The sequence below is a fragment of the Ixodes scapularis genome, unplaced genomic scaffold (assembly GCF_016920785.2).
Source record: "Ixodes scapularis isolate PalLabHiFi unplaced genomic scaffold, ASM1692078v2 PGA_scaffold0__279_contigs__length_252992795, whole genome shotgun sequence".
NCBI lineage: Eukaryota > Metazoa > Arthropoda > Arachnida > Ixodida > Ixodidae > Ixodes > Ixodes scapularis.
The window spans coordinates 168,520,787-168,592,875 of record NW_024609835.1 but is presented as its reverse complement, the minus strand read 5'-3'; the positions used below and the strand labels follow the sequence as shown (position 1 = coordinate 168,592,875).

Here is a 72,089-nt window from a genome sequence, read left to right as displayed (position 1 = left end):
AACATTATATTGCATTTTCAGTTTTCGTCATAGATCCGGGCGCTGGATCCAGCACTGCACCACAACGAAGTTGGTCGGTGCACTCAAGGTCAGTTTTTACCTTTATCAACGAGTTAAAGTGCTACATATACAGCTGCAGTTAAATTACAAGTGCTTTCTTTTTCTCTGTCCCAGTCCTAGTACCTCGGATGGCATGCTGTGCAACCAGAGTGAGTATTATGAACAACGCTATGGGTATTCTTGTACAAGTGTTTACATTCGGCATCTGAAATATTTAGTAACATGTTTCATGTCTTGCCCATGTATAGAAAATGAAAACATTTGGTCAAAGTTGTCACTCAACTGTCGAACCCTGTTCCAGTTATCCAAAACCCGAGTTTGCAGCGAACAAGTTTGGGTTTAGCCGCGCCACTGCGACTACACAGCCAATTAAATATCCGACAAGCATCATGACATGCCAGGAAACCTTAGATTGCTGGTGCACACAGTGCACACCGTTACTTGGGTCAGGGATTCCGTAAGGAGGATCGGTGGCCTGGTGTGTTAGTGTTCCGCAGCTCCAAGCAAGCATTCAAAATCCAGGGATCCTGTTTTTATTCCATATTTGTGCCAGCTTCAATCTGGATTAAGATCGTATCGGCGTGCTGTCGGATATCACTACTGCATGATACATGTAGACTTTAGGCTAGCGGTCATACTGCACTGGCCAAATTCCTCATCTCCAGCATAACCAGCAGAATTGTACACCAGACTGACCTCATACATAAACATCTGTTTTGCTTCTGATCCCACCCAATTTCATTCACACACATTGTACGATGATTACGTTGTTTTGTTGGCCGTGTCGGGCACTTTAGCCATCACACAGTAGTCTGTAAGCATGAAGCGCCACATATTTTATTCATTAGGTGGAGGTGCAGTTGCAGAAGCCGTGACTTCACAACCCTCAGTAGCACGGCCTGCATTAGCGCGGCCTGCGTCGGCCCGGCCTGCAACACCGGGGCCTGCAACACCACGGCCTGCATCAGCACGGCCTGCATCAGCACGGCCTGCATCAGCACGGCCTGCATCAGCACAGCCTGCATCTGCACGGCCTGCAGCAGTAAGGGCTGCAGCAGCAAGAGCTGCTGTTGAGATAGCTGCCAGCACACCCCAACAGATCGACGGAGTGAGTATACTTAAAACACATATTTAACATGATTATACATTCTTGCATTGTTGTTGTTAGATTAACGTTTTTGCTGTGCGTCACTTTTCGAGGAGCTTCTGAACGTCCAACACTTCCGCTTGAACCTGTGACATCACTGGAAGACCTCTAAACTACACAGACGACATTCAAAAGCTCTCCGACATGGTTGCTAGCACCTGTATTTTTCAATGTCTAAAGTGTGAATGACAATGGTTATGTCACACATCCACGCAACATGTAGCAGTACAAACTATGATTGCAGCAAAGAAAACTGGATGATTATTTGTGCTCCATGCTTTCAATCCTGAACAGGACCACACTTCAAAACTGACAAATTTATTTTCAGAAATACTTCAAAACACAAAGCCAGAGGGGACATTTATGTACAGGCACTTTTCACGTCACATGAAAAAAAAAGAAACATTTAAATAAAAATTAAAGTTCATCAGTTTGAGCTAGTATTTTGAGGATCTCTGGCACATGTGTGTATACATATCCCATAGCCGATTTAAAAAATAACAAATCATTACTCCACCAATTCAGGCGACAACAAAGATGTGGGACATGAGATCCTGCAGACGCAGGTGGCGATCCTAGAGCGGCTCGATGCACTGGTTGCAGCGCAGCAGGGCATACTAGCGGCGCAGCAGGGCATGCTAGCGGCGCAGCAACAGTTAGTGGCCCTAAGGGCACAGAAATATGGAGTGCAATTTGTTAACGCTCCTGTTCTTCCTGAATAAACCTATGTATTTTGCCCGGTTTCAACATCTGTTGAGCAACAAATACAGGTACTGGCCAAGTTAGTGTCCGAGCAAAGCATGTGACAACACTTCATTGCAGTAAACTCTATTGGAGCACTCTCACATGCTTGTCTCCAGCACCTTTACTTGCTCCTTGTAGAAGAGGACACTTTTAAGTAAAAGCGTGGCGAACAACTGCACTTCTTGCAGCCGCACCCGCCACCATGGGTCGTGCCCTCCTAGTTCTTGGTGCTGGTGTGGGTGTCTCCTCCTCCTCCTCCTCTTCTTCTTCATCATCAGACAGGTCAACTGTATACATAAGAGAACATTCATTAGAGCGCTTTCCTACTCATAAACATTTAAGGCAGAAAATGCCAATTGTATATGGTGACTGCTACCTGCTAGCGTGTACAGAACTTGTAAGCTAAAGGTGGTTAGCAAGAAACAAATGTCTTCCAATTATTCTCCTGAGCCAGCTCTGAAAGATAGCTTGCTTACTGCAAAAAACGTTTTCATTGCACAAAAAAATAGGTCCGGTGATACAAATTATTTCATTGATTTACGCTAATTGTTCACATGTAAGGTAGATTTTCGGAGAGCTAAGAGTGTCAAGTGCACAGATGCGGTCCAATATATAAAAAGATTGTGCAAAAACGCCCAGCAAAAAGCAGCCTTGTAATAACCTACTTCTATAAACCCCTGCATGTGAAACTGCGTTCTGGCAGCGAGTTGGCCATGGAATGAGGTGCCAGGGCTTTGGTTTCGATCCACGAGCCCTCAAAGTTATTGCGACAGTATGTGTAAAATGTGGCAGTGCATTTGGTCGCGACGTGATGACGGAACTGAGGTTGAGCAACTGAAAACCACAATGCGCTGCGTAATGCCTTTCCATTAGGGGCACTTCCACTCTGGAAAAGGTCTATTATGTTACCTAGTGGTTCATTGAGAGAGACACGTGGAGGCGCATAGAGTAATTGTGAAGAACCACACAGGCCACAATAATCTTGCAGCAGATCTTGGCTCTGTATTGTAGGAAGCCTCCAGACTTGTCCAGGCACCTGAAGCGGGATTTCAGGAGCCCGAACGTCCGATCGATGACTTGTCTGGTCTTCGTCAGGGCCTCATTGTAGTCCAACTCTGGTTGGTCCTTGGGTGCTCAAATTGGGGTCATGAGCCACGGCTGGGCAGAGTACCCAGCGTCCCCTGCATTATCCAAGACGGGCTCAGATGGTCATTTCATGTTGCTGCACTTAAGCGAGACAAGCTCCCAACAGTTCATCTTTTAAAAACCCGAGACTCAGGATACACTGAAACTACAAGGCAACTATCCCATCGCCGAGACTATGTATAAAGGTCACTTCATACAGTTGTGCTGACTGTGAGCACAACCAAATGCGTACCACATTGTGGGGAAAGCAGGGAAGTGCGAGACCTTGTTTTATCTGTTGTTGGCGCAGAGGAAAGACGGCAACAATATTAACACATGTTCACCAAAGAGCCGCTTAACTCGTTGGACGTTCGCTCTGTTGTTTTGCAATCCTTTCACATTGCGGGAACAGCAGCACACCATGGATAACAACGTTCCTGCAGTGCGTTAGTCTTCGGCATCCAGAAACAAGCAACAAACTGTGTTGCGTAATTCGAGCGCCCCACGTTTCGTGGAGCAATCTTTTGTGTCGGTGACACGACAGCACAGCTAGTTTCATCGGCAGAGTACTTTACCACAATCGTGCTTTCATTTGAATCTACCAAATAAAAGCCTAATAGACTTCTTTCAAAACCGACGCACCCCATCGCGGCGAAATACCACGCAGTGCACTCTGGGAACTAGTTGGCCACTCAGTTTCAGTTTCGACTGAGCAGCTTCACAAATTCGTGCAGTGCTGCCGGGCAGTATAGATAAGAGATGAGAAGTGTGTTCAAATGGAGCTTTTCAACGGCGCCTATGAGTTTTACCTCGTGTACTCAGGCGTATTAAGAAAAACAGTAATTGCAAAAAGTTATATTTCGTCTATGGATGCACGAAACAAACAAACTTTCTGATCAACAGCAGTAATGTAAAGGCGCGAGCTCAATGTATGCATACTTACTGGTGTCTACAGCTTGTTGATTCGTACACAAGCAAGATCCCCGAGCTTCGCAGCGTCGAGATTCCCAGCACTGGCTAGTTCACATACCTCGAAACGCTAACAGAAAGGCTCAAGTACAAAAATACAACAAGCATGCGTTAAGACAAGCAATACGTCTCGGGCTTGTGCTAAAGCTTCGAGGTCTGGCCATTTAGGTTAGTTTAGATACCACAAATGACGCACTCAGGACCAGAAAACATAAAATAATGGCCGTTTATAGTCCACACTGTGTATAATCTGTTGTTGACATGTCGATCGAAACCGAAACCACGGCACTCCCCTTCCTGGCCAACCAGTTCCCAGAGTGCAACGCGCGCCGTGTTGCATGCAGGGCTTTATAGAAGTAATCTATTGAATTGTAATCAACCAAGATTTGCAGCTTGGATTTTATTAAAGCTTTTCGATTGTTAAGCTGTAAAATCTGAAAAAGATGTTTTGTCATGGTTTTAGCAATGGACGGACCCTCATGTATTGTGTGGCAAAGCAATAGTCTTGCCAAAAGACAACACAACTCTAAAAAAATGCATTTTGATCAGTACTACTTTGGACTCTCCCAACCATGGGAGACAAATGGAAATCACCTCTTGCAATCATACTGCTGACTGTTGTTTTATCACAGAGGTGCACAACTAAAAAATGACGCGTGCCAAGAAAATGTTCATTGGGAACTGCGTGGACACACAGAAAGTGCCCTCGGGCCGCATGCGGCCCGCGGGTTACATGTTGTGCACCCCTGTTTTAGCATTAGGCCCTGAATGTTTGTGTAACAATGCTTCACTACATATTTTCATCAGAAACTTACCAAGCAACCAACCATCAGGTGCGGTGCCTGTGACGAACTGCTCATACAAATCACAGTTTCGCCATATAAAGCTATCATGTGTGCTCCCTGGCCACTTCACGGTCAGTTGTATGACTACATTGCTTGCGTTGCACACTGCCTGCACGTTGACCGACGTGTAGCCCTTGCGGTTCAGGTAGTCAGGCTTGTCGGCTTTGGCTACCTTGAGGGCCACATGCGTTCCATCGATGCAGCCTAGCCCCCTGGGGAAGCCGGCGATTGCAGCAAACCCTGAAAAATTAATGAAAAGCAAACAGGCATTCAACTACAAAACAACAGTGATCCTTGTACACTGCATTTCACCATAACTTGACAAACGGCTCATGGTGCAACCCCAACAAGCCGATCAGAACGTCGAAGCAAGGCATGTGACACTGTATCGTCAAAGAGTGCTCTTCCCATGGAGAGTTGCTGCATGCTTCGCTTCATCGCGTAGGCTGGCTCGAGGAAGCCGTAGCATTCGGTTTTTACAACTTATGTGTACACAAAGTATACTAGTTGCATGATAAGCATGTAATTACCAATATTGCATAAACAATATAGAGATTTTGATATGCCCAGAAATGATGAAAAATGTCGACACGCTTGAGGAGGCCAGTCTCGTTTCTTCTACATGCAATAATCTGCTCACCGACCTATAAATTTGGTGCTTTGAAATGAGGCTCTCAACCACTTGTTATACTCTTGGAAGCTCTATGAAGTGCTGCCTTTCATCCTCTGCCACGGCATAGTTTACCCAAACACCATCGTTGTTCTTGTTTACCAGGGAGTGTCTAGAGCACGCTGACCACGATCTTAACATCCACAAGCCTGGAGCTAAAAATCGTTCACTACTGTACACTGACCTCCGTGTTATTCTGAAGGGGGTGAATTGCCCGAGATGTGGTATTTCGGCAATGTATGCGGCTGACAGCGAGACGCAGCAAGCTCTATTGCAAGCTCGCTTTGTCCGTCGCGATCGATGATTGCGAGCCATTCTAGCAAGTTTTGTGTTTGTGCGTGCTCGCCACATGAGCGGCGGCGGACTTCGCTCAATCGCGCCGGTATTGATATCAAGTTACGGTAAGCCGACACACTGCCTTAACGCTGTGATTTAGCGCGTTTGTAGAAAAGCGATAAAACTGTTCGACTACATTTACGCCGGCGGATCGACATCCTTGAGTATTCTCAGGCTGTGGTACTCACCAATCGACGTAAGGGCCGCTGCTCGTTGCGTGGTGGGGAAGCAGATCGCCTCGCCGGCTATCAGGACAAGGGCCTGGCTCACACTGTTCACAATACGCGATGTGCTCGCCTGGCTTAGGTGGCCCACTTCGCCCACAACAGATTGGAAGCTTCCACTGGCGTAGAAGCGGAACGCCACCAGCACTTGCACGTTGACCTGCACCGCGCAGTTTCGCGCCGTCGGCCGTACAAGGGTAGCGGCTACCGCGTCGCACAGCCGGAGTATTGCCTCTTTTGGCAACCGGTAGTAACGTTCTAAAATGTGTTCTGGCACGTCGTTCACTGTAATGCGACTGCGGAACACCCGCTCGCTCCTCAAACTTCTGTCGGCGTCGCGATTGAGCATCAAAGCGATGTAAGCAGCCATCTTGGCAAAAAGGTGCGTAAGACAGCTTCGGAGCTGTCGTAGGATTCTGTCGTAACCTGCGCAAAAGTTACGACAATTTCGTTTCAAGAACACGGATTTTCTCTTAAATTTGTCGTACGCACTTTTTTCGTCGTAAGTTCGCTTTGAGAATCTGGCCTCAGAACATATATGTTTTATTGTGCACAAAAACCACAACTCAGCCATGAACAACCAACTCGCCCGAACCACCGTTTTAACACAACTCTCGTTTTTTCTATTAAAAATAACAAAATTCGCACCTGAAAGTTTTGTGTGGTTGTCAAAAAATATGTTCGCTGTGCTGAGGTTTTAATCTCGAATTGTTCAAGTTGAAATAGAAAGCTTAATTATAAGCAATGAAAAATAAACCGAAAGAGGGCAATTGCCTTCATAGTTTGTGCACCGCTTTACTGTTGGAGATAAAAACGGCGCACTAACTATTTCGAGTAGAAAAGGAACCAGCAGAGGCAAAGCGAAGGATCAAAGTACTCTAGATTTACCGCAAACATCCTTACAATGACCCATGCAGAAACAATTGCCAACATCATAACGCGAGGTGAAAAATAACTTATTTGTCTTCTCGTCTTACCAGACACCTTCAGAAAAGAATGCCCGTTTGCGTCATCGCATTTACGTCAATAACACACAAAATAATAAGAACAAACTATCCAAGAACAAACTATCCAAGAACAAAATAATAAGAACAAACTTGATGACCCGAGAACTATATTAACCCGCACCAAACTTTGTAGCCGCATAGTCCACATCTACCGTCCAAGATGAAGGCAACTCTCATAGCTATTTGCTTCCTCGCTGCAGTAACGTTCTCTATGGGAGAAACGTGGGGTAAGCCCAAGTTCTTAAGCGTTATACTTTGTTTCTAAGTGCATTAAAAACATTTTTTTCTCGCAATTAACGTCCTTGATTTAACGTGGACACATTGCGCTTCAGTGATATATTTAATTATGGACTTTATTAGTGATAGAAAAGACAATATTTCACTCTTATTACGCCAAATCAACTACGACTAGTTGTAGTCCGCTGCTTCTTGTTTTTCCACAATTTGCTTAAAGACAACAAGAATATTTCTTCCCACAAATATGAAATGTATAGCAATAAAAAGTATCTTATGCAATATTAGCCGCCATGTGGGCTCTTCGCGCCGTCCATCAGGAAAGTCGAAAATTCGTAGCATCATGGTATCACTGAGCGATGTTAATCTACCGTCAGGTTTAAAGGTCTCGGTCACTACAGTCATGCAGACAGCTGGAAACCCTCCAATAACGTCATAAAAGATTTTAGGAAAGCAAGACACATGTAAAATCTTGCAGATTCAAAGGAGCTGCGTTAGTTATCAGATATCAAATTGTTCGGTCGAAAGTGCGGGTCAGACGAAACCAATTTGATGCGCAATGTTAAATTCACTGGCTGTGGATGCTGTAAATCCAAGCAAAGCATCGCATGTTATATCCCTAAATTAAGGGAAATGTTGTAGTACGCTTGGATCACAGCGTAACAACTCCCCCGTCTTGCATTGTTATTGCTACCGTAAAGCAATGCAAGCTAAATCACACTAAATCTTTACAAATGTATGTTTTATTTGAACACCGATCACATTATTGGTTTCAAACATAACAATAAACTGTTAGGAGGTTTAAGTTTTAAATTGACCGCTCTTCAGAATTCCGAGCTTTGCAGTAGTGCAATATATTCCGTTATTTATATTTTGCTTCTTACGCACACCATAAGGCGTTTTGCATTAATCAGATATATTTAATATCTGTAATTGTGGGTCACGCATTAAGTATTAAACCACCAATAAAAGACAGCACTAACCAAGAGCGAAGTTTATCATTTTATTGCTTTGTGGTTGAGGTCTGAAGTTGAGGTCTGAATCAGACCTCAACTTCAAGAGCCGGTGTTTTCACCGATATCCAGCGGACAGTTTTCACCGATATCCGCTGGATATCGGTGAAAACTGACCCCCACCTTGGTGCAATATTATTGCACTGACAGTGAGCAGTATGGGACCATTTTCTGTTGAAAATGCTTGCATATTACTGTTTAAGGACAATTAACGCGATTTTCTGCAGGTTCTTGGCCGCGACCTTAGATAGCCTATGGGGCAGCAATCTTCCTATCGACACATTGATGATGATGATAGCGCAACAGTAGCGCCACCTTTAGTTCGATCTCGAGGCAAATAGGCAAATGTCGTTTTATTCTCGTCAAATGATTGATCCGGTCAAGCAGGGATTTGTGAAGGGAAGGTCACTAGAAATCACCTTATGCACGTTTTTAGATTTCTCATCAATGGCGTTTTTGGAAGAAGGACAAGTTTAAAATGTGTTTAATCTGTGGATAATAAATATTACTGTAAATAATAACTTTATTATGCCATTATTAGCAGTCCCGACTTGCACAATTATACACCTTTTTAATATTTTACTTCTTGCTTTGAGGACCTGCGTTTTGATTACCTGCGTTTTGATCCACCTATATTTTGTGATGTTTCGTGTCCCATGACAAAATTTTTCTTTTCAAGATGTGATGTACATTGCCTGCATTTTTACGTGCGAGATAGGCGAATGACGATGTATACTTCACTGTGATTCACTTTTTTTATTTACTCATTTTCTTGTTCTCCTATTTGATATACGACAACCTGCAAGTTTCCGCGCATGATGTTATGATAAGCTGTGAACAATTATATGGGGTTTTGCGTGCTTCCTGCTAAAATCTCGAAAGAAGTAAATAAAATACAATAAATCTTCACGCACCGAACCCTAAACCAGAAAACACCACAATAATGACTGACCAACGGCGAAGATTAGACCGAAATATAATTTAGGGGAAATCCCCAAGGGTGTACATTAGAAAATGTTGGTACTCTCATGAATCAACTCCACCTTGGGTGTTTTGCATAACGCCTAGTTAAGTGTGAAGTAGGTATCAAACAGCTATTTAATAATATTTCAACTGAAATTATACACTTCTTATTCTTTTTTTTTCTGTCTCTGTGTAATCGGAACGTTTTCTGCAATAATTTACTTATCTTGTAAAATTAGGGAGCCCGTCAGTAACACCAGGTTTAAAAAAGCGGATCTTGCCAGATGAGTAAGATAGTAAAAAAATTATTCTAGTTAGTGAAATTCAGTAATATTCAGATTCTTAAATTAAAAACTAATTATATATTAAAAAGTGAAGATAATTCATTATTCAGTTTCACATATGTGCTAATAGATGATTTTTAAACCTTTGGTAATCGACAGGGATTCCAATGCAGCTAGAATTGCTGCGAATATGCCGGAGCCATGCAGACAATTATCTCTTTTGCGCGGGACGCCTACGCCTATTGGTCCTTGCTACTTACATTTGAATGCTATATTTCTTAGTGAAAAACATCCGGGTTTTAGAAATAAGCATAAAAAAGTATTCTTATTCACCGACGACGTATATTTGCGTGTTCATAGACGAAAAAAAACAACATTCGAACCTTCGGCGACTTTAGTCACTCTTGGTCAAGCAATTGGGCCCTTTTAAAAAATGGGTGAGAGCATAAAGAGCGCGGTAGAGTTAAAATTAACAAGTCGCCGCAGGTTTTGCTTCTTGTTTGCTTTGCAAGAGAAGTCATGCCATTGAAACTACTTGTAGTGCTCACTCATAGATAGTGCGCACCCGGTACGTAATCCGCATCCCGTGCATAGTCCACACTTAGTGCCCACTCCGAATGTAAAAAGTATTATACACAGCACATGTACACCTTGACAGATGCCTACTGTTTTAGCATAATAAGAAGGTTTATCGTACATAAATCAACATTAATATAGTCTGGTACTCGTAAAATCCTTCAAGACTTGTCACAGTGAACGATCTAGAAAAGAATCAAATCATTGCATTGTACGGACCTCTAGATAGTCCGCATTGGGTGAATTTTTAACGTTTAAACATGCATAGTCCATGGACTATAGTCCGGAAAATACAGTACATGCGACAAGGGGTCTAATTACTACACCCCCAACTCCTAAAAGTTCAACTCCTTCCGCTTCTTTGTTTTAAATTTATTTACATGCACGTCAGCGATTTCTGTTTCCGGCATTTTTAGGGTTGGTGAAACGTAGAAGGAAGCAGGTGACTCAGTTGACGCGAGAACTCAAAAAGTACAATCGAGGACGTGTTTGAGACTATTAAACCGTTGTTTACACTGTTTTTCTCTTAGGAGTCATCCGACGGCGTATGTCGGGGACAGTTTTCCCACCGACGAGTCAACTTTGAATTTCCCATTGCCCGGAGCAAAGTGTAATTGGAAATATTATTCCCTTTCATCCTCGGAAGAATGAGAATAAAAACCCGGGAGTGTGCTGTGCGCTAAAAGAACGCCATCTAAGTTACAAAGTTACAGTGAAGGTACAAAAAAAAAAAAGACATTAGCCGGTGTGGAGTAAACAGAATATAACTCGCTCTAATTACAAAGCTTTATAAGTGTGATTTCCAGTATATCGGAGGGCTCCCGTTTACCGAACCCCAATCTAAAGATTCGGCATTGGTAGCATACTAGAATTGTTGCGACTCCTACAAACCCCACCACAACCCCCCCCCCCCCCCCCCCACACACACACAGACACACAGTGTGACATTAACAGCAGAGAAAATGACTAGTACTCAATCAGAGCGGTAAGCGACGATCACTAAGCTTGCGGATAAGAACTAACTTCGCTCAGTGCTGAACTTCTACGGGAACCGAATACTTCGAGCTGAGCAAGAAGAAATTAAAAATAAAATCACAGAGCCTGCGGTTTTACTAATCACGGTAGCAATATTATCGAAGTTTTGATTGGTATTTCTTGATTTACTGCATGCCCACACGTGAAACAATGCAACATTTGCATAGAAGAAAGTATTCAGCTTTAAGAGGGCACGTAACATGGAAGCAGAATTTCGTTGTCTTGATCCATGCTTCCAAGACTGAATTCCCAGCAGAAGACACCACGACAACCACACAAATTGATGTTTACAATTTTTCTCGCATGGTATGGACAGGCACTATGGCAAATGGGCAGGCCGGTTGACGGCTATACATATGTATGTTTTTTTAATCTAGTATAAATTTCTTCTCTGTTCTCTGAAATAAAAAAAAGCATTATTTGCGAACACTATCAGTTATGCCTCGCGTCTGCCTTTTCTTTTTTGGTCTTCATTCTTTAGCGTTGTTGGATTTCTGCCATGGTTGTACAAGACGTAAGAAAACGCACAAAAAAAAAAAAAAGGGCGGCAGCCAGGAAAAGGACGATTTGGGCGAATTCCCTTTGATCAGAAGGAGTTTCACGAGAAAACTAAACATATGTCGGAAAGTAGCATTTATGAGGAGGAAAAGGAAACGGAAAAGACAAGGCACGTAGGCCATATTTTTCTTCTATATCTTTCTCTTTTGGAGTATTATCAGGAGAGAGCGCATCATGGTTCTGTGTGCGGCTCTGTTGCCTACGTTGCGCTCTCTTGAATTTTAAAATCTACGTGGGGGCGAGAATAGTAATTTTACAATATTTGAAGTGCATAAGAATTGCGAAGAAGGTCGGCGCAGTCTGGGAGAAGTAAGGGAAAGACTGCAAATTATTAGTAAGGGTTTTGAGGCGCGAGAGTAGCCATGTAGGCATTGATCAACCAGTCTGTTTTTTTTTCTTGTTTTTGTTTCTGATCGTTCATCATTCGATGCATTCGAGCGCCCCCTTACCCTTTTCCTACCCAAATGGAGGATGAACTTCCTGCATTTTAAGACTATGATGTTAATAATTAATGCAAACTTGCAGGCGAGCTGGACAAAATGAACGATAAAAATCCATGGAAAAGGGGAACAAAGAGGACAAAGAGGACAAAGGACCAACACAAATCTCAAAACACAGCTAGGTGACTGATTAGCCCTTGTTGGTGTTTGACTGGTGACAGCTGATAAAACCCGTTTGCTATACCGACGTCTAACTACGGGTTGGGTCAGTTCGTAGAGAGCTCCACTGGAAATGAAAATGTTCCTGGTTCGATACCAGGACCAGGCGGATTTTTTTCAGCGCGCAGCAGTCACCTAGCTGTGTTCGGAGATTTGGGTTGGCCCTTTGTCCCCCTTGTTCCCCTTCTCCCAGAATAACTCTTGTTTATTCTGTCCAACTCGCCTGCTCCTTTGCATTAATTGCATTAATAGCATAACTTTAAAAGGCAGGCTGTTCATTCTCGTTGGTGTTAGTCTGGTGGCAGCTGATAAAACACGTTTGCTCTATTATATCTAATTCCTTGTTAGCTCAGTTAGTAGTGCGCTCCACTGGAAATCGAGAGGTCCCTGGTTCGAAACCAGAACCAGGCGGACTTTTTCAGCGCGCATCAGTCGCCTAGTTGTGTTTGAAGAGTTGTGTTTCACTTTTGTTCCCCGTGTTCATCGATGATTATGTTATTTTTAATGAAATTAATTTTAATTTATTTCTGGAAAAGTATGTGGGGACAAAAAACGTGGAGGTTAGTTGTAGCAAAAGGAGCAAAGTATAATGCATCATTTTTATGAATTAGAATAGTAACGCCAAAACAATCAATTTAATCCTCCGATATTTTTATTTTGTTAAACTGAATCTTGTTGAAATAACGCACAGAGTGCCCCTTTGAGATCGAAGTTCATCTCCTCTTGATATTCTTGGAAATTAACCCGGCGAACAAAGCGATTTATAATTTAATTGCACTAAGTTTATTTATTATTTACTTCTGTCAAGGGGGGAATCTTGTGAGCGAAGAGAGAAAAAAAAGTCGGATTGATTATATCCTGTTAACTTAACCAGCTTAGTAAGGAGGCACCTTACGCTAGAACCACTTTGCTATTCTACGTGATTGTCATCAAGAAATGATTATAACTTCTGAATTGCAACATTCAAATTTCTGTTATAAAACATTGAATGTGGTATAATGAAGATTTCTAAATTTTATCGCATGTTATCGATCCCTGACAGTTTTATTGTGAAGTACTTTTTGTTATAAATTTGTTTTAGAAAAAGGTTTATTGATTAATTGAAATATTAATAAAATAAAACAGTAATGTAACCGCATATAGCATCGCACTGTTCTCTTACACAATACGTACTTGACGCGCACAAAAACAAGCCACCATATTAGAACACTCTCTCTAAATACAAGACTTGAGAAGTTAAATATATTTATTGATTTCCCTCTAACTCCAAGCAGTGGCACTTTGAATGAATTCACATTTAACTCTACTTAGTTGCATTGCGACACACACATCTGAACCATGTATGCTAGACTTAGGTTTCTGTAGGTTGCTCTTGTATTTTAATATTCACTTCCACTCTACGCACACAATGTGCATATAGTATTAATTCAAGAATGTTTATCGTCGTCTCGTATAAATTGTCAGTCCGTTGTATGTTTTAGTATTGTCGTGAAGACTCGAACCAACCCCTACTTTCACACACAAAGCACACGGAAACGCGCACATACGCATATATTTATATATATGTACGCGCACGCACACACACGTGCACAAGCACATACACGCACACGCGCATTTACATTCATTCGCACAGATATGTATGCGCACCCAAACAGGCGCACGCACTGGCAGCACACATGAAGCATGCAATTATGTTTTATCCAATATAAACTCTATGACTAACACAGTCTATTCATTGGCATACTATGATCACACGTATACACATATATATATATATATATATATGCACGGTAATATCTTTATACAATATATGTCGTTTGTACCCATACTGCATATCGTAGTACTACGATATGCAGCATATGGGTATTCCATTATGCCATACTATCGCTAATTATGAAAAAGTTTGTATTTTGGTTCATGACCTCCTTTTGTGATAAGCATGCTTTACTATGTCACTCACAGTACGGGTTTCGACAAAATAAAGGAACAATTACATTGCTGGAAGATTTGTTCGACCACATTCATGATAATATTAATAGAAATAATTTCGTCCTTTCTTTATTTCTAGATTAAAAAAAAAGCGTTCGATTCAATTGATCACAGGTTACTCATATGCAAACTTGAGCACCTGGGCTTTAGAGGCCCATATATAAAATTTTTAACCAGGTACTGATAATTCCTTCTGGTGTCCCCCAAGGATCTATTTTGGGTCCTTTTCTTTTTAACATCTGTGTGAATGAAGTAGGTAAATTGAACTTTTTTCACGCGTTTTTGACTCGCTCTTTGACTCGCGGGAAAAAATAAATCGGAAGCTCTGTCGTCCCTTCAAGCCGATATCTACCAGCTAATGGCATGGTTCATGAACAATCGTATCTGTGTTAACATTGATAAAACGAAACTAATGTGTTTCCGTAATCCTTATAAAACAATAACATTTAATATATCACTGGTTCTACATCGATCTAACTGCGAGAGATGTAATTGTTTGCCGCTTGAATATGTATCTTCGATAAAATGTCTGGGTGTTTTTTATGAACATCTTTCTTGTAACAGCCACATTGAGTATCTAGCGAAACGACTTCGCGCAGTATCTGCATTTTTGTATCGTTTTCAAGTTGTAACCAACTTGACTTTGAGAATGAGGGTATTTCAAGCTCTGGGAGAGTCGGTGCTTCGGTATGGTGTCATAGTTTATGGTTCTTGTTCAAACTCTAGAAAAATTAGATTAGATAATAATTTGCATAACATTTGTAGAAATTGAGCATATGGAACCCAATTGGATGAGTTAAGAACAGAGTCAAAAATGCGTTCGCTACAGCTGTTGTCAACTGAAAGATTATATATCTATGAAATACTAGTTAAGTAATATTTTAATAATACGTTTAAAAACCTGTAAAAAAACAAAAGGTTTTGAGAAAAATAAAACGGTTCGCCCTCGCGAGGGTATACACCTTTTCCGCGTAGTCGTCGCCATCTTGCGTGTTGCAGCGACAGCCGCGCCGTCTGGCGTACGGTTGTTGTGCGCCGATCTTGGTATGCGGAGAGCAGCGTTGTTCCTAGCTCCCGCGTTGTCCCCATTGACCCCGTGCATCGTATCTTCATTGTTTTGCCTTTAGTAAGTTCTTAATTTGCTTGTTATTGAAAGTGTCAATTATTCTTGTGTTCTGGCGTGTTTATTCGCCTTCATGGCGCCCGTTGTTGCGCCAACAGCGCCGAGAGGTTCGTCGCCAGCGTCGCCGGTAATCGAAATCGGAGGCATGTTCACTTTCCCTGAGGACGTTTACCAGTGTTCACTCTTCGCGTGTTGTTGCTTGTGAAGAATGACAGCCTTCTGCGAATGACTAACGGAGGGTTTCTATGCGCTAGCGAGGGCGACCCTGGGAGTAGAAGTATCATCGTTTAATCGTAGAAATACTCACAATGGGAGTTGGCGACGCGGGCCGAACGGTTTATTATTATGGTGCACCGTCGAGCAGACTTGTACGCAGTTCAACTACTCTACTCAAGTTACTGTAGTTTAACTACTTTTCTGAGTAGTTCAGTAACTTTCCATTGCATTTTTATTTTGGTAATTAGTAGTTTACTTTAATTACTTTTTCGGAGTAGCTTCTACTAAAATTACAAATTACTTTCGAATTTTAGTGGATCGTAAAGTCCAAGACCCCCCAAAACTTTCCCGGACCCCCCCCCCCCCCCCCCCCCCTACCCTGCAACAACACTGCTACGAAGCGCGGGGAGCAGACAGGCACGACGCAAGAGAGGCCGAGTAACTGCGCAATTAGCGCTAAATACTGGCGTTTTTTTTTCTTATGTGCTTCGAAGTTTTATGAGGCTCGACCAATTCGGAGAAAGGGCTGGTTCCCGCTTCTCCCAACATAGAAACTTTCGCCCACTGCAGAAGGTGCACACTCTGCATCCTCACTCAAAGGAGGCAACAAAATGCAGCACCTGCTCTTAAACTCATCTGGTGCTCCCGTAGTTTGTGCTGTACCCGAAGAATCGCGTTCTAAAGGGCAACGCAATTATTTCTTTTTTGCGTTGCCTTTTCTCTCAAAACTCAGAATATGCAGATCTTTAAATATATGAAGATCGTTCGAGAAACTTTAATAATGCCCCCGAACGTTTTTATTTAAAAAAAAAAAAAAAAAATAGTAAACTGTTCTACTGTTTAGAAACCTCGTACTTTACTTGAAGTACATTTTCTAAACATGTGCTTGTACTCTCTAAGGAAAGTAAAGCTCCCGACTTCAATGTACATTCCCCGAATTCGAAAAAAAAGGCGAATCGTCGTGTGAAAACGCGCTTTTTCGAGACGTCATCTGGTCATTTCATTGAGTGAGGTAATGGCGGCTATAAGACCGACACAAATAAGTTTCTTATAAGGTGATTGTGTTAAATAGTTTGTCAGCGAGAGTAAAACTACTACTCTGCGGCGACTTGACTTTATACAATATTTGCGGCCATTTCCGTGAAAAACGGGTGCACCTACGATTACCTCTGGAGCAATGCGTACCAGTTAAAAAATACTGCAAAGTGTGTGAAATGGCATCATGAAAGATTCTGTTAAAAGTACTGGTACTTTACCTTGCAATTTATTGTATTTATAGTACGTTACTTCAAGTATATCGCACCCGGTGTACTTACTTGTTTACTTAAAATTCATAACCTCTAATTCACTTCGTACTTTGCTTCAAGTACTTTTTAGATGTACTTTACGCAACACTGTAAACAAGCAAACGACGTCTAACAATGAAGCTCGGGCAGTGCTAAACCTCAAAGTACAAATTACACACTTGCAGTACATCATTAACCAAGTAAACAAGAAGCTACAAAACAATTAGGCACGCAGAAGCAGAACCAGCTATTAAAGCATTTCTTTGAAAAAAACAATCCTGTTCATATTTGGCTAGCACAACTTCGCTAATGAATCAAAACATATGTACTTTTTTTAACATGACAAAAACATATAAAAGTAACTTCAAAGTAACTTCAAAAGTAATTCGCTACTTTTTACGGTAATTAGTAATTTACTCAATTACTTTCTGTCTGAGTAATTTCTACTTTACTCAAATTACTTTTGAGGTCAATACTCAGTAGCTTAACTTAATTAATTTTTTTGAGTAACTTGTACATGTCTGCCGTCGAGGTATGATCGCTAGTTACCGGGACATCTCTACTTCGTATGACGCCCAGATGCGTCGGAACTATTCAGGAGATGGGGTTGAAAGGGGGGGGGGGGGGGGAGGGGGGGGGGGGGGGAGGACGACGACGATTTTGCGCCCTCTTTTCGTATTGTTTCCATTAACGTATTTTAACGGGCGTCGCTACCGAGCAACACACAAAATTATAGTGCACATCCTCGTAGGAATGAACGGAATGAAAAACAAAACTTGAGTAGCCAATAACAATCATTACACCCAGGGTCTTACATTTGCACCACAAGCTGCAAAATTCGTTCTACATTTGACTTGTCGAGGCCTATTACTGCACTTGTAGATGTCCGTTTCTATACTGCCTATTTGCTTTTTTTATGTGCTGATATTGCATCGCTTCCCGCGCTGATATGCAAAGTGTTTACGTTACAGCCGCATTCGCTTTGCGACTTCTTGTGTTCGGTGCACAAGTTGTCGCGCGCTATCTTCCGTTTTCGGAAATTGCTGCTGCAGCCAACGACTGCGCAGTGGCAGCCCGATGACAAATATGCGCGGACATGATACATCGACGTATTAATTCACCTTATTACAACTCACTTCGCTGTCAAGGGCTTCAAAACCAATTCAACGCGCACCACTTCAGCATCTTGCCAGCCGGCTAGGCCTGCTCCCGCATACCGGAAGTGTTAGAACCGGAAGAACTACTCCCGCTGTGCGCCCAGTCGCCGAGTCGAGGCTACGCATGTTACGCGCTGGGTCGAGGTTAGACGGAAAAGATGTGCATAACATTTGTAGAAATTGAGCATATGGAACCCAATTGGATGAGTGAAGAACAGTCAAAAATGCGTTCGCTACAGCTTTTGTCAATTGAAAGATTATATATCTATGAAATAGTAGTTAAGTAATAGTTTAATAATACGTTTAAAAAACCTGTAAAAAAACAAAAAATTTTGAGAAAAATAGAGCGGTTCGCCCTCGCTAGGGTGTACACAAGTTACGGAAAGCGGGTTTGGTCTTTTTACGCTCTTCATTACTTTCATTTGTTGCTTAATGAACTTTTACATCTACAGTCGTTGAAAGTGATAAAAAAAAGAGCTTAGAAATTGGTGTTGTAACTACGATTTTTTAAATTGTTGTACGGGTCAAGAGTATTTCGTTTTCCTGTTCATTTTGTGCTTCGCATCATTTGATGTTAGTAGTTTCTCTGCTGGTTGCCCGGTCACGCCTACAAGCACTCACTTGCTTTTGAGGACCTGTTTGTAATGATGTATATTTCTTCGTGCAATAAAGACATCATTATTATTAGTATTACATGCTTTTTCGGGTGTTTTGTGAAATATGCCAGATAAACGATATCTTTCGTGATTTGAAGATGTTTTCAATATATACGTCTGTTTCCGCGAACGTGCAAGACTGTGAGTTTATAAACCTGCTGCAGTCAAGTTGCGAGCTTCTGACGGAAATAGCGACGACTCCCAAAGCATAAGCAAAGGTTAATCTCTGAGATTGGTATTTGAATCCAACATTAAAATTGTGGATTATGTAAACAACAATGACGTCACCATGTTTATATAGTAGCATATGAGAAACCTTTATGTGCAAAGTGATGACCAACGCGGTAAAAAAAGGTTGACGTAGCAACCTCTTCTGTCTGATCTGCTACTATAAAAACAAGGCATTCGTGATATCTGTTTGGACAAAGTTGGGCTACGAGTGCTAGGTTTTAACCATTTGGCGTTGGGCGTATATTCACGGAGCCCGTAATTTGTAACTGCATATTTTGTTCCTATAGGACTACGTGCTAAGTTATCAGCATGAGCTGCAACTCAATGTGAGTATAACTGGTTTGATTTTAACATTGGGAGGGAGCAAACGATAAAGCCGAAGCAGAAGGGCGAGAAAGCGCGCGCTCTCAGCTAGTGGACAACGATCTTTCGTCACTCTAACACTAGTAAAATCAGTCTTTGACCCTCATTAAACCGTCCCTTTAACATCGCCACAAGTGGTAAAAGTCAGTAAAGTTCCCGGCCTCTCTGCTAATATATATACCCTGCAGTTGCGTAGTGTGTGCACCGCTGTTACCGTCTCACAAGAAGCGACCACCTCCAAGATCTCCTAGACAACAAAACCTAAATGCTTAATTCTTCTGTGTCACTAAAGAAGGTCACCGTAGACCAAGAATTGGACGCCACCTCGGCCTCAGCCTAGGGAAAGGAGTCGTGCTCTCAGAGATTCGACACAAGCTCCAGCACAACACTGATGCAGCACTCCGGTCCAGTATCTGGCTTACGGTGGCTTTCTTTAGTGACGCAGGAAAATTCAGCACTTAGGGTTTCCAGTCTATGAGGTGTTGCCCTCTCCCGGTTTTACTCTATAGCCACTGGAGGTCAAGAACCGGCAACTGGACCTACCTATTTTCGCTGGCTAACCTGACACCGACGTTCACGATTGGCTCAACCTCTGCAACCGTGCAAGTTACCACAAGAGATGGGCCAAGAGCTTCATGCTCGCAAATGTCATGTTCTTCATGGACACTGCATTACAATGGTTTAACGAGCACGAAGAAGCAATCAACTGCTGGGACACATCCACAGCAGCATTTGCATACGCCTTCGATAAACTTGAGTCACGCAAGCAGCAAGCGAAAGATAAGCTTCCTCGCCAATTTTAAGCCGCCATGGAGTCTTCCACCTGCTACATAGAGGATGTCCTTCGCCTCTGCAGTCGAGTGGATGCCGACATGATGGAGGAATACCGTTTCCGTCACCTGATCAAGGGGTAATTCCAAGACCTCCTCTTTATCGTCGCCCTAAAGTAACGCACGAAATTTTAAGACCTTAGCGGTGAGTGCAAGAAGTACGAAGAGCTGCCTAGGGCACGCATCCCAAATTCTCCGCTTGCAAGCCTTCCAGAGGTATCGCTTCCATCTATTGCCATTGTCGACTTTCCGGCACTGATTCGCAACATCGTACGTGAAGAGCTGCGTTCATTTCTTGACCAGAGCCGTGCACGTCTTGACGTGACCAAACCCCGCCTTCAGGCTCAGTGTCCAAAAAGACGTCAAGGACGAAATTCGTGATGTGCTTGGATCATTCAGACTGCCAAATCCCGCATATGCTCGTCCATCGTCCCCCCTGCCACTCTTATGCTCCCGGTCTCATGACTCCCGGCAGTACTACCTAGCCCTCGTATTTATCAAGCCGCCCCAGCGTCACTAACCCACCCACCATTTCGAAGAAGGGACATTTGGAGCACTGATGACAAGCTACCCATCTGCTTCCACTGTTGCTTGCCCTTTCCCATCGCTCGCTACTGCCGCCATCGCATGGATGTCCCTGAATACCGTCGCTTCTCTCAACCTCACTCACGTTACTCTGCCGATGACTAAAGTCGTTCCTTTGACTACCAGCCTTCAGCCCCCTTTCGCAGCGTAACAACCGCAGTGGCCGATCGCCGTCTCCTTACTCAAGACGCAACGCTCCATGTCGCCCCTCAATTCCGCCGCCGTGTCAAAACCGACGTCAAACGAAAACCCACAACCTCCGCTCTCAAGGGAGGTCAAACTGCACAATCAAACTGCGATAATAATTCATCTAAAGATGGCCCAACTTCTGTGGGTGTTGAAATTGATGGACTCAAAATTGAAGCCCTCATAGACACTGGTGGTGAGGTTAGAATGTTCTACGCGCCGAACCTTCTACGCCGAACGATCCAGAAACCGACGAGTGTACTTACATAAGGGATTCCGCAAGGCGAGCGGAGTCAGTTTTCGCCCCAGCGTTCGACTCTGCTGCAACGCCGACTTCGACGCCCGCGACGCCCGCGACGCCCGCGACGCTCTGTTATTATCTTTTGTACCCTTTTATTTTTGGCACCAGTTCGCCGCATTAAACGTCTATTTCTTCCTGTTTATTTCTTGTTTTCCTGGTCACCACCCGTGACAATATCACTGCCGATTTGCGTTGTTTTCTGCGTGGCTTCAAAGCTGGGATGGCTCAGATCGCGGCTTCGGGAATTTATCTGCCGTTTGGCGCGGCTGATGACGTCGGCTCGCTCAATAGGACAGTTTGATGCTTTCGCATTAAAATATCATTGAAGGACACTGTCTGTACTTAATCAATTAATAAGTACACTTTGCCGACCCACAGTCTGCTGATCCCTCCAGCCGAGCGGAAATCGCCTCGAGGTAATCGTCGACCTCGCGAAACTTATACGCCTGCACCATGTCGGCCGTGAACTGGCTCGGCTAAATTTCTTGACAAACGACGACGTGAGCAATCAACGTTGGTGGCAGCAAGTTCACGTTGGAGCTCCAGCAGGCCTTGTTTATGGCGTACGGATCGTCGAAGGCAACGCCGTCCATGCACAGTTTGCGTCGATACCACTTCTCTTCAGGCTCGGGTAGCGAGCTCAAAGAGTCGGACATAACATGCGACATACGTTGGCAGGAAATACGACGCACAAATAAGGCTAGAAGAGTCTCTACAACGTCATCAACGAGCGCACGCCACACCACGCATTGGCGAAAACACGGAGAGCCTGGCCGCTTCTGTCCACATATATCTTCGGTGCATGCCCGGCCTCCCGGCCAGGTTGGTAAGCGGAGCCACGCCGCGTGTCGGTCTATCTGCTTTTGTTTGCTAATTATCACATGATAACCTTGTACTAAATACGGCATAACACCCATGACAACATTTGTGTTGATTAACCCATGTCTTTTAATTGTCTTTGTCTGGCTACTGGAAGGCAACTGAAACCTGGCTTGTTGCTGATTCCGTAACATTATTTGTAATAGTAATAGAAATATGTATTTTATCTCAACATCTCATACGCGAATATTTTAATAGTGATATAATATTTTAGATGCATATCTGCAATCTGATTTGTAATAGTAATATAAATCTATATTTTCTCTCATATTTTTAGACGCATCTATTTAGTATGTGACTATACGTGTATGTCCTCGTAACTTGCTAAAAGGTATGCTTGGGCTAGTTGGTTCTCGTTCCACATTATGTCAATAAATTGAGAACTAAAATAAAACTACACCACTTCACGTGAAAGACACATGTACCAGACATAAAACACCTTTCAGTTCAAGTACTTTATCTCTGCATCTTTCAGTAGTAACTTCAAATTCCCGGAATGGAATGTCAAAAGAGCTTTGCCAAAGCGTCCCGAATACTACACTTCCGGAGTGTGGCCGCAACCTGGTCCGATACCATTATGACAAAGATACGACGAGGTGTAAAAAATTCACCATTACCAAGTGCTACGAAAGCGGCGACAATTTCTTTCCTTCCATGGGAGACTGCATCGAATATTGCCGGCCAAGTAAGTATATTTATTTATTGTTCGACGGAATAAAAATACGGAAATATCTCAGTTACTGGAATCACTTCTTGCTGATCGTTTGAAAAAATACCGCTATCGCCGTTGACGAGTTAAAAAGTCTTACAATCACATCTCTCTACACTATTTTTATGAAGTCTCACACGTGGACTAAAGGCGGCTTAACTAAAGATAAAGGAAGTCGGCCTTCATCTAACTTAGAAATTACGTCCATGCATATAGAGAGTCTTGGGTTGTTCCAGATCGGACTCGGAAGTTAAACATAGACATAGTAACCCTGGAGCTAGGGGACAAAAAGGCACGGACAGACACGAAACTCACGAAACTCCGACGTCGGAGTTTCGTGGGAGTTTTGTGTCTGTCCGTCCCTTTTTGTCCCCTAGCTCCAGAATTAGTATGTCTATCCTTAACCAGCTCGCCTTCCTACATGCTTTAACTCGGAAGTTAAAGTGGTCTGGAACGGTTGCTAAGAACACTAACTTTTATTTAGTTAACTGATTGTAACTTGGCAAAATTTAAAATAACAATGAAGACGCGATGTCGGCGTCTGTCCCGACTGCTGTTTTCAAGTAATCTCCTGTGTCGTCTCCCGCCGTATTCTTTAATACCCTCGTGCGAAGGGTTACCTCGCGGGTGGCGTGAAGTGGTGCAATCGCGAGGCAATACGGCAGCCAGACGAGAAAACAGTGTCCGCTGTGCAATGGTGACATTGCCAGGATATTATCCAACGTTATGTAATGAGTATTGCGCGGAACTGATGTAAGCGTGCGGCAACATCCGCCAACGACGCAGCACCTGAGTCGGGTAAGGTAATACGAAGCTCTCAGGGGCCTTTCGAGGTGAAAAGTTCTCTCGGGAGCGGCTGTGTCGTTGCGTGCGTACGTGACCACACATATATCTTACGTATGTTCCTGGATAATTACCATCGTTTTAGCTCGCTAAATTTTTTATAACCAACAACGCTCAATCCCAGTCTCCTCTCTTTCTACCTTCTGTTGTGTTCTCTTTTCTGCCCCAGTCTCAGGTTTACAGTCATGCCCAGTTTCTTGTTCAATCATATATCATAAACCTACGCTTTTTTCTACTTTTCTTTGTTTTTATGCATTGAATGCGAACACTTTTTAAAGTCATCTTGCAATTTTGTTTTCATATTTTTTCTTGCTTTAAAAGTAGCGAGTATTTAAGACATGATAAACATATTATGAAATGTTAGTGGGTAATGTTATTTCATGAAGCTATAACCGCAGGAACGGAAGTTAATGACATACATTTTCTTAAACTCGATCAGCAATGACACTCCTACCAATATGTTGGGAAATTTATTAAAAAAAGCCTTTCTCGTTTGCTACATAAATTAATAATTGAAATATCACACATTTCCACAGATCAAACACGAGCTAGATGCTGGCAGGAACAAAATCCCGGATCGGGACACGAAAATTTGAACGATGGTACTATAATAATACGACAAACCATTGTGCACAATTTGTTTATAAAGGAACTAATGGAAACGGAAATAATTTTGAATACAGAGACGAGTGCTATGACTATTGCAGGTAAGAATGTATGTTACTTCAATTGTGATTTTATAAGGAGCAAAATATAGTACTTTGATAGAATGAATAGATTCAGTGACACTAAAAAATGGTATGCATAAAAATCAGACACCAAAGGGTAGGTGGTTTCGGTTTTGACAGGTGAATATTACGGCAAACTGTCTGTTCCAAGCAGCTGCTTGAAATAATCAAATTAGAGGTTAACATTTTATTGCGTACAAAAAATCGAAGGTTCGATCTGGTCGGTTCCTACACTCACAAAGAAATAATGCAGAGCGTGATGCCGTAGTTCGGAGGTCTGAAACTCATGTTAGTGTGGCTGCCAGATAGCCCACCCCTGAAATGTCAAGGGTCAATATAGGGCGGGGAAGGCGGAGATGGTTAAAATATTTTAGGGCAGGAAAAGCCTAAAAGTAAGGATGGCGTAGTTTTTACCTTGTGTAATTTGAAGATTTAAAATATTACCATGTCGCAAAGACGTTGAAATTTGTCAACAAAACAAGAAATCAAGAACAAAATTGTCACTATGTCGCTCAAATTACTTGGGAATGATCCGAATTTAATATGACTTGAGAAAAAATCTTTTCATTAGGTAGTTATTGCTTTCCTGACGATTTTTATAGAAGTACAGCCTTTTTGATATCAGTAATTACCCGGCCGCAGAGAGAAAGCGCTGGCCAACCCGCGGCCATTGGGTGGTTTCAATTAAATTGGTTTCGGTTTTTGGCGCACTCGCAGCTGTATAGGTGTCTTAAATTAGTTCCGCTTAATTTTGTGAGAAAATTGTGTTTGTTGTAGCATACAACCAATTAATAAGTGGAGCTGAGCTACGTTGAGGACTACAAAGTTGTTTCGAGTCACTGCTGACTTCTTCAGAAATACTTAATGACGTATCTGCTGATGTTCGTCGTTAATTCTGGTCAGGTTCAGTTGCAAAACGAAAAACATGGTGTACAGTCAGGATTACCATCGTCTACAGCAGTGCCCGCTGACACTAGCTAAAGAAGCATGAAAAGACTACTTTATAGATACGTAGTAAAAGGGCAGGTCGTCAACCTGAGTAATAATGTGCTGAATCGCGAGGAACTACTCGCAGGCTCACTTATTACAACTTTATATTCGCGTACATCCATTGTTTGTCTTTAGAAACTAGAAGTTTCTGCTGTAATAACGCACGTGATTAAAGAAAATGTAATATTGCCTCGTTAAATATTTAGATTGTCCAACCTAGGTTGAGGTGGGAAATTTCATTAAGTGTTGGTTCTGCTAAAGTATTAATTATCAGCATTTTACAATATTTCATTAGAAAGTAAACTATTTTTCACATATTGGCTTAGTCAGGATGTGAATACATTTATGACATTTATGACATTTATATTGCGTCAAGAGATGTATGACATTTGTCTTGCGTAATGCTAGCCGAATAAAATTAAAGCGATCTAGGGAAGTGATTATCGGCATGTTTGGCTGAAGTCAAATGCTAAGCGCACCCTTTCATGGACCTTTGTATGCAGATCTTTATTAAAACAGATGCGCTTTGTTCATTTCGGGGTTACCAGCCGCAAAAACTAAATAGCTATACAACATCGACAGCGCTGCACCCGGGTGATTTCCACTCAGACGGCTTCTTTTCTGCATCACATATTACCGCCCTTAGGCACTCTCAAGGTGTCTGTGAGTTTTTCACCGGCGTAGTTCTGACTTTTGTGTTGATATAATTGGATTTTGTCTTAAGAGATTTGTTAACGGCCAGAACGACAACGGACATGAGAGCGAGCACGGTGTACAGTTTATTTAAATTCGTAAAAAAAAAAAAAAAATTGAGCAAGCGATTGTTTGTATCGCAAAAACAATTAACACAGTCTAACACATTTTTATGTAATGTCACGTGCAAACAAACCCTATGATGTAGACGTTAAAATATACCTAGAATCTCATAAAATGTATGCTAAGCGTTCGCTACCTATCTCCACAATTCGAGTGGTCCCATACAATAAAAAGCATCTGTTTTCGATTTGTTAAGAAGTCAAAACAGGGTGCTTTCAGGAAACATACAAAGTTGATCCTTTCGCTGATGTATTTAGTCGGTTTTCTTAAGATATTTAACGCTTGAATATAAATATACATTGCGCTACTGCCGCTATTTCCAAGGTCTTGCCACTATTGTTTGAGCAAACCTGAGTTGTCATATTAATTGGGCTCAATGTGCCACAGGGCTAAGGCTCATTTTTGTGCCCCCTACCTCCTCACACCTTCCGGTACGCCGGCGGTGAAATTACGCAAAACGTGTTACAAAGTTAACTGCTAAAGGTAATAATTGCACGCAATTGGGTAGTAAATGTAAGCCTCGGACGACACCTTACAATGTAAGGTGAGAAACACGGTGAAACGTGAAGAAAAAACTCGAATACAACGCCGTTGTAAAGCAGAGGAGGGGAGGGCAGAGTGACGAGATGAAGCACCTTATAACGGCCGAGTCACGTGATCCTAAGGTAGCAGCTCCCATACGATGGCGGCTAAAAAGGCGTATAAAATAATACTTTCGTCTTAACGGTACGAAATACGAGACATTTATATATTTAAAATAAAACTGATTAGTGCCAATTAAATTATGTTAAGACATTCCTACGAGCAGCGCTACTTTTTCGGTGTAATTGAATCGACGACGAAAAGTCATTATTCATGGCGCATGCAGCGCTCGATGCATGTATGAACGGGACCTCGCAGGCCACAAGACACTTCCGGGCCGATTCCCAAACAGTCGCGGGCGAAAGCCCTGCTTCAATTTATACATATTTAAAATATAATTATAATGTTTACATGCATGCCAGCATTACTTCGTATTTTTGTAGCTTGGTTTCGTGAGGAGATTATAGTCTGAGTAGAGAGTAATTGTTAGAAACACATTTATAATGTTTTAGCAAAACCTATTTCGGTTTATATATTTCGTCGAGAATTTTTCTCTCTTACGACACTTTATTGGGAAATTGAATGCCAAAGGTGTGTTGCATGTCCTCAGCACAATAACAAGAGTGACTGGATGTTTGCGGACATTCCGTCATGATAACGTTAAAGTGTCGTCTGGCGATAGAAGCACAGGCAATTTAGTTATTTTGAGCAATGATGCATGAGACGCATTTGTGGTCAAGACGAATGCAGAATTTGGACTTATAGAATTCCAGCCGACTGTATCACTGTGCTTGTATCTTGCCGAAGTACACACACAAGGGCCTTACTCTACTCGTTATTATATGCAACGCGTGCGTCGCTCTTGCATAAAGTTTTATAATCAATTGAATAAGAAGGGGAAAATCTTAAGCGAATACAGGAGAGCGTTTTTTCAACTTGTGTATGTGGATTTTCAATCTAATTATAACTGAATTTATACCTGCGAGAGCAACACGTTTCTTCCAACCATTAATTAAACGTTAAATATTACTCTTTATGCGTCATCACTAAATAACAACTGGGATTTTCTCCAGAATGTCACCCACTGCTTAAAAGTGCGCCAAATTTGAACCAAATCAGAAAACAAAAACGTCGCATTAAATGTGTTTAATAAATAACGGTAAAGAAGGCAATGCAGTCATTAAGCATCTTACTGAATATTCCGTACACCTACGAGCGAACGGCATTTATTTAATTAGGATATTAATGAGATGCAATATTTATAATTGGCTTAATCTTGATTATTCATACTAACGTTCTTCTCATAAATATTGTATCTTTACTTTTTCAAAGATTGAACGGTATTTCATCTGGCATAGGGTCACAGAATTATTAGCGTAATCATAAAAAGAGGATCCGCAAAGTACACGTTTCGAATATAAATTTTCTAATGAGTTAATTTCTTAAGTAATAGATGATTCATTCCTAGTGTTTCGCAACTTGAAGATTGAAAGTTAGTCAGAATCGATAAAATGCAATAATTAGAAGATGAAATTCTATATTTATGGCACCAGTTTCAATAATTTGGAATACCAAACTTTTTTTCTGTGGGTTTCTCAATCACGATGTTAGGATGTCTAGAGTGCCATACCGGAACTTAGAAAACAAAAAAACAAAAAGCCGCACACCATAGGAGCGGAGTGCGGTGCGCCTTTCTACCTCTTGACCCTTGGGTAATGCGACGATGTAAGATCAGCTAGCGATAACTTGCTACCGAACCCGTCTCCACTTGAAACCCGTGAGATGCTGCAAACGCTATTTGTGAATTTTCACTGTAACACTGCAAACCACATTTTGTGAATTTGAGGTGACAGGATATTTAATTATCCTTTTTTACTTTGACCCTTATCTCCTCTTGGCGTTAAATCGTCCTGATTAGTTAGTATAAAAGCACAAAGTTAAATAATGAAACGGTGAATAAGAAATGAAGCAAATTAGGGAATTCATTTAGCAATTAAAAGTCCTGGCAGGTACTGAAAATCTGGAATACTTAGGGTAGGAACTGTTTCCTGCATCATTTTTACTGCTAATAATTTAACTCTATTTTGTAAGTAAACAACAAGTCCTAATAATAGTACACTCTAAGCTCGGTAATCTATGGTGTAGGTGCACATTTTCGAATTTTAGTATGAGTCTATTTTATAAGGTCCATCGTAACCTGAATCTTTGTAACTATTAGTATAGGCTACATGCTTGGAGATATTTTAGAGGGTAAGATGGTTTGCTTCTACTTTTCGCCATTAGTTGTAACCTCTCTTTAAACGGTGAGCTCGGCTGCCTCATCACAGACTTCTTCCTTACAAAAATAAAGTGCCTGAGACGTGACACACTAGCCTCGGACGAGCTCTCTGAGGCTAGCGTCTCGCATCCCACCCACTTTATTTTTAAATGGGACGAAAAATATATCGCAGTAAACGTGGTCATTTCATTCGACAGGATTCAAAACGCCAAAGCAGTCACCACTCGGTGGTTACAAAAAGTTATACTTTAATACTTAACCAAAGTCAGCACAAACACGCGACGGCCACAAAATTCAATCTCCTGAAATAAAAAAAAATAAAAACAGTGTACTATGGTGTGAACATATAATATAGTGACTATCCGAAATATACGGGTTACCTTAAGGGGCCGTTCACACATTTGCGTTTGACTATGACCGAGTGAGACAAGACCGGTTTTTAAGCCTCCTGCGACCGGCTGCGCAGCAATGCAGCCGGTCGTAACCCCCCCCCCCCCCCCCCTCTCCCCAAGATGCTTAAAAACCGGTTTTATCTCACGCGGTCGTAGCCAAACGCAAGCGTGTGAACGGGCCTTGAAAGTGGTGTCTATAACTCATCACACTGCAGGTTCTTAAGTTTTTTTATTCACCAATCTTTCGGAGTCACTGTACTAAAAGCAAAATAGCTCTTGATGTATAAATCCCATGCAGAGGGTGGTGGAAGTGCGTGGCGTAATGGACTGCGTGACACATCACGATGCCTTCATCACGGGTACAGGAAGCACTTCGGGTGCGAGTTCTCCCGATCTTGGATCCTGAACCGCAGTTTTCTCGGTCTCCTGTAGCCTGAAAAAATGAACATAAGGAAATGTATTTACTAAGCGCTTGGGGCTTTTAAGTTTTAAGGACATGTCGAACATTCAGAAAGTGGCACACGTAAACAGAATTATAAGTGCTGAATGGTGCCGCGCGTGTTTCCATGTAAAATACAAACATTTCTACGGTAAGAGCGTGCGGAAAGGGGTACTGCATAAATTCGTGAAGCTATTTTTCTTCTTTTTTTAGGTGAAATGGATTATTCTTGATTAATATGTATAAACTACCAAAGAAGTACTATTGAAGCAAACAATTTATTCAAACGAGGGCTTTTCTTTACCAACAACAGCTCGAATTAAACTGTTCTCGCGCATCAAATTTGTCCTATTTAAGCCACGACATAATAATCAATCCAGCCTACACAAACGCCGTACACGTCAAAATATTTACGAGCAAAAATCACAAGCGAACTGGAGTACACTTCCCACTCATATCCCTACTCTGGCATGAATTCAGCCGTGTATGTTTCTAAACAAGGTCCACCGCCCACTGTTGGTGAACACTTGACCCCTTCTGAACTTATCTTAATTTTTTTTTGCTATGTTTTTTGTGTTTTTTTTAGCTACATGATGTAGATAGTTACCCTAACAAACATCGTGTTTTTTTTATTGATGCATGTTGCGGAAGAACAAATAAATGTATTACTGGAAGTGTACTGGGCCCGAAATATTCTGACGTCCTTGTGCAATAAAATCCCGCCAAACACCGTGATAGTAAAAAAACCTGCACAGCCGACTGAAACACCTGAAATTGTGCAGTAGCAAATCATAAAACTTAAGAAAAACAGTTCAATGGATTTTAGGAAGCCAATACAATTTCCCGCCAGCCAAGGCAAAACATATTTTTTACATAAGGTGAACACAACACTTGACGGCGACGAAGATATGAGTCTAGATATCATGTGCGCATGCATAGAAACGGAAAATGCCAAACACAACAGAACTGGTCTTCGCCCCAGATATAAACAAAAAGCTAAAGTCGTGGCATATACCACTATGTTCCCGCAGCAGACTGAAGTTCCACCAGCGAAGCTTAGAAAGTAGCTTTAGCCAATCGCGTCTGAGGAGGGGATGAAAAATCTACTCACCCAAGGTACCCTACATTCCGTGCGCCAATAATCCGTGTTGACGAAAGCCAGATTTCAGCAGCGGGGAACAAGTCGTTAACTAAGCAGCTTCCCCGAGGTAAACCATACATTCAGATTCTCCAGACGTCCTTTTTTTGTTGGAGTGTCCCTGGTGACCCTCAGGAGCGCGTAGTATGATGGAAGGCCGCACGAAAGGACAGAGTACCTCAAGTGCCGTCACCACCATGACCGCGCGAGCAAGCCAACGGTGTGCCCACCTGCGAAAGCGCCGATTTGCCGATGGCGTGGCGCCGATGAAGTCGAGAGCACGTGTTGTGGTGACAAGACATAGTTTCAGAATTCGCTGAACTCACTCTCCCTCTGATACGCCTTCCCTCCCCCCCCCCCTTTCTTCCTCCATTTTGTTTTCTTGTTTTTTAACGAAAAAGATGTAGACATTTGAGTCAGTAGGGACAATATCGTTTACCGCGCATTTTATAGGTTACTTCCTAGAGGTTACGCGCCGGTGGCCATTCAAGTAACTTATATATCGTCTTTGTCGCTTTCAATTTGGGCCATGAAACGTAGAGTCTTGACGAAAATAATTTAAACATCAAATCGACTGCCACTGCAATGTTTATGTTATACCGTACTCGTCTTTCGAAGTTACTCTATAGGTTACCGAGTTTATAGTGTGACCAGAGCATTAAAAGATGTGGTGTACAAAAACTATAAGTTTGTGCCATCGGGAATTATTTGGTAAAAAAAAAAAAGACCGTTACATGGGCTTTTCACCGCATTATAGAACTTATAAACGTAAATTTTTATTACCAGTTCATAACTTTTTAAGCTACACCATGCCAATTTTATGTGGTATTTCTTGGATGGTGCACTCAGCAGCGTAATGTTGTTTAAACTTTAATTGAAATGATATCTTCGTTTTTAATTACAAAGATGTCTTTGTTTAAACTTTAACTGGCTGCCTGAAGCTTTTTTCATGGTTACCTTCATCATGAATAAACCTGGATAGTGCATTCCTAATATGTAGTGCAAAGTTACAAGAATACTTGAACGCTAAACTAAAAGGGGAGGGCGGCAGAGATAATTTCTCCACCAGGTAAGACTACATTTGTTTCTTGTCTATTTCAGGTACCCAACAAAGTTTTTTAAACAAAATAAGAAACAAATCAAGGATTTAATAAACGCTTATAAAACAGGAAAGGAGGAAGAGTAAAAAGAAGAAAGCCTAAAGCGCGGCCGTCGTAATCGAACCAAGCAATACCACAAAACTAACCACCACTCACTAATTGTTTGTTTAAGTGAAAGCAAATTTGGAAACTTCGGCTGATTAAGGTGTTATGAAGATGCTGTAAACTATATTGAATAAAAAGATACGTTCAATAAGGTAACATATGTCAACAAATGCAAATTCTTCGAAGCTTAAAGGGTTAATTGAACGCACTCTGATCAGCGTCAGGTATCCATTTTCGTACACAAAATAAAAAGATTGTACAGACACTTTTCAGTGTATTTATTTCTCGTCTTTCCAGATAATAAACCTGAGGATCCTTATACTAATGGCAAAAAAAACGAAAATCATTTTAGAAATTAAATCGTAAAAATATCAATAACTTTGACGGAGACAAACATCCATTGAAGGAGGTCTAACTTTCTAATCTCAAAAATTAATACAAGAAATCAACTTTTAATTACAGTGTAACAAACATATAAAGCCGAAGAGGAGAGAAAGAGCTTAAGTTATAAACAAATAGAAGGGTGGATTTAGCCTTACGGCTTAAGCTAAAATGCATTGTTCCGTCGAGGTGAAAAAGGTTTTCCTAAATGGAGCTTTAGGATAACCTACACAATTGTAGCGCACGCTAGCGAGAAAGTTACCGCTTGCGTTAGCGCACGCTGCACAATACGGTTTTAAGATGGCGTTTCGCCGCCGCGACGCCAAAACACAATACTCTTGCGCCTGCAACGCTACCAGGATGTAGTGTAACAATTTTTATTTCACACACAATATGCTGTAACTTGTGAAAACTAATATATATATATATATATATATATATATATATTATTCTATGTAACATTTTAGATGTTAAGATTTGAAAATAGAACGTGAACGGTCGACCGGTGGTGTCCGACCGCTTGCGCCGCCTCGGAAAGAGGCCTCGTGTACCGACCTTCGCACATCGTACCTTCGCTGCTTTCATCGAGAAACATACGCGCGTCGCAAGCAGCAAGGTGCTGGCGATTGTTACCCACCTTGCTGGGCCTTCTAAAGCGTTTGTGACGTGCACCTCCCGTAGGGGTGCAATTTCGTCCTGTATTGAAAATCGCAGTCGCAAGGAGGCCGCCGACGTCGCGCTCAAGACGACCGCCAAAGCGGTCGCCGCCGCAGTCCTGGCAGCCGCCATGTTTTTTAACTGTGCTTGTCTTGTCTCTACTGAGCTTCCTGCGCTTCACGAATCCTTTTCGGAGAAACGCAAACACTTTTTTGCGTACGCACGTTAATTTCGAAAAGTAGCGCACGCAAAGCGAATAACGTGGTAAGTGTTCGCCGCATACTTCCGTGGCGACGACAGTATTTGCTTACGCAAAGCTTTTTCGTGCACTATTCTAAAACCGCCAAATGAGAGCGGAAGAAGAAGAACCCTATGAACCAGAAACACAGAATATTAAAAGGAAAGGGAGAAAAGTTATGAAGGAGAGGAGTCTAAGTCATCCTCTATTTTTATAGGTATTGAAAATGAAGTCGAAGGGGGGGGGGGGGGGGGGGGGGGACTCAAAAGCAGAAGTAAATAGGAGACCACTTAGACGGGCACTGAAAAAATGATCAAACTAAATGCCCGTTCACATATATCCAACCGAGTAAGACCGAGAGAGACCAGATCGGTTTTTAAGCCTCTTGCGACGTCTTAGAACCAGCTCAGGTCCTAAGACGTCGCAAGTGGCTTAAAAACTGGTCTGGTCTCTCTCGGTCTTACTCGGTTGCATATGTGTGAACGGCACTTAAAGGCTGTATTGAGTGGATGCCAGTGACTAGGAAACAAAAGTATGACGTTATGATAGCGGCTTTGGTAGAATGACGTTATTAGTGTCCAGAGGCAGGACTGGATGCAAAAGTACACGTGTCTGGTCTGCTTTTTGTGCGATGTGGTACGTAGCTCTCTCTCACATCTTCGTCTGCAGCACCCGTGAATCTTCGGAGTGAATTTCCGGCTTCCTCACCAACATCGAGCATCGTCCGTGGTGCTTGCGCGCACTTGCGGTTTCGGTTCTTCATTGGTTTATTGCAATGTCGTCACCAAGAGAAATACATCGTGCTCAAACTTCCAGATTTAACTTTCACATTATAAATAATGGGAATGCTGTAATAGTGGTATCGTGAAAAACACAGAGACCCTGCGACTAGTCACTACGGTGTTTGTCTGAACTGACTCGCGCTGCCCTCTCGGGCAGCATGAGCCATCAACGATGATAATGATTGCGCCCGATGACGACGATGAAGACGCATCACAAGATTTTTATCGTATTACTACAGCATCGAACACCACTTCCCGCGTTGGTAATGAAGGCTAAAAATAGCTAGAAACCACTTGCATGATTCTTCAGCAATACCCTGTTTAACTTCGCATTTATTCAAACTAGAGTGCCCGTAAGCTTACACAGTATGTAAAAAAGTAGAACACAGGTAGCAACCGCGCGTCTTCCTCTTCTGACGTGCCCTCAAAGGGACACGAAATGGAGGGGGGAACGAGCCGTTTTTCTCCTTCTCCAGGCAGACGGGAGAAAGGTTCCGCCCTCTCGCCCCCTCTTCTTTCGGTTTCGTTTTTCGAGCACGTCGCACGCGTTTTTCTAATAAACGCTTGCTAGACATTATTAGAGACGTTACTAGTGCTCTTTAATCTATGTAGAAGTATTTACACGAGATGTGCTCTTAGTACAGACCGGGCATCGGCAGCTAGTTGGGGTAGGCCATCAGTTCCATGATTGCTCGCACGTTGTTCTCGAGGCTGTCTGTGGGCTGTCGTCGTCGTTAGTCCGACATCAGACGCACACGCGGAACCAGATGATGTCTGAGATTCAGCATTCCTGCCTCCTTAAGGTGAATATTGGTCAACAGGTTGCTTAGGTCTTGTCGACCGCCGAAGAGCTGGGACGGCCGCGTCTTCCGCTGCGTCAGACTGCGCTGGTGAGGCTGCATCTTGATCGGGTGGTTCAGGCGTCTTGCTCACCGGTGGCGCAGGTGCCGTGCTCTCTCTTGGACGAATTTGGTCTAAGTGCCGTTTCAGCTCTCCTGCTGACGTCTTGACCGTGATCATGCGGGAACCCGTTGTTTCTTTAACTGTCCCCTGAGGCCACTTTTCCCCTTCACCGAAGTTGCGTGCCCAGACGGAGTCGCCAGGGCAAAGCTTACTCGCAGTATCTCCCTCAGAACAGAGAGGAAAAGAGACAGGAGGCGGAAGGCAGGTATCCAGGCGGTAGCGGATTTTGTATCCTAAAAGCCGCTGGGACGGAGATCTTGCGTCCTCCAGAGGCGTCCTATGGTAGATGAATAGCATCTTTGCAAGGCGCATAGACAAATTACCGGTCTGAAGTTTTTTGAGGCCCTCCTTGATTGTGCGTACGGCTCTCTCCGCGAGGCCGTTCGATTGCGGGTGGTAAGGAGCTGTGCGCAAGTGTTTCACGTTGTTGTTGGACAAAAACATGGCAAACGCTTCGGATGTAAACTGAGTGCCACTGTCACTCACGATGGTTCTCGGTATGCCAAACCGGCTGAAAATCTCGCGTAGTGCCGTGATTGTGGACTCGGTCGTGGCATGTTGCATAGCAATTGCCTCTATCCACTTCGAGTGCGAATCCACAGCAACCAAGATCATCGCACCGTTTACTGGACCAGCGAAATTCAGGTGAACACGCGACCAGTTCTCCTGAGTCAAGGGCCAATTAACAAAAGCCTTCGCCGGCGGCATCGAACTTGCTTGTACACAGGTGTGGCAATCCCTCGCCAGACGTTCTATCTCACCGTCAAGTCCAAGCCACCACATGATTGTACGTGCGACAGACTTCATTGCTGAGGCACCCTGGTGCGTCTCGTGCAGAAGCTGCAGCATCTGGTCTCGTGCGGACTCAGGAACAATGACTCGGTGGCCCCAGTAGATAAGACCTTGGACCACGGTCATTTCTAGCCTCCTAGTAAAATACCCTTGCATGCATGGATCAGACGCTTTCCTCTCCCGAGGCCAACCTTCGAGAATGTAGGACTTCACCGTACTGAGGACCTCATCCTTCAAAGTTAGTTGGCGAAGCACTTGTGATGAAAGATCAGTATTGTCGAGCTGTTGAAGCGAATGTACATACTCAGGTAACTCATCGTTCACTTCCTCGGGAGTCTCTAGTGGAAGTCGACTGAGTGCGTCGGCGTTTTGGTTGTCTGGCCCAGGCTTATACTCTATCTTGTAGCTGTAAGCTCCCAGTAGCAAAGACCAGCGCTGGATCCGAGCCGCGGCCATGACTGGTGTCGGGCGGTCCTCACGAAACAGTCCAACCAAAGGCTTCTGATCTGTGACTAAAATAAACGATCGACCAAGCAGATAGTCGCGGAACCTAGACACTACGAACACCAACGCCAATGCTTCACGCTCGAGTTGAGAGTAGTTTCTCTCGGCCTTTGACAGTCTTCGGGATCGGAACCCAATTGGCTTGTTTATGTTTCCAACGCGATGCGACAACACCGCTCCTATTCCGTACGGCGACGCGTCGCACTCCAGGCGCAATGGCTTCGCTGGGTCCAAGTGCGTGAGCATCTTTGCTTGTCGCAGTGCTTGTTTGGACTTCTCGAACGATTCTTGCTGCTCCGGACCCCAGGTCCAGCGGGTGATCCTTGGCTAGAAGGTCCTAGAACGGAGCGAGCAACGCAGCCATGTTCGGAAGAAACTTGCCGTAGTATGTTAGAAGCCCGATGTAGGAACGTAATTCGCTTACGTTCTTAGAACTTGGAGCCTTCATCACAGCATCCAGGTTCTTCTCCAGAGGCTGCAGTCCGTCGCTGCTGATCTTGTGTCCCAGGTAGAAGACTTCGGGCATCCGGAAGGTGCACTTGTCCTTCCTTAACTTGACGCCGTTTTCTCGGAAGCGCCTCAGAACCGCCTTGAGGCCCTTTCCACCATCTTCTTTCTTTTTTGCCACCAGGACATCATCCAAATACGCCTGCACGCCTGGAATACCCTTCAGCATAGTCTCCATAGTACGCTGAAAAATAGCGGGCGCGGAAGACACCCCAAACGGCAGACGGTTGTAACAAAACAATCTTCGATGGGTATTGATAACCGTCAGTTTCTTAGCCTCTTCGTCAAGGGGAATCTGATTGTAAGCGTCGCGAAAATCCAGCGTGCTGTACACGTCTCCCTCGTTGAGAGCGGCGAAGAGGTCATTAATCACAGGCAGCGGATACTGCTCTGTAACGCATGCCGCGTTCACGGTTAGCTTGTAATCGCCGCTAATTCTGACTGATCCGTCCTTCTTCGTAACCGGCACGATCGGGGTTGCCCACTCTGAGTGTGCCACCGGAGACAGAACGCCGTTCTTCACTAGCCTGTCGAGCTCGTCAGAAACCTTGTCCCTCATAACATACGAAAGAGGTCTAGCCCTGAAGAACTTTGGAACCGACCCTCCTTGACATACAGGTGTGCGGGTGGAATCTCGAACAGTCCTAGCGTTGGCTCAAATACCTCTTCGTACTCGGTCAAGATTTTATCCAGATCCTCCCCTTTACATTGGCTTTTCGAGTTGGACACACTGAGAACAGAAGTTCCCAAGTTGTTTAGTGCTTGGATCAGGTCTCGGTCACACAAACATGGTCCTGGTCGGCGAAGTATACAGTCATCGACGCTGTGGCAGTCTTGTCGGCATACGAAACAGGTAGCGTGAGCTTACCGGCAATCGGCAGTGGCCCCAAGTAGCAAGACAACTTCAGGGTTGACTTCTCCAGTCTTGGCCAACTCTTTCTGTGCTGGTTGTAAACGTCCCAGGATATCAAGCACACAGGGGATCCCGTGTCGATCTCCATGATAATGTCGACTCCGCCCCAACAGAGCTTGCGCCGTACTGGACCGACGATCTTGTTCTCCCCGATCGGATTTTGTTTCAGCGAGCGACAGCAGTTGCGAGGAGAATGCTGTGTCACCGTCCTCAGCAGAGTTTTCGGTTAGTGCGAACGTCCTCTGTTGTCGCTTGCCCTTAAAGCGACACATTAGTGCGAGGTGTCCCTTTTTTCCTCACTGGAAACACTTCGCATTCTTGAACGTGCAAGCCATCTCGGAGTGTTCCTTGTTGCCGCACCGTTCGCACGCTAGCGATGGTCCACGTTCTTCCTTGCTGTACTGGCGTGACGGTCCCGGTCGTTGCTTACCTAATGTGGCGATGCAGGCGAGTTGGTTATGCATGTTGAAAGTAGTGAAAGCGCACAATAAAGACGAATACGAAGACGGAGAGCTCGTCCTGTTTGCCTCTCCGTCTTCGTATTCGTCTTTATTGTGCGCTTTCACTACTTTCAACGTTGCTTATCCACCAGTTTGTGCAGTTCCGGCTCTGACTTCACGTCTGAAGGCTTCATGAGCTTGACACTTTGTCTCGCCGCCTCCGCCGCCAGCACGATGTTCTCAGTTTCCTGCAATCTCAACTTGGGCCTGGAAAGTAGTGCCTTCTGAACGTCGATATTTCGAATTCCGCACACTATCTTGTCTCGTAGCATGCGGTCTAACATGTCGCCGAAGTTGCATTTATCGGCCAGCTGCCGAAGTTCCACGATGAATTCCTGAGCCGACTCTTCCTCTTTCTGAACCCTCGTGAAAAATTCGAAGCTTTCAGCTATCTCGTTCGGTCTCGGTGCGTCAAATTCTTCGAGAATTTCAATCGCTTGAGAGTAGATTAATTCTTTAACCTTTCTTGGCGCGCAACGCCCGCTCAAGACGTCGATTTCTCTTGAGCCCAGTGCCGAAACGAGAAGCGCTCTCTTCTTTACATCGTCCACGATGCCGTTTCCCTCGAAGTAGGACTCAATGCGGATAATATACGAAGTCCACTTATCGTTCGTCTCGTCGAACTGAGGTACTTGGTACGTCATCACCGCAGGCTCGGAGTTGCGTCCGTGGACTTCAGAGGCTGGTTCGGTACTCGTCGCCATTGCTAGACATTATTAGAGACGTTACTAGTGCTCTTTAATCTATGTACAAGTATTTACACGAGATGTGCTCTTAGTGCAGACCGGGCATCGGCAGCTAGTTGGGGTAGGCCATCAGTTCCATAATTGCACGCGCTCTGTTCTCGAGGCTGTCTATGGGTTGTCGTCGTCGTTAGTCCGACACCAGACGCACACGCGGAACCAGATGATGTCTGAGATGCAGCAACGCTATTTCGTTAATTGAACTTCAACGGCAGCGAAGCAGCTGTAATTCCGTTTCCCAGTCCAAACATGCGGAACATCTCGGTTTCAATGACCTTTTTACCCTTAATTTTGTTAATCGAGCAAACGAAGCCGTTATAAAAAGCAGAGTTCCGGAGCAGTGCAAGCAGCGCTACTTTCGCTCGCCTAAGATGGCAGTCTCCGGATTGCGGAACCACGCGGAACGATGTTACGATGTTCAAGACGTTATGCAACTCGCGGAAACTGCGTCCAAGACAGGCAGGCTTTGCTGCCGGGCGTTGCGCGTCTTCTGTGCCGCGTTCGGCTCTATTCCCTGATGCCGAGTGCCAAATGACCATCAACCTGGTTTTCTATTTCCGCGTGTCAGCAACATAGCAGAAACATCGTGAGGGCAGTGATGCGCGTTGCGAACAGAAGACTGGAATTATCGCCGATGTGACCGTATGTTCGCGTATCAATCGCAGCTTGACATTCTGTGGTATAGGAGCAATACTACTCCAGGAACATAACGCCAAGTTCCGGTCCGTTGCATTCGCGAGTCATACTCTTACCGCCGCCGAATGTAACGATACGGTAACGAAAAAGGGGATTTGCGGCCACTCGCTTGGCTGGAAAGCTAATCTTGTCTTCCACACTTGCAGTTTCATCAACGAGTTATCTCGAGCCCAAAGTGAAGCACAAGCGTCTACATCGTTGCCGCATCGTGCTGTCCTTTTACGTGGCATTCGACGGCACTCAGCACCCTGCTCAACGGATTTACGGAGCCAACTGGTTCCCGTTACGACCGCTTCACGCCGCTCGGACTCTAATTGTCTGCTAGTTCTACACCCCCGTGTCACGTGCTTACGTGACTGCACAAAAGGCTCGTCAAGCCTTCATCGTCTGGGATTTGCGGCCACTCGCTTGGCTGGAAAGCTAATCTTGTCTTCCACACTTGCAGGTGAGAGTGCACGCTTACTCTTTTCTTGAGTAGAATTTGTCATACTACCAGGCCGCAAATCCCAGTGTTCTACTTTTGTTTGTACAGTGCGTGTTGGCAAATCATGGGTGTCGATGTTTGTGTTTATCGAGAAAGAATAGGATGTTTCCTCCCTTCTAGCACCCGCAAATGTGTAAAGTTGAAACGTTTTTTATTCTGTCCGCGAGTTCTTGCTGTTGTTCCGTCGATCAGAGTTGTGTTTGCACTCGCGTTGGTATGCTCACTCCTCATTTTGTCCGGAGACGTAGAAATGAACCCCGGCCCCAAGAATGCTCCCGACCAGCCAACTCTCGCTACGTTGCAAGAGAAGCTGGAAGCTCTCCTCCTAAAGACTGAGTTAAACCACCAAGAAAGTCTGTCAAAGCTTAGCGCGATCACAATAGGGGTCGGTGAATTAAGCGAAAGGGTCACGAGTCTTGAAAGAAAGGTTGAGGAATTGTCGGGAACTAATGAAGAAGTTACTAGAGTCTCTCAAGACCTCCGCTTGCTGGAAGAAAAAGTCGAATCAATATCGTTAAACACTGAAACTACACTAAACCTTGCGAGCGACCTCAACGCTCTTGATAACCGTATCCGCTGGAATAATCTTGTATTCAAAGGCATTCCAGAGGAACCCAGGGAAACCTGGGCCAGATCTGAAGAAATAATAACTTGCTTTGTCAAAGAACACTTAGATATAGAGGCAGGTGTAATTGAAAGAGCCCATCGGGCAGGTAGAAAGAACGCAAACTTCCCCCGCCTCATCATTGTAAGATTTCTTAGCTTCAAAAGTAAGCAATCGATTCTAGAAAACGCACACAAGTTGAAAAACCTAGAATCTCCTAAGGTATGGATTGAGGAAGACCACTCGCCATTGATCCGTGAAGCACGCAGAAAGCTTTGGGATTACGCAAAAACGCATCGTAGTCCCCAATCACGCGTCCGTCTAGTGTTTGATAAACTTTTTATGAATGACAAGGTGTTTTTGTACGATACCCAAACAGACACCGTTGTTGAGTCGCAACGGTCTATTCCAAGCCGAATTACAAACTGACTAAAAAAGAAAAAGAGTACGTCTCATGATTTGTCCTTTTTTCTTGCCAACTTTCGGAGCATACTATCTAAACAAGATGCTCTCGCTGATACAATTGCAATGTGCAACCCCGACGTCGTGTTAGGAACGGAGACTTGGCTTTCTGATAATATACTGAATAATGAGTTAGTACTCAACCATGACTTTGTGATTTTTAGAAAAGATAGGATACAGTCACGTGGCGGTGGAGTCCTTATTGCTGTCAAAAGAAATTTGCCCGCTGTTCCCATTCTAATGGATGACAACATTGAAATAATCTGGGTGTGTGTGAAGGTTGCTTCCTCTTTCATTTTAGTAGGTGCATGCTATCGACCGCCGAACTCTTTGTCTGATTTCGTTGATGACCTGTATACCTCTATTGGAAATGTTACCTCTCGGTATCCAAGCTTGCCTGTTTTTCTTGGAGGTGACTTTAACTTTCCCGGGATTGAATGGACCACTGTTAATGTGTCTGACGAATGTCGCAACAATTCGCTTACATCCGCCTTTCTAAACATCTCGCAAGCATTCTGCCTGACCCAAGTAGTACTTAAACCCACTCGGGACGATGCAATTTTAGATTTATTGTTCACTTCTGTGCCAGAATATTTAAAAAAGGTCACGTGTCTTGACAAGATCAGTGACCACGTGGCTGTCTTGATTAACTTCAGTATATCTATAAGAAATGCTCCCTTACAGTCCAAGGAAATTCACGACTTCTCTAAGGCAAACATTGTTGGCATAAACAGTGTTTTAGAAACTTTTATTGGCGAATTTAACTGCGATTTCTTTTCTAGGTCAGTAGAAGAGAATTGGCAAAGGATAAAAAATAAGCTTAAAGACATACTTGCTACATTTGTTCCAAAAATTACTATACCTGATGCATCGGAAAAGCCGTGGTTCACGAAATCCCTGAAAAAAATGCTGAACACCAAAAGACGTCTCTTCAAAAAGGCACAATCTCGGGATGCTGACGAATTATGGTCTCAGTACGATACTCAGGCTAAGCTGTGCAAACGTGAAACCAAGGTCGCAAAATCCAACTTTTACGGCAATGGTCTAAAAAACTTGATGCAAAAAAATCCCAAGAAATTTTGGAAAATAATTAGCCCACCTAAAGACACAATTCCTAATTGTTTCTTAGTCCAGCATGGAAATGTAATGTCACCAACGAAGTGTGCAAACAAATTTAATGAGTACTTCGGAGATGTTTTTACCGAAGAGTCTTACCCGCTGCCCCAGTGTGATTTGGCACACAACCACTCTTTATTATCGAAGATTAAAATTGACCCGGATGGTATTAACAATATAATACAAAACCTGCCCCTCCAGTCTTCTCCTGGAGCCGACAGCATCAGTTCCAAGCTACTAAAACTTACACAGCCATATGCCGGGCTTCTTCTTGCACAGCTTTATCAACAATCCTTAGACCAGAGCATTATACCGCATGACTGGAAACATGCAATCGTCACTCCAGTTTACAAATCTGGTAGTAAATCGTTGTTTTGTAATTATCGACCGATATCTCTCACCAGTGTCCCATGCAAGATTCTTGAGCATGTTCTGTACACTCATATAATGAACTTTCTTGTAGACAATGGTTTCATTTTCATAAATCAGCATGGCTTTCAGAAGAACCGGTCTTGCGAAACCCAACTTTTTGAATTATTAACAGATCTACACACAAACATACATTCGCGCTTTCAAACTGACACTATTTTTATTGATTTTTCTAAGGCGTTCGACCGCGTGCCACATAAACGCCTACTTAAAAAAAACTCGAGTGTCTTAATATTGATAGTTCTTTAATTAACTGGATTCGGGAATTTTTGACCAACAGAACACAGGCAGTTTCTTTTCATTGTAATGTTTCTTCTAGTATTAATGTGAAGTCTGGAGTTCCTCAGGGATCGGTTTTGGGCCCCTTGTTATTCCTTATCTATATTAATGATATTGCCACTAGCATTTCCTCTACAGTCAGACTCTTTGCAGACGACTGCGTTATTTATAGAACTGTAAAAAACCAGACCGACTGTCTCTCACTACAGCATGACTTAGACGCCCTCTCTTTATGGTGCGACCGCTGGCAAATGAACATCAATACCTCAAAATCTAAATTTATGAGCTTCTCCACAAAAAAATCCACTGTAAGTTTCAACTACTCAATAGGACATTTATCAATTGAGAAAGTAAATAAGTACAAATATCTAGGAGTTATTTTGAGCGAGAACCTACACTGGCAGGACCATGTAAATTATGTGGCTAGCAAGGCTAGTAGGTCATTAGGTTTTCTAAGACGAAATTTATATCTGGCACCTCCGGACGTTCGTTTACTCGCTTACAAGTCATATGTTCGGTCTCAATTAGAGTATGCCTCTATCATATGGAATCCTTGTCAAGACTACCTTATTCAACAAATAGAGTCAATTCAGAATAGGGCAAGCAGATTTATTTACAAAGATTACTCTCGACACTCCAGCGTATCTCAACTGAAAGAAAAAGCTGACTTGCCACTCCTCTCTATCAGAAGAAAACTTTCTAGGCTAACCTTCGTCCATAACATCTATTATAATAACCCACTCCTCAAGCTTAAACTATTAAAGCCGCCACACCGTATTTTTCCTCGATTTTACCATCAGCATAAGGTATTACTACAAACATCACATACTAAACTTTTCCAGACGTCACCTCTACAGTTGGCAATTTCCGACTGGAACAAACTTCCAGCCAACATTGTAACTTTAGCAAATGTCGACGAATTTAAAAATGCGTGTGCTCAATACTGCGTAAATTGAAATGTATGTTTTCCACGTGTTTTCATTATATTGTTTGTTTTTTTGCATGATGTGTGTTCATATTTTCACTGTTCTGTTTTCCTTGTATACTGTTGAATTTCCCCCCTCATGTATGCCCCCTTGGGGCGCTTGTGAGGTACAAATAAATGAAATGAAATGAAATTATTCGGTTTGAGAAAGTTCGACATGTACCTGGATGAGGCGACTTGTACCATCCAGACTTACCATCAAGCAATGACGTGGCTGAAAAACCTTAAACACCCCGCAGGATGCCTCCCTCGCTGGGATCTGGCTCTGGGTGACTAGGGCAGGATTTTTCAATGCCTGGGGTGGGTGGTGCTCAAGTTGAGATGGTGCCTAAGCCAGGGCTTTGTATGAAAACAGATTACGCCACGCAATCGTTTCTTTAGGACGCTGTCCGCGCTTCCCCTGAGCACCGCCCAGATCTAAAGCCTTTGCGCTAAATCTTCTCCGAGAGCGGGGAAGCGCATTTCCTGAAATTTCCACTCTTCCTCGGTCCTCGCACTATTTTTACACCAGCTGTTTCGGCTCCTATCTTTCTTGCCATTCTCACCCCTCTCTGCTCCGCGCGCTTTCTCACTCTACCTGCTTCTGCTCGTCCCGTTCCTGCGTGCTGGGTCCGTAGTTCAGTCAGCAAAGCACTCGACTTCCACGCCGCTGTGCGGGATCGATCCCGGACACCGGTTGATGATTTCCTTAGTTGCTACGGACCGACAGACCTACAGATTTTGTGCTTACGCGGCTCCTGAGGTTGCATGCTCCCATGAAAATGCGCTTTAATATACGTTAGATGAATAGTCACAAAACATGTTGATAAATCAAACAGATTCTTTGTGTAAACGTATTACTTTTTCGAACGCATGGAAAGACGTCTTGGTCGTTAGTTTTTGTGGAAGTGAAATCAGTGTTTAGATTCCTATATGAGGTTAACTCGAACACGCCATAAATGGATACACACTGTGATGAATAAAAACTCAAGGAATATAGACTTTTTGATGCTTGAATGTTATCAATTAACATGTTGTCTGGTTGTTTACAAACCTGAACTGTTAAGAAGGCTTTATGGTATTCCAGGTGCATTATTATATTGGTATTCATTGTGGAATTCCACTTACCTTACCGCACCACGAGGTTCATTCCACTTCGTAGCTCATGTAAAGGACTGCTACGGCCGGGTCCTTCCGAGGGCTGCCGTGGGCTCCGGGGAGAGGAATCACTCCAAGACACAAGAATTCTGAAGAAACGGGTTTTATTGGCTCCTGCGCCACCACGCTGCGCCCGTCGAAAAACTAATAGATTAAAAAAACGACAAAGTGTCGGTGCTGTCGTATTAAACAGATTCACCTGGAGGGATCCCCCGCTGCCGTTTTAGGCAGATTCGTGGGACGAGGGTGAAGCGCAAAAAGAAAGAGCCTCGAGAAGAGAGCCTCCCCCAAACAAGAAAGGCCCGGCCGCCGTTCGTGGCCGGCTTATCTAGCCCACGGAAAATGGACGCGCCCGGGGTGTGCGGCTTTGCCTATCCCGCGCAATCATTCCCAAGGGTGCGCCAGAGGCATATTCACCCAAAAAAGGGAGGTAGACACCGCCCTCTTCGAGTAATGCAGCCGTGTCCTATATCCAGGAAGCTTTGCCCCGTATCCGGGAGTCAGCTACCATAGCTGTCCCCACGGCCTGCGTGTGCTAGGCCTAGATAGGGAGACAGGGAACACGTGGTCCCACACTCCGCCCCCTTTAAGGCTAAAGTCGGACTAATAACAAAAATTGGCCTACAGACTCTTAACAAAAAAAAAAATGCCGCGTCTGGTCTGGCTGGGCGCCGTCTCCGCCGTCCTAAGCTGGACAGATCATGGGGGCTGCTCCCACCACGGGTCAGCGGACATGAGGCCAGGGGCCTCGCCGTCCCTCCCTGGGAAGTCCACGTAGCGACAGAGCGGACCTCCACGACCTCCTCAGGGCGACGACCGGCCCCGGCTCGCGGATAGGGCAAACGCTCCCGGCGCGCTCCTCCGCGGCCCACATCGCGGGACCAGTGATTCGGTGATTGCGACATTCTTGTCTGGATGGCATGGCTCATCGGCAGACAACTGGAAAATGATCCCTCGGCCTGTGGTTGCGTCTGAAGAAAACTAGAAAGATGCCCCTGGCGGGACACCGGGGAGTCACGGGCGACCAAACTGACCAATGGTTGCTTGTCTACTTTTTCCCTCGGAACCCGCAATATGAAGGAGAATTCCCCTACGGGATGATCCGGGAGCGAACGTTCAGGTGACCTGCTATTTAGGTCACTGCTTGCCAACAGCAATGGTGGCTGACGCGTTGTCGAATGCAGTCTGTGCACTCTTTGTGGATGCACTTCCCTTAATATGACATTTCGCCACTTACTGTGCTACCTTTAGGAATACTGCGGATATTAGGTTTTCCGAGTTCGCAGTTTGTATGAGGTGCCTGTAGCTCCTCGCCGGCGTTGTCCCGCGCTTTTCGCGCATGCTGCCGCGGGGCCTGTGTTTGTTCGTCCCCCGCCTTTAGAGCGCAGCTCTTAGGCGCCCGTTTCCGCCTTGACCGGCGTCGCGGTCGCCGTCGCCTTCGCCGTCACTATCGGCGTAACCGTGAGGTCACGTGACCCCCCTGAGGTCACGTGACCCCCGTGACGTCACGGGGTCATGTGTCCACACGGCGGTCACGTGACCTCACGGAACCACGTGGCCCCCATGACGGAGTAGCAGGTAGGATGACGAGGTGAGGAGGAGGGGTATACCCTCCCCCCAGTAGCCTTCCATCCTCCTCCTCAAGAGCTGCGCTCTAATTCGGCGTTACAGGGAGTTGTAAACGGCTTTCATTTTTTTCCCTTCCATGGTAGGGCATTATATCCGAGGCATGCAGCGGCCCACCGACTTTTCTCGAGTCTTTCCTAGTCAGCTTGCACACGAGTAGCGAAAGTATTTCGTGCACTCGGTACGGGCCCAACCGCTTTGGTGCCGGCGAAGCAGAAAAGCGTCCGCTGGCATCGCTCAAAACGTGGTTTCGCGTGAGCCCGAAATCACCAACTTCGTAGGGGAGTTCTTGGCGAGAGCGATCGAACTGAGCTTTTTCTTCAGCTCGCGCTACCCCGATATTGCGACATGCCTCCGAGAATGCTTCCGTCATCCGAGTTTGTAGCGGGTGCGCGAGTTCAGTTTGAGTAGACTGCGCGTCGTTCACCCCGGTGGTTGCCCTTAGGGCACGGTTCAGAAGATACGGCAACTCCCTAGCGAATGTGAGGAAGGCGGGTGTGAAGCCTGTCGATCGATTAACCGTGGAACAGAGTGCGAACCCGATCTCAGGGATATAGGCGTCCCACTCGCGGTGCTTTCGACAAATGCTGCCAGCATGGGTTTGGTGTTTCCGTTACATCGCTCTGTTATGTTCGCCTGCCGGTGATAGGTTGTGGTCGTTTCGTGCTTGGTGACCAGGCCTTTCCAAGCGCCTCCAAATACCTTCCCGAAGAAGTAGCTCGCTCGATCTGTTAAAAGAGCTTCGGCGAGCTCGAATCGGGTGAATATTTCCATGAGCTTCTCCTTGAGCGCTCGGGATGTCAGCTTTCGTAGTGGGAAAGGTTCTACCCATTTTGAAGTGGTTCGTGACAACCAACAAATATTAGCGTCCTTTGAGGCTCCTGGGTGAAGGGCCGACCACGTCGCAAGCGGCCAAAGACCATGGTTCCGGGCTCTGAATGGACTGAATTAGGCCCGGTGGTTTGCCATCTCTTGGTTTGAAGCTTTGGCAAGTGTGGCAGGTGCAGTCGAAGCGGAATATCAGCCTTTTCATGCCCGGCCAGGTTGCGACACGGCATAACTTTGTGTCAGTCTTAGAGCCGCTCGTGTACGGCAAAGTGCGAGTCGTGATCGTAACGCACTACAGCGCACCTCGGACGTTTTGGCACTACTACCTTGAACACCTCGTCCGTGTCCTTCTCAGCAGGAGCCCGTCGGCGTTCAGCAGAAATTAATCCAGCGTGTCAGTATCTGTTCCAGATACATCCTGACACTCGGCGTTCGCTGAACACCAGCTGTCGTACTCCCGGTGGACGCGGCGCCGCCCGACTCCACGGAGTCCGACTCTCTCGAGAGCCAGTCGACCACCTTTCGACAAAACGAATCATTCTGCTGAGCTTTGAGTAGCTCTTCTTTGCTGAACACGATCTCAATGCCGCCACTGGCCGGACTCCGCCGTCCAGGTCCTGGTACTGGCCGACGTAGGCCCAGTACTTGAAGAAATGCTGTGGCTGGGAAGAGTCATTATTTTTTTTTTTTAAGGAAAACCGATTTAGTTTTTTTGTGAGACATTTATGCAAAAAAATGCACTTGCGAAAAAAATTGTAATGCTGGCTTTATTCCTTGATGATAAAGTGTAATAACAGCTGGGTTACCACACCATAAAAGTCACACAGTGAAGACGTACGCCGTCTCCCACTTACATATTGTAGAATGCTTGCGACGTGCAATGCGGCAGTGATTTTCTTCTGCCAACGTCTGGGAGCGTGTGTGGGCACATGCACGGGTGGGTAGGTGCGTCGTGTGTGCACATATAAGTCGCTGATTGAGTGCGCGTGATCATGCACGTACCACCAGTGTGTATGTGTGCGTGAGTTGTGCGTGCGTGTGTCTGCACGTGCATGCGTGTGCGTGCGCTGCATTCAGCTGCCCCAGCTGATGAAATATAGCTTGAAATTGCTGGGCTGTTGCATTTCAAAATGTGTATTTTAACAAAATAATTAGGGAAAGTTAAACTATATCTATTACGCAACAACTGAGATTGTGGTGTGGAAATGTTCAGAAACTTTGAACTTAAAGAAAAATACTATACTAGGAGATCGTACTGTTGTTGTTCTTATGTTCGAATTGAATATTTCTCAAACTTCTGCTCCACAGTTTCAGGTGCTGCATTGTGATTAATAAAGACCACCTCGCCTGCACAATCCATGTTGATTGCTTGAACTGAGCCTAGCTATCTACGTAATATGGACACTTGTGCACCTACACGTTTCATCCAAGCGAAAACAACGATTGTTATTTTAGCAAAAAACGATACATTTTACGTGTACAGAAACATGACAGTCATTGAAAACACTTTTCTTTGTTTTAAATTTTTTTTTTCATGCTGAATACCGGAAAATCTCACGCAGCTAAATTGAGAACAATCGTGGCGGAGTGCAACACAGCAGCGATTGTTTACACTTCGAATAAAACTTGTGCCGGCGCAGCAATGGCGTGGAAGAACGGAGTGCAGGACCCTAATCCGTCCAAAATGAGAATATGCTGCTGCTGTGTGGGACCCCGGTCACAAGTCACTAATTGCCTTTACTGAATACATTCAAACCGCTCAGGTCGTTTTACAATGGCAAAGCTACCGTCACACTGCCAGCGTTACTACCAAAATAAAATACTTTAGGTGTGCGGTTACTCATACACCGCCGAAATATTTCCCGTTTGTGTATTTTTCATAAAATATTCCATCAAAAATGTTACGCTTTGTCATAAACCCTAATTGCTCCACCATTCTCCATATCTGCTCGCATTGACATGGCCAAAATTTTGGTATTCCAAATTTTAAAACTTCTTTGTTTCAATATTCTTTTATGCCACAAACATCTATAGACTGAAAACACCTTCCCGCCTCAATTGCTAACATCGCCTGATATGGTTTTCTTTAAAAATTCTGTTACTAATGTGTGCACTTTACAGTAATATTTTACAACTCTCTCCCCTCTTCGATGTGCTTATTTTGAGGGTATTTGAAATCATTAAATAAATGAATACCCTGGTTTTACTTGGTGCATTTATTTTTCTTGCTCTATTTTCATGGACAACCATATGTAGCATTTTTGACAAGAGGAACAGTGCGCAGGCACACCATTTATCAGCATCCAGCAATCTTTCTCGTACCTCTGACTGCTTAGTCACAGAAAGTTGTCCATGAGGTTAATAAGACATATCATAAAGCCACGCACTCGCACCCGTACTTCGAAGCAGGCTGGACAAAAGCTAATATATAAAAAAATAAACCAAACAATTTTTTTTATTTTTATTTTGATTTCACTTACGTTTGAATTGTTTTAAATATTCTACCTATACAAATTGATTCTGCTCGGTCTGTGTGTGCCTATCTCTCTCTTTCGCTTTCTCACCCATCTTTGTAGCTCCAGGATACTTTTCCTCTTTTGTTCCTTTGCCTCGCGTTCTGGTTTTGTTTTTCGCCTTTCTAACTTACGAATTACGTGAAAGGTTATACAATGATCACTTGTTCTTATTTAATATATTTTATTTACACACAACAGCGCGATATACATTTTCTGCGCGATATACATTTTTTTGCGTTACGGTTATCTTTATAAATACAAAATAATGCATATGAAAAGCACCAAACAAGGAACAAACAATGGATAAAAAAGTATTTTGCTATTCCTTTTGCTTGAGAGAATTGATTCGCTAAAAAAACAGTTAAAACAAAAACGGTCAGCACCGACTTATCCGTTCGTGAGTAGAACAGAGCTACAGTGAATGTCCAGAACACGTCTCGCGAAGTTTCGTTCATGAACTATTCCACCGATTTTTGTGAATGCTTCCGTAATTTCCTACTGCGTTGTTGAACCCTGATGCGAGACGCGTATATTTTTTGTTACCTCCACAAAGAGTATGTTATTTTAAAATTTAAATGTTTAAATAGTATCTTTTTGTTATGTTTTATGTGGGTACAAAGGGCCTTGTTCTCTTTTAATACTGGAATCAAGTATCCCGGTGAAAGAAAACACCCCATATCCCGTTCTAAATAATTGCATGGAGCAAAGCTTGCATTTCTGAAGACCCGTCAGGGTAATACCACACTAATTTTAGTGCTGAGGGCCATTGCGGGCCTTATATTAGTCGCAAGTCAAGATATGCCCATCTGATGATAATGTTCGCTGCTCACACTGAGTTACTATCGCAATTGTTGTGTCAGCTGTATTCGAAACGTACATTTTGATTAAACGTAAAATTCTACAAAACGAAACACTCGTGAATGTTATTGTACATAATTCCTTCAAGTTGTAATAGGTAAAGAAACAAAGATTGAAGTTGTTGTGATATAATTGTTTTACAAATGGTAACTGCAGGGAAAACATATAAACTTTGAAATAAAATAAGCCTCGCGACCTTGCGTCATGGAAATGCCCCTGTGCCTGGAGTCGGCATTCAAGCTGAAACAGGCGGTGTAACTTTTTAATAATGCCAGACATTTTGCGCATGAAGCCTTCATGCGCAAAATGCAGCTGCGAACATTTTTGATAGCAGGTGTCATTTGTTATCGCAGGCGGCATTTCATGACTCCTAAAAATATATTAACTACGGGTTTTGGTATACATCGCCGAAACCACACTATCAAGACGTACACTGTCTCCCAGTTATATTCTAGACAATCCTCGCAACGACGTGCGATGCAGCGGTGATTGTGTGCAGTTATATGTCTCTGAACTTGAGTGTGTGTAAGTGTGTAAGCACGTGCACGCGTGGGTTGTTTTGGGAGTGCGTCTATTTGTGCTGCAAAACTATCGAAAACTTCACTATCTTCTATACTATCGATAGTTCTCCCAAAATAATCGATAGTTGATTATGGATAGTCGGATATTGATAGTACTATCAATATTTGGCAATATATCGTCGGATATTGACAGTACCATCGATAGTTAACTATCGACAGTACTAACGATAGTGAAATAGATAGTACTATCGACAGCACTATTGACAGTTGGCTTTTAGTCAACTATCGATACTATCGAAAATCAACTTTCAGAAATCTATCGAGTGTAAAGAAAATTAAACTACTACCCAAGAAGGGAATGACGACGGATGTGCACGAGTAGACAACGCTTGTATATTCTTGCGTTTCAGATAGCAGCCATCACGCTTTAGTATGCCGGCATTTGTAAAACTATCCATTACACTCAGTATTTTTTCTGTGTGTGTGTCTTGGAGCCAGGGAAAGAAACTCGCTGAATACACTTCGCATCTAGGTTTTCACAAGTTTGTTTCATGCTTGTGTTTATTTTATCATTGAATTGGCACATATCTTTTTTTTTTCATAGCCTTGACCACTGACAAGCGAAAACGCGCAATCTGCTGGATATTAATTTTTTTTCTCATGATCAATTATAGCGAATTCTCGAATATCAAAAATTAGCTCTTGACGAAAGAACTTAGGCTTATATGCCATTTTATGTTGCCACGTTTTTTTTTCGGTTCTGTTTTGGCAAGGTTTAATAACGTTGGCTGGAAAAATATTTACCTGTTGGTATACAATTCAGCTCATAAATAGAAAAAGGCACACCTCGGACAGAAAAAAAAAAAAAAAACTGCGACAACCTATCAAGTTGTTATCTTTTATTCGTAGTTCTTCATACACAAGATATTTTCACAGTTTATTGTCAACAGTTTCTACGGAGGGTTTCTGGCCCTTTATGATTGTTTTCCAATAGGTTTTAGATTGTTTCCCGTTAATTATTCGGAAGTCCCTAATTCAAGTTGCGTTCCTCTCTGAGCTACGCGACACTTCCTGAACGCTCTTCGTCCTTCACATAATAAGACCCCATCGGTTGCATTTCGATAGCTAAATATGGAGAGCTTCTCTATATTCGACTGTAAGCAGTTTAACAATAGTTGAATACTGATAGTATGATATTGAGTTGGATAATAGTCGACTATCGATAGTTTTACGATAGTCGACTATCGATATTACTATCGGTATTATACCATCGATATCAGTATTTATAGTTTTACCATTGTCGACTATTTAACGGACTATCAACAGCTTTAGAACTATCGATAGATAGATGTGGCTTCCGCTATCGATAGCTTTGCTTTACTAGTGTGTATGTGCTCTTGCTTTCGCGCGCTTCACCGTTCACGTGCACATGCGTGTTCCCGCGTATGTATTTACGTACGTGCGCGTGCGTGCGTCTTTGAGCTTGTGTTTGTGCACGAGTGAGCATGCATGTGTGTTCACAAATGCGCGTGTGTGCGCGTGCGTTGCGTTCAGCTGTCGTAGATAAAGTCACTGGATCCTGTGAGAGAAGCCCCGAGCTCCCCCGTATGGTCGCCATTTCGGTTCATGGAAGGGGCAGTTTCCCCTTGACCTCTGTATTCTTTGCGAGGCAATCTGAATTCGCTCGTGGCGGGTAGATTTATAGAGATGTTTCTTGCATACCGAGATTTCGCTGTTCACACACCGGCGAAACAAGCGTGCATCTTCGGACCGCCACCACATGCGGCGTCGGTGCTTGGAGGCATTGAAAAATATTATTTTGCCTTGAAATACGTAAGAGGAGCAATATAATTGTAAGATATCTGGGGAGATGAGCACGATTGATAAGTTTATCGCCCTCATGTTGCCAAAGACGCTTATATTGGCAAGGAACACTTTCCGTACGACGATGCTGCCTATCGATCTTGGCCTGGTTCAGAACGACACTTTCGAAGCTTCGAAGTTTTGAAGAGACCCAACTGACGATCTCCATATCAACTAAGAACCATCAGCCAACCACTTTGCGTGATTATAGTCTTCTGTAGGTTAGTTTTTTTTTTTTTTTTTTGTCCGACTATCTGGCAAAGAAGGCAATGGCACTATATTTCCCAGGGTACTGACTTTAGTTCTAACTTTTGAGAGAAAGTTGAAAATCGCTTTGCTACTGTCTTCCAAAAAGGATACTTTAACATAAGAATACGGTAAAGTAAAGCTGAGTCTAGCGAACCTACGTAATGTAAATTTGAAGCACCTACGGTTCGTAGTAAACCGAAAACAACCATTGTTCTCCTAGGAAAACATGATACGTTGTATGGGTAGAGAATTTGACACTCGCCGAAAACACTTTTTCTTTGTATTCACCATTTCGTGTCACGCTGATTCAAATTTAATAAAAAGTACAAGAACAAATATGCATTAAAGCGGGCAACATCTGTCGGCCAAAGCGCGAACAATCGTCGCAAGGTACAACGCAACAATGATTGTTCACACTGCACCTGGAAGTGAACACAAATATTATTTTCGCCGAAAAGGTGAAAACAAAATAAACCACAATGCCACCGAGACAGCGAGGTAACTTTAAGCAACATTCATTCCTACGGCAAACTTGTGCAACAATTTGTTTGATTATCATTACTGGTTAGAAAATGAAATTAAATAAAGCATATTAAACATCTCCTACTCAACCAGACTTCTGCACAGACCATCCCAAAATTCGTAACAAAATAGTCGACATCTAGCTTCAAGATTAGGGAACCATTGAAATATTTTCGCTCCTCCCTGCTTATGCGTCTCTAAGTGAAAAAGAAACAAAACAGATCAAAATTGTATTTTAAGAACGCAATATTTTTACGCTTTAAGTAATGGGACGTTCATCTTCTTATTTTCGCAATGGGCATATCTGCTCTCAAATTGTTGTACAACGCTGGCCTTTCTTTTTCTGCCTCCTAATTTCGGACGAATCAATTCTCACTGTGAGATCACTACAATCTACATTCTCAGCCCATCTATTAAGCGGTTTTACGTTATACGTGAGTAAACAACACATTAGCGAGTTTTAGAATATCGTTGAAAAGCATTGCCCGCACAAATAAAAAGAATCGTCAACACTGTGCGCTTGTGCCGAGCTCAAACCGCGCTTTGAGTTGGATCATGACGATGATCGTATATCATTGGGTACAATATTATTAAACTTGCTATCAAACCATCAATACCACGCAAATGCTTTCCAGAAGAAAGAAATAATATATATATATATACATAGCCCACTATCGTAAAAGGAAGGGCGTAGCTATGGCTACCCTTGGCCAGCAAGGATTACACCCAGACTGCTCTAACGTAGAACTTTGGTTGCTTTTGTTCTCGTGCGTTTGCAACTGCGTAGGTGTGTCCGTGCATGCATGCGTGCTCCTAACGATGCACGTGAATGTACATATGCGTACGTGTACATGTGCACATACATGTGCCTGCGCGTATGAGCGTGTGTGTTTGTGCCTGAGCTCTCAGATAGTTGGGACAAGGCCGAGGCAATTGCCAATCCCACACATGCACCTTCTTTTTGCTCGCATTCTTATCCCTCACATCCCATTGACGATGTCTTCAAATGTGTGGAAAGACGCTTGGCGTTGTTAAGAAGGTATTTGAAAGAAAGCGCCATGGAATTTGGCGATTGTTTTCAAATTTATAACCTTCAAAAAGTGTTTGCGCATCGGTTCGGTAAGTGCTCCGGCCTTGTCCAAAAAATATCTGAGATCTGCTGATCGCGAAGTAGAAACGTTTCAGGGGATGGTGATGAGAGGGATAGCGATTGTTAAGAAGTGGTGGATTATACTTTGTGTGCCCGTGTGATGGCTTCTTTACCCAAGGACATGGTGAGATGAATTAAATATAATGCTGTAATTTAAGTTTTCAACAAGAAGGCTAACTGAAGATATTTCGCTTTTTAGGAATTAAATTCATCGAAGTAGGATGTCTCTACTGGGTGTATGAGAAACCCTGTCGAAGCCACTGTTCCGCCATTACAACAGGCATTACAACAGCAGTCGTAATGTCGGTGCTGAACAACGCTTTGAGTAAATAATGTGGGGGTCGTATACATTGTCATGGGGCAGTCAGATTTTATGGTTACAAAAGTCGGGGCACAAGCCATGATTAGTGTCAAAAGTATGTTGCAAGCCAACAAAAATACAACCTTATTATGTTTCAAGTACATACCAACCGCATTGTAGCACCACAGAGGGAGCGGATATGAACGTCCAATATTGATGTAGCTATACTACGTTACTTGCTCTCGGAGGTTAGTATAAAGGATTCACTGCGGACGTATACAAGGGCACGTGTTGGGCGAAAGTTCAGCGTCTTTTTAACTCTTTGTTTTGCGATGCAAGAATCTGAGGCAAGAACACTTGACGTCGTCGGGTTATGCCTTTTTTTTTTTTTTTCCGCTGGCTTGAGAGGGATGAAATTGTCAACAAGGGTCCTGAACAAAATAAATAAAATACTCAAACCACAGGTCAACTGGTGACAAATTATTTTTAGAAAACCTCGAGATTTTTAAATTGTATAATCTTGAAGATATTAGACGCTTGCATTGGTAATTTTGTAATTCTGCCGTGGTATATTTTAGATATTTTGTACAATTTCTGTTTGCTAGAGCATTTGTATTGATCTTATATTACAAATATTAGAGAGGCACGACATAACACAAAACAATGTCACACAGATTATATGACCTGGTAATTATAGGAACCAAGAGCAGTGTTGTGTATGCGTGTGTCATTTCTGTACATCTTTATATTTACTAGAGTTTCGCATATCACTTAGCTAAATAGGCTGCACTAGAAATAGTATAGACACTGAAATTTCGCGCTGCAAAATAGGCTCGTTATATTTATAATTGAGAAGTTGATTCATGATAATCAGAATTATGCATTTTACGTAGTTTTATTACTACTCCTCGGTCAACGTTAGCTTCAAGCTTGTTCAGTATTCACTCAGGTTACAGTATGCACCGCTTTCTGAGGAAAAATAAGTGTTGTGAAAATGTTGTGCTTGATATTATAAAAAATAACTGATACGCCAATGACAACTTGTTTTGTAGATTCGTTTTCTATAATTTATATTGCGCCTGAGTATATCATATTTCTTGAAAAAACCTTTATCATCTGTCAGTGTATCTTTCTACGTTGGGGAGTGACGACTCATGAAGCACGCGCGGCGGAACGTAGCTGTTTTTGTCCTCATTGGAAAAAATATAATAATAAAGGCATGCGGCACTGACGCGTAAGCGTCTTTTTGCCGGCGACATCAGACACGCTGCCAGTGGCCCTTTACTTCCGCAGCTCTGGGGTCGCAATCCCGGTGACACACGCTTGCGAGGCTGCACCACCCGCGGCGGTATAAACTTCTGGTATACCCCAACATGAGAGGGTCTCCTACCTTTGCGAATTCGAAATATCTAAATATATAAGTACTCGAAATATCTAAACCATCCAGCATCGGAACTGGAATTAATGTCACATCCATTTTGCAGTTAGTCCACAAGCAAGGGTTGATCGAGTGGAAATGGTGTCGCACAGGGTTTAACATTTATTTCACTACCAATGGGTCTAATTCTAAAAGGCTAAAAGGTTTCCAGAAGGGCGACAGTGCGGGCGTTGGGGCTGCAAAGGTGGAGGCGGTGAAAGTTCGCAGTCGCTGGTAATGGGAGGCTCGCGCTTGGGTGGGCCCGCTCCATGTTTGTGGTCTTCGTCACGGATGCCTCGACGGTCGTAGGCGGATTTCGCACGAGGACCCCGAAGATGCTTTTTTCTACTCCTCGCATCAAGATCTTAAGCTTGTTCGCTTCCGGCGTTTTGAGATTCGCGCGGTTGAACTGTCAGAGGGCGTCTTCGACGAAGCTGCCAATACTTTCCTTCGGTGCTTGAATTCTGGACCGGAGTAGCTCTTCGAGGCGTTCCTGACTCTGTTGGCTCGGAAAAAGCAGCTTTTCGTCGCACGTGCCCCAGGAGGTGATTGACGTTTCGCAGTTTTCAAACCAGAGCCGGCGGGCCGTTGCAGTAAGAAATACATTTTCTGGCCGCTCTGCTTTGGTGTCCATCGGCTGTGACATGCCACCCGTTCGCACTACTGTATCCAGTCGTCCACGTCTTCGTAAATTTCGCCGTGGAAGGGCGTCGGCGTGGGAGATGAAACAGGCAGGAACATGACGGGGAATGCCACAGCAGGGGTCTCTCTCGGCTGGACTTGAGGAAATATGTCCCGGTTCGTCGACTTCTTACTTGGCTGTTTTAACAATGGACCGAATACCGACGGCTGGCCTTGCTCGGGCTTCGTCTAGCTCCAGAAAAGAGTGTTCTCCGGGACTTGAAACTTATCTGGCTCTGCGACTCCTCGGAGGCGTACGCGGACGGGGCATAAAAAGTTACCCTGTACCTCCACCAGAAAATGCCGCGGATGGAAAAGAATCGACAAGCGTAAAACTCCAAATATAGTGTCCATCGGCAAATTTGTGCCAGAAACAAAGAAAGAACGAACTTTGACAAAGCAGCAGCAAGTGTTCAAGGAGGCAGATGATGGTGTTGTAGTGTCGGCGTGACAGCTTGATAGTTTGGGCTAGCACGAGGGTGCGAGATTCTGTCGTCATCGGGAGAGAGTCGCCAAGGCCACGCTGCTCCTAATTTATGGCACTCGCTATCTCGGACATCCTATCTAGAACGTTCCAACATCGAATACTCGGTAGACTGACTCGGCGAGGTCCGCCTCCTTATATCTTACACTCAGTACCTCGAGCATTCGAATGGAACATCAAATCATTTCGGTTAGCAGTAAATGCAAATCTTCTAGAAGTACCGAGAAGCGTTTCCTCTCGGCTTGCATGCATACGGCGATCTAAAATCAATTAACTTCTTTAGTTAATGCCTATTGGCGACTTGCGCTATCGAAAGCGTCGCTGTGATCGGCATTCCACGATTGGCCGAATGCTGATTATGACGTCAGAAAAGGATTTCTCTTCGAAGGAAATAGGTGGAATGGAAGAAGTTCAACCTTGGCGGTGTTGGGAGAGTGGGTTTCAGGGCGCAATGATTTCAAGTTTTTACCATGCTCATTACAAACACCATCGAACTTGTTGTTCGCAAGGTAATGACCTCACGAGAGAGAGTGATAGGAGGGCGTAACCAAACCATCTCGCCGCTAATAGGTCTACGCAGTGTACGTCTAGACTACGGTCCAGAACATACATGTTTTATTGTGCACAAAAACCACAACTCAGTCATGAACAACCAACTCGCCCGAACCTCCGTTTTAACACAATTATATTTTTTTTCTATTAAAAAAAAAAAAAGAAAAATTCGCACCTGAAAGTTTTGTGTGTTTGTCAAAAAAGATTTTCGCTGTGCTCAGGTTTTAATTTCAAATTGTTCAAGTTGAAATAAAAAGCTTAATTATAGGCAATGAAAAATAAATCGAAAGAGGACAATTGCCTTCATAATTTGTGCACCGTTTTACTGTTGGAGATTAAAGCGGCGCACTAACAATTTCGAGTAGAAACGGAACCAGCAGAGGCAAAGCGAAGGATCAAAGTACTCGAGATTCACCGCAAACAATCCTCACAATGGCTCATGCAGAAACAATTGCCAACGTCACAACGCGAGGTTAAAAATAACTTACTTGTCTTCTCGTCTTACCCGACACCTTCAGAAAGCAATGCCCGTTTGCGTCATCGCGTTTACGTCAATAACACAAAAATAATAAAAACAAACTATCCTATTGATGACCGAGCACTATATAAACGCGCATCAAACTTTGTATCCGGATAGTCCACATCTACCGTCAGGATGAAGGCAACTCTCATAGCTATTTGCTTCCTCGCTGCTGTGACGTTGTCTATGGGAGAAATGTGGTGTAAGTCGATGTTTTTAAGCGTTATACTTTGTTTCTTAGTGCCTTAACAACTTTTTTTGCTCGCAATTAACGTCCTTTTTTAACCTGGACACATTGCGCTTCAATGATATATTTAAATATGGAATTTGTTAGTGATAGAAGAAACAATTATTTCACTCTTATTACGCCAAATCAAATACGACTAGTTGTAGTCCGCTGCTTCTTGTTTTTCCACAATTTGCTTAAAGACAACAAGAATATTTCTTCCCACAAATATGAACTGTATAGTATCTTATGCAATATTAGCCGCCATGTGGGCTCTTCGCGCCGTCCATCAGGAAAGTCGGAAATTCGTAGCATCTTTTGTGTATCACTGAGCGATGTTAATCGGTCACTACAGTCATGCAGAAAGCTGAAAACGCTCCAATAACGTCGCAAAAGATTCTAGGAAAGCAGGACACATGCCAAATGTTGCAGATTCAAAGGAGCTGCGTTAGTTATCAGATATCAAATTCTTCGGTCAAAAGTGCGGGTCAGACGAAACCGATTTGATGCACAATGTTAAATTCACTCGCTGTGGTTGCTGTAGATCCAAGCAAAGCATCACACGTTAAATCCCTAAATTTAGGGAAATGTGGCAGTACGCTTGGATCACAGCTTAGCAACTCCCCCGTCTTTCATTGTTATTGCTACCTTAAAGCCATGCAAGCTAGAGCAGACTAAATCTTTACAAACGTATGCTTTATTTGAACACCTATCACATTATTGGTTTCAAACATAACAATCAACTGTTAGGAGGCTTAAGTTTTTAATTAACCGCTCTTTAGAATTCTGAACTTTCCAGTAGTGCTATATATTCCGTTATTTCTATTTTGCTTCTTACGCATAGCATAAGGCGTTTTGCATTAATCATATATATTTAATTTGTGTAATTGTTGGTCACGCATTAAGTATTAAACCACCAATAAAAGACAGCACTAACCAAGAGCGAAGTTAATTAATTTATTACTTTATTTATTTATTTATTACATGTCACCCCCAGCGCCAAGAGTATTGCAGGGGGAGGGCGGGGGGGGGGGGGGAGGGGGGGGAGGTGTGAGGATACATTTGCACAAGACTCACAGTCGCCAAATAGAGAAACACAAAAAAAAAAGCGAAACAAGTTCGCAAAAAAAAATTGTGCTGCAAAATTATAATATTTTACCAAATGGATCCACAGTGGTATTGAGGTTCAGCCACCAAGAAAATTATATTTTTGCAGTTCAATGCATCAGCTCACAAGTTCAGTGGTACCTGTGCAGGTGGAAATGAATTAGGCGTTTCTACTGCTTTACAAAGTCAGCAATTTATATCAAATAAAAATGAATGTCGTTTACAACTCCCTGTAACGCCGAATTAGAGCGCAGCTCTTGAGGAGGAGAAGGCAAGGGCACTGGGGGGTGGGTCAAGTGACCTTGTGGGGGTCACGTGACCGTGGGGTGTCACGTGACATGGGAGGTCACGTGACGATGCCGATGCAGATGACGTCATTAGTGACGTTACTGATGACGACATCAGTGATGATGACGATGCGGATGCCGGTGACGTTGTCAGTGACGTCAATGATGACGTCATCAATGATGATGAGGATGACGATGCGGATGCCGGTGACGTCATCGGTGACGTCACTAATGACGTCATCAGAGATGATGACGATGACGATACGAATGCCGATGACGTCATCAGTGACGTCACAGATGACGTCATTAGTGGCGATGACGTCAACGGGAATTACGTGACCTCGGGGTTAGGGGGTCACGTGACCTTGGGAGGGGGGGTCACGTGACCTGGGTAACCATCGTGACCCTCGTGAGGGTAACCCTAGTAACCCTTGTGAGGGTAACTCTCGTGACCCTCGTGAGGGTAACACGTGACCTTCGTGAGGGTAACTCTCCTAACCCTCGTGAGGGTGACTCTCATAACCCTGGTGAATCTCGTGAGGGTAACCCTTTTGAGGGCAACTAACCCTAGTAACTCTGGTTACGAGAGTTAGTAACCCTCGTGATCCTCGTGAGGGTAACCCTCGTGAGAGTAACACTCGTAACCCTCACGAGGGTTACTCGCGGTTACGCCGACGCCGACGGGGGGAGGGGGGTCACGTGACCTTGGGGGCGGGGGGGGTCACGTGACCTCGGGGAGGGGGAGTCACGTGACCTCGAGGGAGGGGGTCACTTGACTTGGGGAGTCACGTGACCCTGGGGGAGGGGTCACACGGCCTTGGGGGTCACGTGACCTAGGGGGTCACGTGACCTTGGGGTGACCTTGGGGGTCACGTGACCTTGGAGTGGCCTTGGTTACGACGACGGCGACGTTGACGCCGCTCAGGCCGGAAACGGGCGCCTAAGAGCTGCGCTCTAAAACTGCCATGCAACAAGAATCGTATACATGCACGGTGAACAAATTTCCGCTATCATGGTTTCGGTCACTGCAGGTTATATACTTTTTTAACTATTTTGGGACTAAGAATGTAAGCCGAGGTTTAACTCACGACATAATAAGGTCATGATAGGCTCGCTAGCATGACCTCATTATGACTTGTGGTTGCTCGTCAAGCGAGCAACCACAAGTGGCTAGACTGTGGTTGCTCCCTAACTGAGCAATCACTAGTTGGTCCATCACAAGATAAGTTGTAAAATAATACGTGTCCACCTCCACCAATATTTCACATTATTAATCGATTTTCTGTATCGTTCTATTACGAGCGCCTACGGATGATGGACTGTACGCCAGGATGAGATAGGAACGACTGGCTCGTCGTCGTCTTTTATTCCCGCACCGCGAGGCTATGCTCGTGGTACATCCTCTTTTCTCTGCATTTAAAAAAAAAAAGTGCAAAATTAAGATGACACAAAGACGCTAGTCAAAAATAAAAAAAAACAGGGACAAGAGAGAGAAAAAAAGAGAAGAAAGAAAAAAAAAACTACGGCATTTGCTGGAACGACTCATCATAACTTAGTCTCCGTGGAGGCTGTCTGCTTCTGCCCGATCGGCGTGATGAGGGCCCCTGCTGCGTCTGAGCTTGCGGTGCTTCCTGGTCCTCTGTCTCTTCATCTGTACCGTCTGGTCCAGGCGACTGCGGTCCCCCATCGTCTTCCGATTCCGAGTCGTCGTTTTCTTCTGTTGTCCTTGAATCATATTCTTCGTCAACTTTCAGGAGATGTTGCCTGTTGCGACGGAACGTCCTGCCATCTTCTGTGACGACGCTGTACGATCTAGGAGCGACGTAGGACTCGACAGTTGCTTTCGTAGCCCATTTTCCATCGTTTAGGATACGGACGGTGTCTCCTGGCTGCAGCGGCTCTAGATGTCGTCCTTTTTTGAGGTTCTGGGGGTGCTTTTGAACAGGCGGTGCTGGATCCGAAGAGAAGTCTGGAAGCAGGCTTCGAATACCACGACCCATCAAAAGCTCCGATGGAGAGCGACCGCTTTCCAGCGGAGCCGTACGGTAGCTAAGCAAGCCGAGCCAGAAGTCCTCTTTTGTTGATTGTGCTTTTCGGAGTAGCCGCTTCACCACCTGGACGCCTTTCTCCGCGAGGCCATTGGAGCGGGGATACCCAGGGCTTGACACTGTATGAATAAAATCATACCGCGTTGAGAAGTCTTTGAATTCTTTTGCAGAAAACTGTGGCCCTCCGTCTGTGCAAACTTCTAATGGTATTCCATGACGTGCAAATATTTCTGACAGTTTGGAGATCACACCATTAGCAGTTGTGTCACGAAGCTCCTCCACTTCGGGATAATTTGAGTACGCGTCATACACCACTAGGTAATGTTTACGACCAAGTTCGAACAAGTCAGCCCCAACCCGACCCCAAGGATGACCAGGCACCTCACGTGTATGCAGAGGCTCATCCTGGTGTCTGTAGGTGAAAATTTGGCATGTCTCGCATTTTCTGACTAATGCAGTAATATCCGCATTCATACCTGGCCAGTAGACTAAGTTCCTTGCTCTTGATTTACATTTGTTGAGGCCTAGGTGACCCTGGTGTATTCTTGTAAGTATTTCTTTGCGCATTGCTGCTGGTATTACAACTTTGTTTCCTTTCAACAAGACTCCATTGATGACCGAAAGCTCTGTCATAACGGACTTCAGCTCACCCCGAACTGGAGTTCCAGCTTCTAAACTGGCAATTGCCTCCTGCAGGACGGGATCGCCTGCTGTGGCTGCCTGCAGGCTGCCCAGGGTCCGGCTGCCTACCAGTGTTGAAAACACTGCATTTGCATGTATTTCGACGTCGGTCGTGTCGTCTTCTGCTTGGGAACCACCGGAGATTCGGGAGAGTGTGTCCGCGATCACCAGCTTCTTTCCAGGGACAAACTGTAAATCAAATTCGAACTTAAGCAAACGAAGAAATAGTCGTTGCAACCTTGGTGGCAGGTCGCCTAAGTTTTTCTTTGCAAGAGCGATCAAGGGTTGATGGTCAGATTCAACGAATATTTTTCTTCCGAGTATGAATTCGGTAAATCTTTCGCACCCAAATACAATTCCCAGAGCCTCCTTTTCGATCTGAGCATATCTACGCTCTGTGTCTGTGAGTACTCGTGATGAGTACGCCACCACTTTCCAATCTTTTCCATCATGCTGGAACAAGGCAGCACCGAGAGCAAATGCAGAGGCATCTGTTGAGACTTTGGTGGGTCGAGAGGGATCAAAAATTGCCAGGACCGGTGCCTCAGTGAGCAATTTTTGCAGTTGTTGCCACTCAGTTTCATGAACCTTCTGCCATTCAAAAATAGTGTCTTGTCGAATAAGTTGACGCAACGACTCTGTCTGCGTTGACAGGTTTGGCAAGTACTTTCCAAAGTAGTTAACAGCTCCTAGCAACTGCTGAACCTCTTTCTTACTCGTTGGAGTTGGTAGGGCTGCAACACATTTCACAAGTTCTGGATTTGGCTCAATGCCAGCTGCGCTTATTTTATCTCCTAAGTAGGTGATTTCTGTGACCCCGAAGATGCACTTCTCCAAGTTAAGAGTTAACCCTTCTGTTTGTAGAGCATGAAGCACAGCACGCAATCGTTGGTCATGTTCTTCCCGTGTTTCGCCCCAAATCAGGACATCATCAATATACACCCGCACACCTGGAAGTCCATCCAAAAGGTAACTCATAGTGCGCTGAAACACCTCGGGGGCTGAAGCGATTCCAAAGGGTAGTCTGAGAAACCTGTAGCGACCAAAAGGAGTGCTGAAGGTGCATATTCGAGATGTACTGTCATCCAACGGTATTTGATGGAAACCGCTGTTGGCGTCGAGCCGGCTAAAGTATGCGGCATGTGCCAAGTCTGCTTCAATTTCCTCTCTCCGAGGCAGCTGAAAATGCTCTCGCTTGAGTGCTTTGTTTACGTGCCGGGGATCCATGCATAATCTTAAGTTGTTGTTTTTCTTTCGTACTATAACCAAGGGGCTCACCCAGTCGGACGGTTCTGGTGCCTTCGCGATGACACCTGCTGTCTCCATTCGGTCGAGCTCTGCCTTCAGAGGCGCACGTAGCGCGTGCGCCACCCGGCGTGCTGGCTGGATCACCGGTGTGGAGTTGTCACGAAGAACCATCTTGTAGGCTCTCTTTGTGCAACCGAGACCACGAAAGAGACCGGGGAACTCGCGCTCTACTTGTTGGCGCTGCTGGTTCTCGTGCTCCACAGTGTTGACCCGGTTGACGAGGCCAAAGTGCTCGCATGCTTTCAGGCCCATGATGGCTTGCCTGCCCTTCTTTACTATAAAGAAATCGATGAAACCTTGTTTTCTGCCGACAGATACCGACAGGCGGACTTTTCCCAGATGTTGTATGATGCCACCTCCGTAGCTATGCAGAGTTGCAGTCGTGTGTTGAGGCCGCTGCTTTTGTTTGATCTTCATAAACAATGTTCGAGGGAGCAGATTGGCCTGTGCACCGGTGTCCACTTTAAGCTCTACCTGCTTCCCTTCTATCGTAGTATTCACGGTCCAGTCACGGTTGCCGACCGAATGCACGCTGCTGGTTGACAAAATCTCAAGCACATCAAAATCGCTGCTTGCCTCACTGGTTTCTTCAACGTCATGTACGCCAGACTGCTTAGTCTTGCAACATACTGCAAAATGATTTTTTTTCCTGCATTTTGAGCATGTCTTTCTGTAGGCTGGACATTGCCTTGGCGCGTGAGCTTGGTTGCAGAAGCGACATCTCGACTTGTCTTTCTGCTGCTGCTTGACTGTCTTAACGATTTCCACCTTGGCCGCTGCTTCACTTGACCCTTTAAATGCCGCGTCATTCCATGTTTTGTTGTGGACATTGGCTGTTTCTTCGGCCTTGCAGCATTCAACTGCTATTTCTAAAGTCAAATCCTTTTTCCGCAGGAGTTTCTCTCGAATCTTCTTGCTTGACGTTCCATACACGATCTGGTCTCGTAGCATGGAGTCCTTTAGGTCGCCAAATCCACAGGTCGCTGCTTTCAGCTGAATATCGCGGTAGAAATGTTCGAAAGCTTCTCCTTCCTCTTGTCGCCTCGTTCGGAACACATAGCGTTCGAACGTCTCATTGCATCTCGGAAGGCAGTAGGCTTCGAACCTCCGTACCAGGACATCGTAATCTTGGGCTTCTTCAGCTGACAAACCAAACGTGTTAAATACCTCAATGGCTTCTTGCCCAGCGACGTGCAGAAAGATAGCGGCTTTTTGTTGCTGGTTGCGACCTTCCTTGGGCTCTGTAGCCAGAAGGCTCTGTAGTCCACCTCCACCAATATTTCACATTATTAATCGATTTTCATATTCAATATTTCATGAAAATAAATAAAAAAATAAGTATTTTTATACTTATTTTATGTTGTGTGTGTTTTTTTGTACCAGTCGGACACCGCAAGCCCTGCTCGAGTCCGCCCGGTAAGTTATGTTCAACACAAGTGCGTAACCATAAACAGAAACTTATACCTAACATTAGCCGCGCCGCGCTGGTTCTTCATGACCAACCGTCAGGCAAGGCGCGAATTTCGACTCCACGTTGAAGCAGGTTGACGTTGTTACGCTCAGTGTTCAGAGGTCTTAATGACTACGCGACACTACAAGAATGGGATTCTTATATAATATAATGAAATGGTGAAAGAGCAAAACACTAACATGACCTGCGGCTTCCAAAGAAACTTTTTGTAACAAATGTTATCGAAAATTGTATTTGACACCAGGTTTAATGAACGCATGTTATGGTTTTTGGTCATTGCAATTTAAATATTTATGAAAAAAAAAACTTGAGAATGACAAAAGTAAGGCGACAGCTTAAAGGGGTCATTGTGACGAACAGCTCCAAGTTGGGGAGTCATAACGAATTTTATTGCAAAGTTAAACGCGGCATTCTTCATAATAGTTGTTAATATTCATCTGATTATCCCTTTTTGTCTGTTTCATATAACTAAGAACGAACATAATATTATACTGCTTAACACTCGTATGTTTGTGTGTTTATTCCCACAGGACAACCTTGCCCTCCCGGAGAAGCTACGCGAGGTCAGTTATGTTGAACAAAAATGTGTAACACCGGGTAACAACTTATCTCTAACATTAGACGCCATGCCGGAGATTTGTGACCAAGCATCAGGCAAGACAGAAAATTGTGACACCTTGTTTAGAAAGGCTGATGTTATTATGCTTGCAGATTCGGAGGTTTTTTTTTTTTTTTTTTTTTGTCCACTACCCACCAAAAATAAGGGGAATATTCCTACACACCTTGTCTTATATACCCCCGACACTCCAAGACTTAATTCAACGTACAGCGCGCTGACGTCGAACTGACTACTTAAAGTTTTGCGAGAGAGTTGGTGTCAGTTCAATATAACTTATTAAAGAGCTAAAGTACGTATCGAAGTCTACAAAAAAAAAAAAAAAAAAACACGGAGTTTTTTCAGTTAAGCCAAGAAACCCCCATAACGTTTTTGCAGTCAGTCACATTTACACTATCTATTTTAATAAGTTCTCCAACTCGACTATCAAGCCACTCGTGAAACTTGGTAGCGTCGGTAAAATGTGAGTGGGCTGTAGACCCAACTGAAATTTTCAGGTTTTGTATGCGTGACAAGGGGTGTAAGAATAAACCGTTTTCTTTTAGAGTGTACGGTGAATCTTGAAGAGTGTGATTTTAAACTACATACTGCAAGGGTCAAGCATTAGTGATGAGTCAGCTTGAACTCAGAAATAGATATAGAAAGGACAGGACAATAGGCAATAGCTGAATAACAACTTTGCGCATGTACTCTTGTTCTTCGGATGTGCAATCGTATCTTTTTACAAGCTGTTCATATGCACATAAATGAACAGCTAGTTTTAAATAATGTTTATACAAAAAAATGAAATATACCGTTACCCTTCTTTCTACGAGTTAGCTGGTCGTGGCACACCGCAAATAATGTTTTACATTGCTGTGGATTGTAATGAAAGATAAGGCGAACGCTACCTTCGAGATTCAAACAGTATTGTAATCGAGCATATAGTGTTTCGATCAACAATTTAAGTCGGGTTGAACCATTTTGAGCTTTGCATAATACGAAAAGCCCCCCAGATACAAGAACATATTAAGTGCATCGCCAGCCACAAAAGTTTTTTTTTTTTTTTAAAGCGCGCTTTAAATAAACAAGTTATTCCTTCGGGATAATGCTATCGACCGCGGAAAAATTCCGGGTACCAGTGTAAAGCGATAATTCGAAAATAGAGTTACCTAGACTTCACTAAGTAACTTCCTAAATGTACACCTTAGCTGATGCATTAGAGTAAAAAGATGTGTTGCTCGTCTTCAAAATATGCTACAACTAACTAATGCTCGACGCTATTCTTTGACAAACTTAAGCCGTGAGGAAATGTGAACCGAAATGAAACGCAACAGAAAAGCGGCGTAGTTCCACCCAGAAGCAATGACAGTCTATGCAGGGGCCTATGTAGCGAGTCATTGAAAGTAGGTAGTCGTCATGTCGTTGTAGAAAAAACGCGCCCTACACTGGTATTTCCTCAGGCAGTCAGCTTTCAGCGCCATCTGCCCTTTTATTTGAGTATTACGGACACTAGTGACAGTCTAAGTTCGCCATCGTACCGGGCGAACCAACTACCGAAAACAGCAGGAAGACAGATCGTGCGTGAAACTCCCGTACCAGTCTGCTTGTATCAGTGCACTACATCAATATGTCTTCAATATAATGTCACATGATGAAAATCTAGCCTTAAACAGGCATCATCTGTGACGCAAAGCTGAACGTAGTAATTTATTTCGTGGTTTCTGGCCATGTTGATAAACGTGCCCATAATGTCCTGTTGATAAACAACCCCAATTTTAGGTGATTATCACGGTATTTGCTTCAAACCCAATTCTAAGCAACATTGCACTCATTGACATTTTTCACACCTTAGTTAACAACCTTGTGTGTGCGTGTTTGTGCATCCATAGGACCCTCCAAAAACACTATGAAACCCCCCGGACTCCGGAGTAAGTAAAATTCAATTTATACACAGCGATCAACAAAAAATGAGAGTGATGCTGGCCGCATGTGGGCTGTTTTGGACTATACGTCAGGAAAGGCAACAGTTTGTGAGGTGATATTTGTGCAGAACGATTCAGAGAGGCTGAACTCGTAATCGAAAGTCTAATTATTTGCTCTACAACAAAAATCAAGCTGAAATAATTTTAGTAACAATGCAAAACCCTGGTCTGCGGATGCTCCAGATTCGAACAAAGTACAACGTGTTGACTTCATTGAGCCGCAAAATTGTGCAAGCACAGTTCTAGTCGGAGCTTTGTAGCTGCTCTGTCTTTCAGCCTTAAAGCGTCTAAAATGAGTGTATTGTGTATATCTAGAAAAAGCCGAGCCATCGTAAATAATGTGTTATTTTAAAGTCGCAATTAATTAATAATTCCAACATATCAATCAAGTTTTAAAACACTTGAGGTTAATGTTAACCACTTCCTATGTTTTTACGCATTTATCTATTGCTAATCTTGCTAATGAATAGCTTGCTTTGTGCGCATCGCAGTAGGAATGTTTCATTAAACTAGACAATTTTATTGTCGGATGGACATTGCATATTAAAGCGCCTACAGAAAAAGCGAAAAACCTTTACAGTGTCTACAATCCTTGAGCTTGTGTACACTGCTGCTTGTGAACTCCGCGCGCCTAACTCTCGAATATATTGTGAAGGTACATCAAATAATAGGACAAAACTTGTATAGAGCAAATATTGCTTGTAAATAAACGCATAATAGGGTGAGGCAGGCTCTCTGTTCACTGCAAGTTCTGCATTTACTGAAAGAAAAATATATCGAAGAAAAAACTTAACCTGCTGCTTATTAGACGCTGTAACGAGATCAAAACTTGCGATGAACCAAAAAAAAAAAAGATTATTATAATAGGGTGAGTTGCAAAACTTAATGTGACCAACTCAAGAATATTTATCAATATGACTCAGATTATCGCAATCTACATTTTCGTAGAGAGCTATTAAAGCAAAATGAAGCAAACGCAGTTTGTACTGATTTTCACCCGTATATGTTTGTTTTCTGACAGTGGACACCAGCCCGCCCGGCAGAAGTAAGTAAAGGACACGAGTGCTTAAGAAAACCGCTGTTCTGATACTAAAGCCACGGACAGATTGAGAATGGCAGAGAGCTGTCTGCAGTCGGAACTTCCTACCTTCAATTACACTTCGGCGTCTCCTGCGCCTGGAGCGTGCATGTGGAGCGAAAGAACGGCGAAAGGCAATGAGCACTTGCTGGAGACCGGGCCTTCGTAAGACATGCCCTGCCGTTCTTACCTTGTCAGTGGCTATTGCCGACATGTGTAGGTGTATGGCCGTGCATCAGGCAAAAATTAACGGTCTCTTGTTATGTTTGTACAAATTGCGTGTATTTGAATTACGGTTGGAGCGGTTTGAACTGCGACTTTGTGGGGAATGTATTCAACGCTATGGTTGCCCTGCCATGTTGAAACATTTCCCGAACATCACTAAATTATATATCAAAACAAAATACTAGCTCGCCCTTCCAGTTTCAGTGAGACTGCGGTGGTGTTCGGATAGCTAATTGTTCGGTTTTCACTGAACTCTAACTCAAATCTTCCGAGCACAAAAAAAAATTGAATTCAGTACAGCTGGTAGTGTGCTTATTTATCCGAAGCCCGTAATTAGTTCCGAGGACGCGACACTCTCGAGGATTCGGCGCTGAGTACTCCCTATATAATATATTTTACGCTTAATTGATCAATCTGGGGTAATGAATATTTGTAAATTGTAAGCGATGCCGCATACATTTTCGCAAGCCCATACAAGAAATTATATTTTATTTTTCATCGCGGCATGTTTAAAATTTTGTGTTGTGCGTAATACGGCGCATTGACTCCGAACCGAATATACCTTTTGCTAAAGCACCCAAGCCCCAAGGAGCATGCTGCGAGTGTAGTCACACGAGCAGCACATGCTGGCGTCTGCAGTAGTAGTAACTGTTCAAAAGAAAAAGCTTGAAAAACTTTTTATCTTACACGCGCGTTCGCCAACACCTTGTTTGGTGTTTGCGTGCACGCCAACACCAAACAGCTGGTGTGGTCTACGAGCTGGTGTGGGCTACCGCGGCAATCGGGTTAGCCCACACCAGCTCGGAGCACGTGGAGTGAAAGCTCGCGCTGCAAAACCCAGGAATCCTGGGTTCAATCCCGACCCCTGCCCGTTTCGATCTGATTGAGCATCGATCGTACCGGCGTGCGTTCCTGTACCACTACAGCGTGGTGTGCGTTAAAGACCCCAGGCTAGCTTTTGTACTGGACCGGCTAAACAGCTCATCAACAGCGAGTGACTCGTCGCGACTTTGAAATGGCTCACCAACTACACGCTGTATAAATATCCACATAACCGCAATTATTATTTGGGTGATTTACTTCGCATCTTTTATACGGACAACGCGAGCGCGTGAGGCGTGAAGACCTACACTTTCAACGTTCTCGTTGAGTCTTGGGTACTAATTTTGCAAAAGGTATATTGCTTTCTCATACAGGAGCTGAATAATCCTTTATGAATTAGAAGTTTTGCACTACTTGGAAGAATATAGCAATGCTTGTATATAGCACCTATGATATGCGCAACGTTAAAAGTAAGCTTTCAATTATAAGAGTCCCATGACATGTTATCGTGAAAAATCATGCTTATACTTTTAACGGTAGTTATTAATTTAACCTCAGAGGAGTTCAATATTAATTTTGCGGTGGCATTGCACACAGTATCTTTTTGTTTGAAAACAACTGCACT

At 43.8% G+C, this 72,089-nt stretch overlaps 1 long non-coding RNA gene and 1 pseudogene across 1 annotated transcript; both read left to right on the top strand.

Moving 5' to 3' along the window:
* Positions 1-21: 21 nt before the first annotated feature.
* Positions 22-1,098, top strand: LOC121833328. The gene is made up of 3 exons (XR_006076629.1): positions 22-88; positions 175-209; positions 909-1,098. It is a non-coding gene; the product is annotated as an uncharacterized LOC121833328 (long non-coding RNA).
* A 21,654-nt stretch (positions 1,099-22,752) lies between these two features.
* On the top strand, positions 22,753-32,425 carry LOC115330899 (annotated as a pseudogene).
* Positions 32,426-72,089: the final 39,664 nt, after the last annotated feature.